The sequence below is a fragment of the Eumetopias jubatus genome, unplaced genomic scaffold (assembly GCF_037043125.1).
Source record: "Eumetopias jubatus isolate StellerSeaLion01/CBP00866 unplaced genomic scaffold, mEumJub1_p1.0 scaffold_1, whole genome shotgun sequence".
Taxonomy (NCBI): Eukaryota; Metazoa; Chordata; class Mammalia; order Carnivora; family Otariidae; genus Eumetopias; species Eumetopias jubatus.
Window position 1 is genome coordinate 148,502,780 of NW_028274807.1, and position 72,089 is coordinate 148,574,868.

Genomic DNA, 72,089 nt, shown 5'->3' on the forward strand with positions numbered 1-72,089 from the left:
GAAAGAAATTGAAGAAGACACAAAGAAATGGAAAAATGTTCCATGCTCATGGATTGGAAGAACAAACATTGTGAAGATGTCAATGCTACCTAGAGCAATCTGCACATTCAATGCAATCCCCATCAAAATACCATCCACTTTTTTCAAAGAAATGGAACAAATAATCCTAAAATTTGTATGGAACCAGAAGAGACCCCGAATAGCCAGAGGAATATTGAAAAAGAAAAGCAAAGCTGGCGGCATCACAATTCCGGACTTCCAGCTCTATTTCAAAGCTGTCATCATCAAGACAGTATGGTACTGGCACAAAAACAGACACATAGATCAATGGAACAGAATTGAGAGCCCAGAAATGGACCCTCAACTCTATGGTCAACTCATCTTTGACAAGGCAGGAAAGAATGTCCAATGGAAAAAAGACAGTCTCTTCAACAAATGGTGTTGGGAAAATTGGACAGCCACATGCAGAAGAATGAAACTGGACCATTTCCTTACACCACACACAAAAATAGACTCCAAATGCTTGAAAGACCTAAACGTGAGACAGGAGTCCATCAAAATCCTAAAGGAGAACACAGGTAGCAACCTCTTCAACCTCAGCCGCAGCAACTTCTTCCTAGAAACATCGCCAAAGGCAAGGGAAGCCAGGGCAAAAATAAACTGTTGGGATTTCATCAAGATAAAAAGCTTTTGCACAGCAAAAGAAACAGTCCACAAAACCAAAAGACAACCGACAGAATGGGAGAAAATATTTGCAAATGACATATCAGATAAAGGGCTAGTATCCAAAATCTATAAAGAACTTATCCAACTCAACACCCAAAGAACAAATAATCCAATCAAGAAATGGGCAGAAGACATGAGCAGACATTTTTCCAAAGAAGACATCCAAATGGCCAACAGACACATGAAAAAGTGCTCGACATCGCTCGGCATCAGGGAAATCCAAGTCAAAAACCTCCATGAGATACCACCTCACACCAGTCAGAATAGTGAAAATTAACAAGTCAGGAAACGACAGATGTTGGCGGGGATGTGGAGAAAGGGGAACCCTCCTACACTGTTGGTGGGAATGCAAGCTGGTGCAACCACTCTGGAAAACAGTATGGAGGTTCCTCAAACAGTTGAAAATAGAGCTACCATACGATCCAGCAATTGCACTACTGGGTATTTACCACAAAGATACAAATGTAGGGATCCGAAGGGGTACGTGCACCCCAATGTTTATAGCAGCAATGTCCACAATAGCCAAACTGTGGAAAGAGCCAAGATGTCCATCGACAGATGAATGGATAAAGAAGAAGTGGTATATATACACAATGGAATATTATGCAGCCATCAAAAGGAATGAGATCTTGCCATTTGCAGCGATGTGGATGGAACTGGAGGGTGTTATGCTGAGTGAAATAAGTCAATCAGAGAAAGACATGTATCCTATGACCTCACTGATATGAGGAATTCTTAATCTCAGGAAACAAACTGAGGGTTGCTGGAGTGGTGGGGGGTGGGAGGGATGGGGTGGCTGGGTGATAGACATTGGGGAGGGTATGTGCTATGGTGGGCACTGTGAATTGTGCAAGACCGTTGAATCACAGATCTGTACTTCTGAAACAAATAATGCAATATATGTTAAGAAAAAAAAAGAAGATAGCAAGAGGGGAAGAATGAAGGGGAGTAAGTCGGAGGGGGAGACGAACCAGGAGAGACGATGGACTGAAAAACAAACTGAAGGTTCTAGAGGGGAGGGGGGTGAGGGGATGGGTTAGCCTTGTGATGGGTATTAAAGACGGCACATTCTGCGTGGAGCACTGGGTGTTATGCACAAACAATGAATCATGGAACACTACATCCAAAACTAATGATGTAATGTATGGTGATTAACATAACAATAAAAATTATTTACAAATTTAAAAAATTTAAAAAAACATTAATTTAATTTAATTTAATTTAATTTAATTTAATAATTTAATTTAAAAAAAGGAAATGCACGTGCAGGTAATGCAGGTGGCTCTGCTTAGGGAGTAGGCAAGAGTATCACAAATTGCCAGCACCTTGGGTGGGGAGTAAAGTAAAATGAATTAATATATGTTCATCACCAACAGGGTATCAGGCTTTAGGTTAACCAACTTATCCTCACAGCTTCATAAGAATGATATTTTGCTAATCAAATAATGACTCTGACGTTTCCTTAGGTGATGTATCACACAAAAGAAAGTGTCCAATAGATGTTTGGTTATCTCTTCTACTAACCCATTTTATAATTCATGAGAGTAGAAGTAATTTATTTTATTTTTTTTAAAGATTTTATTTATTTATTTGAGAGAGAGAGGTAATGAGAAAGAGCATGAGCAGGGGCAGGGGAGAGGGAGAAGCAGGCTCCCCAATGAGCAGGGAACCCAACATGGGGCTTGATCTCAGGACCCTGGAGATCATGACCTGAGCTGCAGGCAGATGCTTAACCGACTGAGCCACCCAGGAGCACTGAGTAGAAGCAATTTAATGAAAGTCACACAGCTAAGTGGAGATTCAACCTCAGGTCCACCAGGCTCCACATTCTGCATTCTTTCCAGTGCATTGAGCAGCTTGAGAAGTTGCTGGAAAGGAAATGGGCTGGACTCAAGTGTTAGATAGAGGACTCCCATTTATGGGTCATTTTGGAAAGTATTTGGGCAAAGTATTTCTAATATGTACCTCTGATGGCCTTAGGAAACTTTCCGTTTATAGGTGAGAAAAGTGGACTGGGTTGGATCATATCCCCCCAAAACTCATGTTCTTCCTGGAATCTCAAATGTGACCTTATTTAGTTATAGGATCGTTGTGGATGTTTGTAGTTAAGATGAAGTAATACTTGAATAGGGTGGGCCTTTAATCTGATATCATTGCCTTGGCCCTGCCAGCATCTTGATTTTGGACTTTGGCTTCCAGAACTGTGAGAGGCTAAATTTCTGTTGTTTTAAGTGACACAGTTGATGGTGGACTTGTTACTGCATCCCTAGGAAATGAATACAAAAAGCACGTAAGAACTTCACAGAGTGGTCTCAAAATGTTGCTGGCATTGCCTTGTATCAAATAAAGAAACTATTTTCCAGCTGTGAGACTCAGGAAGGAAGGCTTCATCAGTGCCAGGGGCACTCCAGCCATGGGGTCATGCGGAATTCCCACCACAGCTATGTAGATGTCTCCCACCACATACTCACACACACCCTGCCTCTCCTTGTTCTGCACAGACAGCTCAGAGCAACCACAAACTGTCCCCACCTCTGGTAGAGCACTGTCTGCCCCTGGATGGTGGTGAGGGTGAAAGGGCATTTTGATTAGCAGCCATCTGGAGCACCAGTGTGAGGTACCAGCTGCAGGTGGGATGGCATTTCCTGGGCGTTTTCAATTAGGTCTGGAGAGAATTAGATTGATCACATCATTTGGCCATGCAGGCATTAACTCTTCAAGCACATTTATCTTTTCGTAAGTACAGCTATGAAATAAATAACAGTTACAATTCCTACAAGTTCAAAATCAGTACTTTTTGATCTTAGCAGTTTATAGAATTATGGGGGAGTTTAAAAAATATCAGTGTCAGGGTACCACACCGGACTGATAAAATCTGAATCTCAGTTTTTTGCAGATTCCCTCATGCAATTCTAATGTGGAGTTTAGACTGAGAACCACTGTTCTGGCCTTTGCTCCTGAAATGTGATCCATACACCAAAGCATTGACATCACCTAGCAGTGTGTTAGAAATGCATAATCCTGGCCCCACTCTAGACCTGGTGAAGCTAACTGCATCTTAACAGAAGCCCCGGTGGATCTGTGTACACATTGAATTTGCAAACTCTAAGTTAGACTGTCCCTTCCATTGCTTCAGATTGGAAGAAGAATCTCTGTGCCACCCATCATGGAGCCATCAACAAGCATTAGGGATGATGTTCAAGCTATTTAATAACTATGCTGGCCATAGACATCTGGGACTGCAGTACCACTGTGTCCTGGGTGAATGCTAATTCTGAACTTACTATAAATATTCTAGTTCTTAGAGCTTCCTGTCTTGACTGCTTGATTATATCTCAACCTCTGGGGCTCTTCTGATGGGGAGTGGCTGCATCAGGCACAGTTGGGGTGGCTGCTCAACTCCCAACAATTCCTTTAGTTTTGGAAATGGTATGGGGACAGCCCTCACCAGCTGATAGAGATCTAAGGGTGTCGGTTCACCACACCTCTCCTCTCTTTACTGGATGAATGAACCCAGAAGGGCTGTAGTGGAAAATGACATTTTTTCTCTCCCCACCACCCCTGCAGACCTGTTGACTCATTCTTCCCCATGCGTATGAGTGCTCAGGTAGACTCCCTACCTTCCTGTGTTATACTTGCATGTTAAAACTCCATTTCCTTTAGGTATTAAAAATAGTCCAAGCACCTATCACAGTGTTGATCTCTTGCCCACTCAGCATGGCCCCTCCTCCTGCCTGGCCTTGCTTGGGCTGAGGGAGCTGTGCTGAGGAGGAAGGGAGAGGTTGATTTCCTCCTGCTTCTTCTCCCCACCTGCTCTGCTGCCTCTCTCTCCTCCAGGGGTGCACTGGGAGAGGGAGGAAAAGAGGGAGCAGAGAGGGTCTATTGGAATTGCTCTGGTCACAGCCTGGCACCAATGCCCTGTGGCATGCTTGCCCAAGGCTGCCCCTTTCCCGTGGAGCACTTTTGTGGGGTTTTCAGGAGCTCCCATCATGGACCTGGGTGAGACCTTCTATGTCTGGCTGCCCACCACTCCTCTAGGCCTAGGCTTCTGACAGTGTATCTCCCAGACACCCCTACAGTGGTCTTCTTGAGTGGGATGCTTTCAGGAGGAGTGAACTCCAGCTCCCTTTGCTGGGGTTCATCTGAAGCTCATGCTCCCTTCCCCAGTCAACTGCAGGTGCAGGCCTTTCCCAGATAACCCACTTACTCTGGAGGGTTTTCCAGGCTGTGTTTGGCCATCAGTCCTGGCATTCCCCCAGATGCCAGGAGACCCAGCCATGTACTCCAAGTAGTCTTCAGAAGTTTTCCTTGATTGGCTTAAAGTGTCAAAGAAGCGGAAGGGGCTGGGAGGTGGGGGAGAGGAGGGAAATGCTAGAGCCCTCCCTAAATACTCTATCTGAATAAATGCTCTCTATCTACTGATGCCCAGTCCCACATGCCCTCAGCCAGCCTCTGAGTTCACCTCATCTATAGTGGGTGCTTCCTGGAAGGCCAGCAGCTTCCCCCCACCCCAGCTCTCAGACTGATGGCTGGAAGTGCCAGGATTTAGTGACACTCAGGCAGTGGGGACAGGGTCAGTGACGAGATACCCCAGCCTCTCGTTGCTTGGTGGGCAGTTGTGAAGTGAGTCCTGCTTAGTCTCTCACAGCAGGGCAAGGACTAGGGCAAGGCAAAATTTGAGGCAGCCCTTATGGTCAGGTCTTACAAGAGCAGGACCAGCCCCTGAGAACAAGTGCTCCCTTGAAATTGGTAGCCTGAGTGCCTCTCCCAAGTCCTGGCTCTGGCTCAGAGGGTCCCCAGCGGAATTCAGCCCAGGTACTCACAGCAGAAACTACTCAGTATTATCCTGGGCTGGCTTCTTCCCTTCCTTGTGTCACTTCCTCACTTCCTCACTCCTGATGCCTGGGACCACCTTCCAAATAAACCACCTGCACCCACATCCTGTCTCGGGCTCTGCTTCTTGGAACCCAAACTAAGACCCTTTCCAGTCTCTCCTTACCAGCTGTCAGCCTCATCTCATTTACCATCAAGGTGGGTGGGGAGAAAGTTCACAGGACTGGGTGCTTCAACAAGTCCTTCATTTGAGGACCATCTCAGACCATAAGCTGGCTTTTCCCTGGTGGCAGTGTATGGCTGCTTGAGGCCCCCAAATCTGTCATTCTGCAGCAGCAACAGCAAACTCAACAGATGGAAGAGCCCCTGCTTCCCCCCTAGATTCACTCCTGCTCTTCCTTCAGTCCTTTTAAACATCTTTATCAAAATATAACCCACATATAACTCACCTGTTTAAAGTGTACGATCTAATGGTTTTTCACATGTTCAGATATGCGCAACCATCACTACCGTCAGCTTCAGAATATTTTATCACCTCAAAAGGTAGCCCTGTACCTTTTATCTGTGACTTCTCTTTCTTCCTCCCATCCCCACACCCCCATCCCAACACTAAGCAGCCATTCATATACTTTGCATCTCTATAAATTGCCCTATTCTAGACTTTCATATGAAAAAAATCACTTAATCTGTGGTCTTCCTTCAATTCTCAGAAATAACCCTGCAGCTGAAGGTAATTTTCACAATGGATTTTAGTGCCTCCTTGCTGCATTCTGTCCCACAATTCCCAGTTGTTCTGACAGCCCGAATTCGGACTGCTGTCTCTCGGCCCAGACTACAAAACCCCAGCATGACAGAAGTAGGAACAACCCTGAGTGTCCTCATGTGTACCCAAGATATAGCATCTTGGTCTGGATATTAAAGAAGTAGGGAAGAAAGTGTAGGCACAACTTACATTTGAGGAAGGGTCTGGGCTCAAGACTCAGAAGATGACACGCAATTATGATTTAGCCAAAAATGAGGCCACAGTAAAGGGATTATTTCAGAGTACTGGTGTGGGTTTAGTGCTATGCCAAAAAAAGCAAATTTCTAAAAACAGTAATATCCCCTTAGCATCTGCTTTCTTGAATCACCCCTGGCACAACTATTGCAAACCAAATTCCCTGGGAAGCAGACTCTGAGGCGGAGATTAGGGGGCATGGAGTTTATTAAGGGGTGCTTTTGGGGTCAACATCTGTGGAAAGGAATGAAGGAGGCAAGCACTGGGGAGGCGGAGAAGCTGAGCCCTAATGGAGTCTCAGTGAAGGACTCAGCTCACCCCACTGGAAGTTCTGAAGCTGGGATGACCCTTCTGAAATGTCTCAGTTTGGGTCAAGGAAGCTGGATCTTTATAACCTGGTATTTACCAGCTTGAACTCTGGTTAGGTGGCTCTCTTCAGCCACAGTGATTCCCAAGAGAGCTGACGGTGGGGGCATTTGCCAGCAGCACTCCCCAAAGCTGGGGGAATAAGTCCTTCAGTCTAAAGGGAGACTGAGGGGTACACACCACTGCCCACTATATCCTTTTCACCTGGGTCAGCCTCTCTCTGCCACACAACAAGCTCCTTATGGCAGAACACAGCGGAAGATGACCTTCATATCTCACAATATATCTAACAAATAGTAGGGCCTCAGAGCACATTTGTTGATGGGTGGACCAGTTGCTGAACAGAACTCTGTCTGACTTCAATGAGGTTGCATTCTAAGAAAATCAGCTCTGGCATTGGCATGCAGGTGGAAGTCTTTGCTGAATAGAGAAAGTCACTATTACTATACCTTTTGAAGTCTGGTTCCAGTCCTTCTGGCCGAGCTGACTTGTGGGCAGGATGAGAAATGGAAGGAGGAGGCAGGAGGGGAAGAGTAGGAGAAAGGCTGAGGCCCAGAGGGGTGAGTGTGGTGAGCAGGGCAGGGAGATTAACAGGGAGCACAGAGACGGACGGCACCAGTGAGAGCTGAGAACTCAACCAGCCTTGAGAACAGGACTAAGGTCTAGGGCAGCAGAAAGGAAACTTTGATTCAGGGCAGCCTCAAAGCTCCCGCCATCTTTCTCTCTCACACTTACCCAACCAAATCTCAACTCCCCTAAACCCACCTCTGCCTGCTCCACGTTGACAACCCTCTACTTAGGCTAACCAGTGGAATAAAAGAGAAAACACAAATCACCAACATCAGGAATGAAACAGAGGATATCACTACAGATCCTGAAGACTTAAAATGTTAATAAAGCAATACTACAAACAATACTGGACACATAAACTTGACAACTTAGATGAAATGGACTAATTTCTCAAAAAGCACAAGCTGCAGCTCACCTAATATGAAATAGTCCTATACCTATTAAGCAAATTGAATTCATAATTTTAAAACTCTTAAATAAGAAATTAGAACTATGATTACATTCATTGACTTTCACATCAGACTATGATGGTTTCACCAAAAAATTCTCCCAAATGTTTAAAGAATAATTAACAGCAATTTTAAACAATCTCTTCCAGAAGACAGGAGAGAACACTCCCCAATTCATTTAATAAAGCTTATATAAATCTGATATTCTAAACTTACATGGAGAGGCAGAGGAACTAGAATAGCTTAAATAATCTGGAAAAAAAAGAGCAAAACGGAAAAAGAAGAATAAATGGATTTCAAGACTTATAAGTGAGCCACAATAAGGACGCCTGGGTGGCTCAGTCAGTTAAGCGTCTGCCTTTGGCTGAGGTCAGGATCCCGGGGTCCTGGGATCAAATCCTGCATCAGGCATCTTGCCCGGCTGGGAGTCTTCTTCTCCCTCTGCCTGCCACTCCCCTTGCTTGTGCTGGCATGCTCTCTCTTTCTCTGATATATAAATAAATAAAATCTTTAAAAAAAGAGAGAGAGAGCCACAGTAATAAAAACTGTGTGGTATTGGTAGAGAAATAGACACATAGATTAATGGAACAGCTTAGAGAACCGAGAAACAGACCCACACAAATAGGCTTGACTGACTACTGACAAAGGTGCACAAGCAATTCGATGAAGGAAAGATAACTTTTGAACAAATGGTGCTGGAGCAATTGGATATTCATAAGCAAAAGAGTGAACCCCAACCTACATTTCACATTTAATGCAACATTAACTCAAAATATATCACACACTTAAACATAAAACTCAAAACTATAAAACTTTGAAAAAAATAAAAGGAAAAAACTTCAGGATGTAGGGCTAGACAAAGAATTCTTAGACATGACACCAAAAGCCCAAATCAAAAAAGGGAAAATGGAAAAATAGGACTTCATCAAAATAAAAAACTTTTGCTCTCTGAAGGATTGTTAGGAGGGAAAACAAGCCACAGAGGGTTAAAAGATATTTGTAAACCACATATCCAACAAAGGACTACTATTTAGAAAATATAAAGAACTCTCAAGACAAACAATCCAATTGGAAATTGGGCAAGAGACATGAAGAGACGTTTCACCAAAGAGACTATATGGATGGCAAATAAGCACGTGAAAAGATGCTCGACATCACTAGTCAACAAGGAAATGCAAATTAAAACTTCAATGTGATACCACTACATGCCCATCAGAATAGCTACAATAAAAAAGTGCTGGTAAGGATGTGGAGACACTGAATTTTTTTATACATTGCTGGTGGGAATGTAAAATGGTACAGCCACTCTGAAAAGTGGTTTGGCAGTTTCTTATAAAACTTAAACATGCACTTTCCATACAACCCATCACCTGCGCTTCTGGGCATTTATTCTAGAGAAATAAGAACTTAAAATCACACAAAAACCTGAACATGAATGTTCATGGCAGCTTAGTTTCTAGTAGCCCCAAGCTGTAAACAACCCAATTGTCTTCAAAGGGAGAATGGTTAAACTGTAGTACATCTTCCCCACAATACTCAGCAATAAAGAAGAAAAAACTACTGGTGCAATCACCACTAGGGTGAAATTTTAGAGAATTCGACTGAGTGATAAAAAAATGCCAATCCCCCAAATTTACATACTGTATGGTTCCTGGCTGTGGTTATAAAAAGGCAGCATGAGGGATCCTTATAGTGATAGAATTATTCTTGACTATATCAATGTCAGTGTCCTGGTTGTGGTATTGTACTACAATTTTGCAAGAGATTACTATTGGGGAAAACTAGGTAAAGGGTACATGGGATCTCTTTTAATTATTACTTATAACTCCATGTGTATCTATGATTATCTCAAAATAATAAGGTTAATTTAAAAACACAAACACTTGGGGGCACCTAGGTGGCTCAGTCAGTTGGGCATCTGCCTTCAATTCAGGTCATGATCTCAGGGTCCTGGGATGGAGGCCTGCGAGCCCACACTGGGCTCTCCGCTCAGCTAACCCTTCCCCTCTGCCCACCTCTTTGCCTACTTGTGATCTCTCTCTCTCTCTCTCTGTCAAATAAATAAATAAAATCTTTGAAAAATAAATAAATAAATAAATAAATAAATAAATAAACATTGATATCGATTTGTTTCAGATTTATTTCTAGATAAACAGATACCAGAATCAACAAGTCATATCATTGTTTTATTTTGCATTTATTTGAATATTGCAGGTTGGGGAATCTTTTCACATAGGTATCATTCTGTTCTATTTTTTCTGATGTATCCTTTGCCTGTTTTTCTTTTCTTTTTTTTTAAGTTTTTTTTTAATTTATTTATTTGAGAGAGAGAGAATGAGAGACAGCACGAGAGGGAAGAGGGTCAGAGGGAGAAGCAGACCCCCCGCCGAGCAGGGAGCCCGATGTGGGACTCGATCCCGGGACTCCAGGACCATGACCCGAGCCGAAGGCAGTCGCCCAACCAACTGAGCCACCCAGGCGCCCTGCCTCTTTTTCTATTTAGTTACCTTTTTCTTATTGACATGTAAGAACTCTTTATATATATGTTACTTAGGTGGCTCTAAGATGAGAGCTGATTTCTATTCACCAGATTTCAAAAATTTTAACAAGTGAGTTTTGGTCTGGTCATCCTACACACAGCTGTGTGAGGCCTTCACTGACATGAGCCCCAGTGGGATGCACTAAGCATCTCCCTTTTGTTTGTTCATTCCATTCAAATCATACAGAAGGCAAGTAACTGGGTCCAGATTTGAACACCAGTCTATCTGATACCAACTCCATGAAATTTTTTTTACTATGTTATATTCTTCTCAGGACCCTATGCTAACTGCATAACGGTCAACATTGTTCTTAAAAATAATACTGATCATAGCTAATTTATTGACCATGCCAAATAAATAAACTGCATACATTGTCCTGTTTAATCCTCACCAAAACTGTAATTCTTTTTATCTCCACTTAGTTAATTGAGGAATAACTTGTCCAAGGCCACAGAACTAAGAAATGGCAAGATCAACTCAAACCTAGTTGCTCAGGCACCAAAGCTTCTATGAAAGTGTTAGTTTTCAGGGACCATTAGGATACCTGTTGTAGATCAGATCCCTCACCCTAACCCTTTTATATCCAAGTCATGTCTCAACATTTGCCAAAACACTATGCCCCCTGATGTGGAATGGGCATTCTCTGTGGCCCCAGATAACTGCCAGGAGGTAGAAAATTCAAAGAGGGGAGAGAAGAATCACAAATTCCTTCACATGAGCAGTAGAGATCTAGAAATCTCTGAGGTCATAAATGCAAATACCTCTTCAGGTATGAGTCAGAGGGTTCACTGAGAACACCAGAATAGATTTATTTCTAGATAAACATCAGAGCAGAAAAAAATAGTTATCTGACCTATGAAACATATAAACATGAGTTCATATGCTTTTCTGTATGCAGGGGTTTTCAAAATTGTAATTAATTTTTATTATTGGGGCACCTGGGTGGCTTAGCTGGTTAAGCATCTGCCTTCGGCTCAGGTCATGATCCCGGGGTCCTGGGATCAAGCCCCATGTCAGTCTGTCAGTTGGGCTCCCTGATCAGCGGGGAGTCTGCTTCTCCCTCTCCTTCTGCCACTCCCCTCCCACTTGTGCGTGCTCTCTTTCTGTCAAATAAATAAACAAAATCTTTAAAAAATAAATACATAAATAAATTGAAGGAAGATTGTACTTTGTAAAAATTTTTTTTAATTTTTATCTCAATAATACATGCATAAAATTAAACAGTGCTAAAAGTTTATAACAAAATATAACTGTTCCTTGTCCTCAACCCTCACATCAGTCCCACATTCCAGAAAAATCACCAAAAATACTTTTAGCTGCTTTTCCCCTCTGGTATTTACCATTAAAGTTTTTTTATGTATTTATTTATTTGAGAGAGAGAATGAGAGAGAGAGAGAGCATGAGAAGGGGGAGGGTCAGAGGGAGAAGCAGACTCCCCGCTGAGCAGGGAGCCCAATGTGGGACTCGATCCCGGGACTCCAGGATCATGACCTGAGCCGAAGGCAGTCGCTTAACCAACTGAGCCACCCAGGCGCCCTACCATTAAAATTTCTAAATACTATGCTTATTCTGCTATTTATCAACTCATAAATTTTATTTTTGACTGATTTTCTTTTGAGATGGTTTTAATTCTCTTATTCTACTCCATTCTCTCAAAATAATTTTAACATAAAAAGTGTTGTTATGTTTCTTCCTTTTTTTTCTTTTTTGAATGTAACTGTTACAGGATTTCTTTTCCCTTAGTGCCCATGGTTCCTGGTCATGCCCCTTCAAAGAATGAAGAGGGAGACCAGACCAAGAGTGGTGGGCAGCAATGGAAAGTTTATTGAATGATAGTAAAGTTTACTATTGAGTGAGAATACAAATCTCCTGAAGAGGAAGGGGACCCAAGAGGGCTGCCCTGTTGCTGTGTTTCTTTTCTCAAAATGTTTCTTTTCCTTTATTGGGTATTTTCCTTTTATATATTTGCTTAGTCTTTTCTGTGTAATTTTTTTCCAAATGTTCCCATGGATCTGCCCAGTGACTTTCAGTAATTTTTCCAAATGCTCATTTTATCCTACCCCAGACCAGCCCTGCTCCACCCTCATTCCTCCTGACCCAATCTGCTCTTTAGGCAATAGTTATTATCCTTGGATTTCCCTTTTCTGCCCTCTTGAATGGAACTTCTGTTTGGGATCCCATGTCATAGTTTCTTAGTTTCCTCTGTTTTGCTGAAGCACACCCTGCAGTAACTCTTTATGAAAGGACACTTCGGAGGTAATTTCATTTAGTTCTTGCATGTCTGAAGAGTCTTTATTCTACTCTTACACTTGTTTGATCATTTGCTGGGTAAGGAATTCTGGGTTGAATATAATTTTCTCTTAACATTCTAAAGACGTTGTTCTACTGCTTTCAAGCACTTACTTCTGCTGTTGAGAAGTCTGAAAGCATTAGGATCCTTAATCCTTTTTGAAATGACCTCTCCCTTCCTTGCTGCCTTTCTCCCTTTCTCTCTCTACCACTCTGTTACCCTCCTCCAGGATTTTTCCCTTATCTTTAAAGTTTTGATATTTCATGATGTATGATTCTTTTTTATTCAGTCTTTTATTCATTTGGCATTTTCAACCTGTGACTTATGTCTTTCAGTTTGAGAAACCTTTTCTATAATATATCAGGTTGAATCATATGAAATTGCTTATATATAACCTTTTTTGAGCCTATCAAAATGGCAGTTTCATGTTTTTCAAGCCAATATCTTTGATAATTTTCTTCCCTCTGTTTTCTCTGTTTCATTTCTGGAACTCCTATTAGTCAGATGTTGAACCTCCTAGGCTGAAGGTGCTCAGGTGCTCTGTCAATGCCCTAGACCCTCCAGTGAGAACAAATCTGTTGCAACCTTTCTGAAAATAATTTGGCAGGGAGTATCAAAGATTTTTAAAGCATGTATGTACTTCGATTCATTAATTCTATGTCTAAGAATCTCCAAGAGACGTTGAAACATGTTTTTTAGAAGTGTATGTTCAGGGCTATTTTTGCAACATTATTTACAATAGAAAAATATTGAAATAACCCAAACTCCAAACTCCAAACTAAGGAAGCAGTTAAAGTTAGAGGCTCTGTATGATGAGCTGTTATGCATTGAAATGAAATTTTCAATGACATAAAAAAAAATCCCTAGGGCTCGGAAGTCTATATATAGCATGTTGTCAATTTTAAGGGGGAAAAAATAGCCACAGAAAATACTCTGGATGGTGTAAGGGCAGATAAAAAATAAGAGGCTTAATTCTCCCTGCTGCAAATAAGGTAAGAAGCTTCTCTCCCTTTTGTTTCAGAATTTGTTTTTTTCAAATGTACATAAATCTTCATAATGGCCAGTCTCACAACTGAGGATCAGTTTCCTTAAGGACACAAGAGCCATCTTTTTGAAATGCCAACCTCATCAAGGGAGATAGCTCCTAACCTTGGAAGACTAAGAACCTAACATTGTTGGGGCCGTTATTCCAGTTTGAAATGAGAAGTTCGTTTTTCCTCTGGATAAAGCCAACACAAGGGTCTCCCCAACTACTTTGATAAAGTTAGAACAAACTACATGCGACAAAAGATACTGGAGAGTCCTCTTACTGGAAGAATAGTTACTGTTTACCTTGAGAACCTTTGTGTAATGGGTTTTATCTGCTTAGCTGTGTAAAGGGGGTGAGATTACTGTCTTTGCAATCTCTTAAATGGATTGTCTATGATACACATCACATTCTGCTTATTCAATAATAAAACTGTTTCCACTCTCCACTACTTTTGCACAGAGGTTTTCTGGGTCAGGAGAAGATTTTGCTTTTTAAAAATACCCTTCCCCATCACTCTGCCAAAATGATATTAGTGGTTGCCTCTGGGTGGAAATAGAATCCCACCTGTTAGGATGCCCAGCTCTACAAAGAGTTTTTCATAGCAGAGAGCACAAGTTTGTGTGTGCACCCAGCCTTGGAAATCCCATGGCTTAGCACCCCATCCTGCTGCTCTTCAGACCATCTTTCAAAGTAGAGCAGCTTCATCCTTTTCAGTTTTGTGTATGTTTCATGGTCCCCAAACTTTAGAGATGCCACCAGATGTCTTGCCCATTTCTTGCCTTGTCTTCTCCCCACTGGGAAACAGCTGCTCCTCACAACTTGAAACTGAGGTGGTTTTCAACTTATCCTGTCGGAGGACACTTCTCTCAAGCACAGAATATAATGAGTTTCCAAGATGCCCCAGCTGCCATCCCTTATCAGACCCTGTGGGGAGAGAGTCTATCCAGAGTCTTTTGGCAAGGCAAATGTGACAATCTTAATGTGACATAAATCACAGAAACAACATTCCATCACATTTGCCACATCCACATGCCATTGGCTAGAAGCAACTCACAGGTCCTGCCCACACTCAAGAAGAGGGGATCACACAAGGGTGTGAACAACAGCAAGGGGATTATAGGGTCTGTCTGCCACAGTTTCCTCTGAGACCTTGATTACATGTATGCTCGCACCTCCTCACTCCATGCTCCATGTCTCCTTGATATTTTCTATCTTTTTGTCTTTCTGCACTGCATTCTGGTAATATCTTTAGATCTTTCTTCAACTTCATCAGTTCTTTTTCTCCTGTATTGAATCTTGGCTCATCTGTTGTATTTTATATTTTTAGTCATTCTGTATTTTTTTTTATTTCCAGAATGTCTGTTGTTTTTCATTTTACCCAAACTATTTCTGATGGCCTTTTATTTCTTCATCATATTTCAGTATCTTCCTTTATTTCTTTAAATATATTAATATACCCACTTTGTTTTATTTCCTCTCAGTAGAGTGAAAATGCCTTTTTTTCATGGTGATAAGAGTACTCTTTAATCGTCATTCCCTATTTTCCCCATCCCCTACCCACCTCCTCTCTGATAACCATCAGTTTGTTCTCTACAGTTAAGGGTCTGTTCTTGATTTGTCTTGCTCTCTTTCTCTTCTTTTTTTTCCTTTGTTTGCTTGTTTTGTATCTTAAATTCCACATATGAGTGAGATCATATGGTATTTGTCTTTCTCTGACTGACTTGTTTTGCTTAGCATTATACTCTCTAGCTCCATCCATATTGTTGCAAATGGCAAGGTTTCAATCCTTTTTTATGGCTAGATAATATTCTATTTTATACACATACACACACACACACACACACACACACCACATCTTCTTTAACCATTCATCTACCGATGAACACTTGGACTGCTTCCATAGTTTGGCTATTAAAAATAATGCTGTAATAAACATATGGGTGCATGTATCCCTTTGAATTAGTGTTTTTGTATTTTTGGGGTAAATACCTAATAGTGTGATTCCTGGATCACAGGGTAGCTCTATTTTTAATTTTTTGAGGAACTTCCATACTGTTTTCCAGAGTGGCTGCACCAGTGTGCATTCCCGCCAACAGTGCATGAGGGTTCCTTTTTCTCCACATTTTCACCAACACTTGTTGTTTCTTGTGTTTTTGGTTTTAGCCATTCTGACAGGTGTGAGGTGATATCTCATTGTAGTTTTGATTTGCATTTCCCTAATGATGAGTGATGTTGAGCATCTTTTCATGTGTCTGTTGGCCATCTATATGTCTTTGGAGAAATGCCTGTTCATGTCTTCTGCCCATTTTTTTAAATTGGATTATTTGTTTTTTGAGTATTGAGTTGTGTCTTTTCTTTATATCTTGGATACTAACTCTTAATCAGATGTGTCATTTGCAAATATCTTCTCCCATTCAGTAGGTTGTCTTTTAGTTTTGTTGATTGTTTCCTTTACTGTGCAGAAGCTTTTTATTTTGAGGTAGTCCCAGTAGTTTATTTTTTAATATACTCATTTTGCATTCTTTATTTATAATTTCTGTACCCAAAGTCTTCATGGGTCTGGTCTTGAGGTTTGATGCTTTTGCTAATTCTGATTTATGCTGGCTCAGTTCCTTGTGTGTTTTTGATTTTTGAATATGAACTCATATGACTTGCAATTTTACCCATGGGTATGCCAGGCAGCTTCAGTTTATGCCTCCAGATCCAGCTTCACCACAACACTTTCCACTCTGCTTTGCCTATTTGGGTCTATTTGGACCACATCAGGTATTTAATTCTCTGGATCCCTCCCTATGAGGTTGCCTCACCTTGACTGGGTTCCTTTGCCAAAGATTCCTGCTCCTCTCAAGGTAATCTGCTCTACATGACCCCCTCCTTCCGGTTCTGGAAACCTCTTCTTCCCTTTGTCCTTTTAAGCCTAAAGGTGGGAGCATTTCATGTTGCCATTATACTGTGAGGACCAGGTTACTGCACTAGTCCCTGGAGTGCCCCTATTAGCCCACACATTTGGAAGTAGCCCTTAATAAATAAACCATCTATTTTTTGTTGAGATCCCACACTGGACTGAGCTTATGTGCCTCCCCAAGACTTAGCCCTGCTGGCCTTCTGAACACTGGCTGCTTTCTGGCCAGAGCGCCCCTGTGGTGGCTTATGCACTCACCACCATTGTGAAGTGTAGGCCTCAACCTCCCTAACCTCAGTTCCTAATAGTGCCTGTGTCAGCCTCCCCAGGGATGAGAGCAAGGCTTTATGGCAGACTCCGTCATGCCCACAGCACCAGGAGACATGGCAGCTCTGGTTCTAGGTCTGATCTGGCTGCTCCTATGGAGCCTCTGGCTTTCCCAGCAGCTCTCCAGAAAGCCCAGTTTATACAAACTGGAAGTGCAAGGAAGTGAATGCTTCATGGAGGACATGTTGACCAAAGAGACATAGGAGAAGAGAAAGAGCTGAGAATAAAATTGCTTGTCCCTGCAACCCACTGTTCTAAGAAATGGTGGTTCTGTGGATCTTTACCAGAGGTCACACAAGAGCAAGTGACCACCTATGCTCTTTCACGAAGCTGTAGCAGCTCAGTCATGCACTGTTTTGTATTTGTTTTTTTATCTCCCACTGCAGTTCCCTTTTCCTTGCCTTTGTTCCCTTGAATCTTGTACCGCATTATAGCATTACCACACAGGCTCTGCCTCGGTCTCCGTCTTCTAGGGAAGGAGCTAAGACAGGCATCGAGGAGGCTGCCCTTTGGAGATACTGGCTTTGTGTGGGCCACACAAAAAACTCCCAGCCTTCCCAGCCCAGACCTTGTCTCCATCCTCCTCATTGAAAGGGCATGACCTTCGAAGACCAGGCTCCTGGCCCTGAAGGACCGCAGGGGCCCAGGGCCATGTAGGCTCTAGCTGTCCTCATCTCTCCAGATTTGCATTCTGGGCTCAGGTGATTTCCCTTACCTTTCTGCCATATCAGTCATTTATTTTAAAAGATGTTTTCAAATAATTATCTAGCAACTTAGGTGTTCTATACAAAAAGCATGTCTCTAGACATTCTTGCTACCTATAATACCTGGAAATTGCTTCTTTTCTCCTTAGTTTTTCTCTCTCTCCCTCTTTGTTTTTCCCTTGGTCTCCAGTCTTCCACGGCTTCCAGAATATGATATAGGTGTGTCTCTGGGAAGCTCCACACTAAGTCTCTGGGATTCAAATTTCTGCAACCCCCACCCCAGACCCAGCTCCATGTATTGTATCTACAAGCAACTTTAGTAAATTTATTAGAACTGGCAAAGAATGGCAAGGACACTATGTAGAGCTGGAGAGGTCCTAGGGGAGGACATGGTCACTCCTCATTGTGCAGAATGGGAAACAGAGGCACTGCATGTGGGCTCAGCATCCAGCCAACCAGCACTTGCTTCTCACACACAATTGTAAGGAGGGTGGAAAGAATGACTGAAAAGCACTTTTTAAATAGCTGTCAGCAACCACTGCCAGTCAACCTACATGGAGGTCTTAGTCACTGTGAAGAAAAACATACACTGAGCCATTTGCTCATAGTGACACTCCACATGAAGTCATCCATTGAGACCCAGTGTCAGCCTGTATGTCCTCAATACCTAAGTTCAGAATCAATTATCCTGAACAAATGGAGGATCAGGAAATTAGCGGGTACTAATAAAGACAGGAGAGGAATGAGCAATTGCATGAATCTTCTGTCTGTTGTCTGCTGGTGCAGGGAATTTCTGAAGGTTTGCTGACTGTTCCTCCAGCTCTGTTGTCACCTGAGTGGGAATTCCTTTGTGGACTGGCCACCCACAGTGCAGTGTCTCCAAAGCCTACTTTTGGAATGGGGGTCCTACGTGCAAAGCCAAATTAAAGGAACTTTCAAGATGGTTCAAGCAGACAAGATCAGGTGCGCTCAGGGTGTTATGGTCAAATGCTTTTTCTGCATCAATTGAGAGGACCATATCAATTTAAAATAAAAAAAATTTTAATTTAAAAAATAAAAAACTAATGATGTAATGTATGGTGATTAACATGATTAACCACATTGTCCTCTCAATTGATGCAGAAAAAGCATTTGACAAAATACAGCATCCTTTCCTGATTAAAACTCTTCAGAGTATAGGGATAGAGAGAACATTCCTCAAGCTCATAAAATCTATCTATGAAAAACCCACAGCAAATATCATCCTCAGTGGGGAAAAGCTGAGAACCTTAAGATCAGGAACACAAGGATGCCCACTCTTGCCACTATTGTTCAACATAGTACTAGAAGTCCTAGTAACAGCAATCAGACAACAAAAAGAAATACAATGTATTCAGATTGGCAAGAAGAAGTCAAACTCTCTCTCTTCACAGATGACAGGATACTTTATGTGGAAAATCCAAAAGACTCCACCCCAAATTACTAGAACTCATACAACAATTCAGTAATGTGGCAGGATATAAAATCAATGCACAGAAATCAGTTGCTTTCTTATACACTAACAATGCAACTTTAGAAAGAGAAATTAGAGAAACAATTCCATTTACAATAGCACCAAAAACCGTAAGATACCTCGGAATAAACCTAACCAAAGAGGTAAAGGATCTATACTCTAGGAACTACAGAACACTCATGAAAGAAATTGAAGAAGACACAAAAAGATGGAAAAACATTCCATGGTCATGGATCGGAAGAATAAACATTGCTAAAATGTCTATGCTACCCAGAGCAATCTATGCCTTCAATGCCATCCCAATCAAAATCCCAATGACATTTTTCAAAGTGCTGGAACAAACAATCCTAAAATTTGTATGGAATCAGAAAAGACCCCAAATCGCCAAGGAAATGTTGAAAAAGAAAAACAAAGCTGTGGGCATCACGTTGCCTGATTTCAAGCTATACTACAAAGCAGTGATCACCAAGAGAGCATGGTACTGGCACAAAACAGACATATAGACCAGTGGAACAGAATAGAGAGCCCAGATATGGACCCTCAACTCTATGGTCAAATAATCTTCAACAAAGCAGGAAAAAAATATGCAATGGAAAAAAGACAGTCTCTTCAATAAATGGTGCTGGGAAAATTGGACAGCTATATACAGAAGAATGAAACTCGACCATTCTCTAACACCATACACAAAGATAAACTCAAAATGGATGAAAGACCTCAATGTGAGACAGGAATCCATCAAAATCCTAGAGGAGAACATAGGCAGTAACCACTTTGACATCGCCCACAGCAACTTCTTTCAAGATACATCTCCAAAGGCTAGTGAAACAAAAGCAAAAATGACTTTTGGGACTTCATCAAGATAAAAAGCTTCTGAGGTACGGGTCTGTGATTCAACAGTCTTACACAATTCACAGCGCTCACCATAGCACATACCCTGTACCTCTGAAACAAATAATACATTATATGTTAAAAAAATAGAAGAAGATAGTAGGAAGGGAAAAATGAAGGGGGAGATGAACCATAAGAGACTATGGACTCTGAGAAAGAAACTGAGGGTTCTAGAGGGGAGGGGGGTTGGGGGATGGGTTAGCCTGGTGATGGGTATTAAAGAGGACACGTACTGAATGGAGCACTGGGTGTTATATGCAAACAATGAATCATGGAACACTACATCAAAAACTAATGATGTAATGTATGGTGATTAACATAATAAAAAATAAAAAAATTTTAAAAATTTTAAAAATAAAAAACTAATAATGTAATGTATAGTGATTAATGTAACATAATAAAATTTAAAATTTAAAAAATGCAAAAAAAAGATAAAAAGTTTCTGCACAGCAGAGGAAACAGTCAACAAAACAAAGAGGCAACCCACAGAATGGGAGAAGATATTTGCAAATGACACTACAGATAAAGGGCTGGTATCCAAGATCTATAAAGAACCTCTCAAACTTAACGCCCAAAAAACAAATAATCAAGTCAAAAAATGGGCAGAAGACATGAACAGACACTTCTCCAAAGAAGACATACAAATGGCTAACAGACACATGAAAAAATGTTCATCATCATTAGCCATCAGGGAAATTCAAATCAAAACCACATTGAGATATCACCTTACACCAGTTAGAATGGCAAAAGTTGACAAGGCAAGACAACAACATGGCAAAAGTTGACAAGGCAAAACAATAAATGTTGGAGAGGTTGAGGAAAAAGGGGAACCTTCTTATACTGTTGGTGGGAATGCAAGTTGGTACAGCCACTTTGGAAAACAGTGTGGAGGTACCTCAAAAAATTAAAAATAGAGCTACCCTATGACCCAGCAATTGCACTACTGGGTATTCACCCCAAAGACATGGATGTAGTGAAAAAAAATGCCATATGCACCCCAATGTTCATAGTGGCAATGTCCACAATAGCCAAACTGTGGAAAGAGCCGAGATGCCCTTCAACAGATGAATGGATAAAGAAGATGTGGTCCATATATACAAAGGAATATTACTCAGCCATCAGAAAGGATGAATTCCCAACTTTTACATCAACATGGATGGGACTGGAGGAGATTATGCTAAGTGAAATAAGTCAAGCAGAGAAAGTTAATTATCATACGGTTTCACTTACTTGTGGAACATAAGGAACAGCATGGAGGACATTAGGAGAAGGAAGGGAAAAATGAAGGGGGGGAATCAGAGGGGGAGACGAAACATGAGAGACTATGGACTCTGAGAAACAAACTGAGCGTTCTAGAGGGGAGGGGGTGGGGAGATGGGTTAGCCTGGTGATGGGTATTCAAGAGGGCACATTCTGCGTGGAGCATTGGGTGTTATGCACAAACAATGAATCATGGAACACTACATCAAAAACTAATGATGTATTGAATGGTGACTAACATAACATTAAAAAAAAAAAAAAAAGATGGTTCAAGCAGTTTTTCCACCTGGGCCTCCAGTGGAAAATCCACACGGTACAGACTCAACTCTTGGCCCTCTTGCTTGGCTGAACACACATGGGCCCCATGGATATTCCCTGGGACATTGGACAGCCTGCATGTGCAGGCTTCCCCTCCCTACAAGATCCTCTGAGATCTTAACTTCTGTATCTTCCCTCCTCCATTCTCTGCCTCCCTCAGTCTTCAGCAGATCCTTTGTCTACTCTTGGGCTTTACCATTTTCACTGTCTTTGGCAAACTTGGTAAGTCAATGTTAGTATCATCTCTGTGTGTTTCTGTGCAAGGCAGAAGCCTGGCAAAGCAGATCTTGGGATATGTGCCCATGAGGTTGCAAGAGGTGTGCATATTCAGGTCTGCCTACTAGGGCTCCCTGTTGTGAGGAGGGCAGGAGGGGTGTGTCAGAGCATCACTTTGTTGTTCTCACCTCCCCCGCTCAGAGCACTGTCTCATCAGCCCTCTCTCACAGAAGCCCTTCCACCTCAGGCTTCCCCCTTCCGAGGCTAGGATTGATTTGTTCTTATTCACACTCCTGCTTGTCAGATTTGCTTTCTGCCAACCTGGTCTGTTTGTGCACCTAAGAACTCTCCATCAGTTCAGTCCACCTCGGAGAGGGAAAGGTGAGGATGGGCGCCTCAGAACGCTTTGTGGGGCCCCCTCCCTCCCAGTTTCTTCAGCCTGGATAGGAGGGATGACACCTACTAGGCTACTGCTTTAGGGAGTTTTCCTGGCCTTGCTTCTGAGCACAACTTCTGCCTGCTCCCACTCTTCCGTCTGGCTGCTGGAACCACCCCATGCTTGAGGATCAGGGCCCCTTGCCTCTCTACTCTGTCAGGGAGAAAATTTTCCTCTACCCCTCTTAGTTCTTTGGCTGGTCTAACAATTAAATTAACACAGATTGACGGGAGAAAAAATATTTAATTAAGTATATACGGGGGCCCCTAAGAATATGAGACTCAAAGAGGACACCAAAGCAGGGAGCTTTTAGACAAAGAAACAATAAATTTATGAAGAACTGAGAAGATGAAGAAACTTAGTTTTTGATACTAATTAGTGAGAAAGCCAAGCACAGTGTTTGCATAGCCTTCCTGGCCCTGAATTCCCTGACTCTGGTGATAATGTTTTTCTACTTTTTGGTGCCCAGAGAGGGTGCCTTTGACATGGGAAATGTATTTCCTGCCTTCAGGGGGACAAAGATTGTCCTTCTTGCACCGGTTACTTCTGAAGTAACTTTAATTCAAAATAATCAATACACCAAAGTGGCATATTCTGATGGCCTGCCCTGAACCCCATTGATGAGGAGAACAAAGGTAAGAAAAATGTAGCTTAAATTAGATCTCCTTACAGCCTGTAGCCCACTGATAAATACTTGAGACATGCAGAGCGTGATATTCCTCAAGGAACTCATGGCAGCCTTAATGTTGATATTTTGCTAGAGATTAAAAGCAACCTTATCTTGACAATAGCCAGACCTGCAAGGTACTGTAGACCCTGCTTTCAGCATACAGAAATTCCTTAGAAACTTATGTTATTTTTACCTCCCCTCCCTCCACAAACTTAAAAGTATATAATCAGTCACTCCTCACAATCACAGATGCAGCTCTTTCTGCCCATGGGTCTGTCCCCGTGCTATAATAAAAACACCTTTTTGCACCAAAAATGTCTCAAGAATTCTTTTTTGACCATTTGCTCTCATACCTAAACTTCAAATCACATCATTTTGGTACCCAACGTGGGGCCTGAGTCTTCTCATCTGAACTCTGAGCCTTGGTGCAAACTTGGTGAGTACTTTCTCTTCTCTTCCTTTACTCTCATTTCAGGGGCTTTTCAGGGAGTACAGTCTTACTGAAAAACTTTCATGTCTATTGCTCAGGGTGCAATGCTCTAGCCCATGGCTACTCTATGGGGAGGAGAAAGCCTGTCTTTTGCCTGGAAGTTAGTACCCTGGCCAGGACGGTAATTAGACCCAGAAACTTGATGCCCTCTCTCTATTCCTATTCTCATACAAAGTTGTCTTTCTTGGGCAGGGGACAACCACCTAAGTCACTAGGATGGCTGCCAACCTTAAGATTTCCATATGAGGTTTCCTCCTCATTGGTCTAATGTGATCCCCTTCATGTCTCTGGTCTAGCCAATTCGGACCATGAGACCTCTGCACAGAGAGGGCCAAAACCAGTATCCAATTGAATTAAAATCCAACTAAGAACCATTTCCTAGGGAAGTTGGTTATAAGGACTATATGTGTGGAAATGTCAGTTAGATCATGGTGGATTTCTGTCTTTACTATTTTCCATCAATGTCTCCTACTAAATACTTAAATTACAAAATTGGGTAACACTGCCTTGTGAAACTTTTTTAGCATTTTCGTTGGGTTAAAAACAGCGGGTTCTTCATGGCACGGCATCTCAGTCCATTCACCAGCACCCATTTGTAGCCTAGGATGTAATGCAGAAGTGGGGAAATGCCAGCATCCCTCCTATAAGGCAAAGTGGTGTTCACAGAAGCTCCTAAGAGGGACACCGCTGGTCACTTTGGCACCGGGAACCTCTGACATTTCCTGTGTGGAATGCCACCTGGGAGTCGGGTGGGGGGAGTTTTCTTGGTAATGGACGTTCTATGTTTCTTTTTCACTTCCCAAGGACTTTTAACCCACTGGATATAATTCAGATTGCAAGATTTAAGAAATCTTCTGGTCTTCTGTAACACTGCATGGCCTCAGTACTCCTTAGGAGATGAGGAAAAATGGCCTGTTAATGGGACATTAAGCTTCAATACGATGTATCCATTAGATCTCTTCTGCAGAAAACAGTGCAAATGGATCGAGGTACCCTATGTTCAGAACTTCATGGCCCTAAATCAGGACCTAAGGGCCTTTTGCAGAATGTGTTTGGCCATTAACCAGGCTAGAAAACCCCATCCTAATATATTGGATGATGATTGAACAGGCTTCTTTCAAATAAACCCAGGTTGCTGGAGGAATCCCTGACAAAGGGGACACTGACTCTCTTTCACTGTTCCTCCTAGTAGACCCAGACTACTCTAACTGTACCTGTGGTCTTCTTCCTCATTCATTTCCCAGGTTAATGGCTATGATGACTGGAGCTAACTGTGGTTAGTCTACCTTGGGATGGGGACTTTAAGGAATATTCCCAAGCAGCTGCTGAAACTCCTTTTGTTTCAGGGAAGCTCCCTGTCTTCTCCAGCCCCACATGGACTGCCTATTTCCACTTGTTGGTAGAAAGAAAACCTGTCTTTTCATCTGTCCTAGCTGATGAGCTTTAAGACCAAGGAATCCTTATTCTCTGCCCTCTGGGCTTTTATCCACCTCCGCAGCACCTCACCTCTCCTGCCTTCCCCTCCCCCGCTTCCTGTTTCTGCATTTCCTTGGGTGCAGCCTGCATAACTGGCTCCTACCATCCTGGGTGCTTCTGGCACCATTGGCCCCTGCTCCTCCTCCCTTCACTGTCAAGGAGCAAAGAGCACCCCTTTGGACTTACACCACCCACTTCAGATTTCCCCACCAGTGCCCCAGGTAAAAATTGACAATGGGGAACAAATTGATTGACATTTAAGTGAACCCAGGTGAAACATATTCGATCTTTAAACTAATTTAAGTTTGTTGGTTTAATTAAGATAGACATGTCTTTAGAGTTGTCAGCATTAAATATAAAACTTTTATTCTACCAAGGTTTGTTGAAGGTCAACTAAGCTCTTGATCTTTATTGCAATTTGTCAACAAAAAGACTTAAAATGGTGGTTCATTTTGTCGGTCTCAAAGTTTTCATGGGTAATTGTTAAGATAGCTTTCGAAGTCTTTGGTAACCTGAAACCTTAAAGTTTTGCTTGGATTATAAATTGGATTGAATTCATTGGACACCTAGGTTTTTTCCAAATGAAACAAAATACTAAAGCTTTGATTACTGAGCATAGGTTTGTGCTTTTGACTTCTTATTGCAGAGAAGCCGAGGATGCTTGGGTCTATTGATAAACATGTTTTGTGTTTTCTTAAAACATTGCACCATGGAGAAACAGGTCTTTAAAATTATGAAATATATTCATAAATTTGCCAACTAAAGAATTCTAGTGTAACAGACAGTTCACAATCGGTTACTACTTAGTTTCCACCGGAGACAGGCTTCTAAGAAATTCTGCTAAATGTAATTAAGACGATGGAAATAAGGGAAACAACTCTGAATAAAAAAGGTTATAGAAAGTTTATGAAAGGAAATCTTTGGGGAGGAATTTTATATGTGGTCAGGACTGACTAAGATTGAAATGCATGCATTTTAAAAGTACACTGGCATAAGATTGAAATTCTGCTTTTCTCTTAAAAAAAATGTTTTCTTGGATTGTTCGTCTGTTCTTCATTTAAAAAACTGTAAACAAAGTTTTTTTTTTCTCTTTTGGCTGCCTGGAAAACCAAAACTTACGTTTTGTCTTTTTCAGGTCTTTGATTACTTAAAGTTAAAACTTCTCAATATTAAAGGAGCTAAGTTTTGCTAACAACTGTATAACCGTACATATTTGCCCTTGGAATCTCTTATTGCCACCTTAGTTAAATAAATAAGTTTTAAGTTGTGTCATGATCTGTAATACTGTTTAGGCATGTGCTTTATAACTTTGGAGGTTTTTTAACAAACAGTCCCATGATTTAAATTGTAAATGAAGTCTCTTTGACTAATTAGGCTTGTTTATTTCGTATGTTTGTTCAGGTATAAGGCCATCACTCGATATTCTGATTATTGAAGTGTGTAGGTGTCACAGAAATAACCAGATTTCCTTGTCAGCTATATTATAACAAACTGTCAACAGATCTTTAAACATGTCCATTTTCAAGTCTTTTGTCATTTATAGTTATTGTTCTTATTTTCTTGTGAAACATGTTGCATCTTCAAGGAGGTTCATAAAAAGGGCTTTTGATAAATACAGGTATTTGATATCTTTAATACTGTAAAACTAAAATTGGTAAGAATTTCCAGAACTAACTAAAAGGCTGCATTCAAACTGAACAAGCATTAGTAACATGGGACTAAATGAACTGAGGAAGATGATTGTAGTTTTGTGACTCCTGTTTGAAACATTGCTGATTCTCTAAAATTTGCTCTTCCGTATCAAGGAAACTTTCTCTTAAGATATCCATGACTTGCAGAAATATGATAAATATTTCTTTGTGAACAATTTGAATCATTTAACTTTTCTCTCTACCTGAGCCCTCTGAAATTCAGAAACTCTCAGTGAATATTCTTTCTTCCATGGCAATTACAACCATATGCATAAGTTCAGTAAGAATCTGTTCTTGTAACAGGACGCCATTGGAAACATCGGTTATTTTACCAAAGCTTTTTACTAGAATGCCATATTTGAGAGACATGCATGGACTTAGATATGACTATAGATCTTTAAGGAACTAAGACTGACTTCATGAAGCATGAAGCCAATAGAGCCCCTTAGGAATGTTGGCCTGATACCTTGCTTACAGAATTCCTGGCAGCCTTACCTGGTAGGCAAAGAATGTCACTTCCTGGCAGTTGCAGGAAACTCAGGATATTTTTGAGACCTCGAGCAGAGGAATTCACCCAAATCTACAGATATTGCAGGCATGTCTGATGGCAAGCACTTGGCTTGGCTTCTGGCCTAGAGAGGCTACTAAAAGTTCAATCGAGATTCCCTATAGAAGTTCCCACAAAGCAGATTCTAAAAGATTTATATGATCAATCACTATTCTTGGTGAGCTTATGTAAATCCTTAGGCCAAGTTTGTTAAAATTGGACTTTTCTTTTTCCCAAATGAGTTAGTCTTTTTTTTTTTTAAGATTTTATTTATTGGACAGAGAGAGACACAGCGAGAGAGGGAACACAAGCAGGGGGAGTGGGAGAGGGAGAAGCAGGCTTCCTGCGGAGCAGGGAGCCCGATGCGGGGCTCGATCCCAGGACCCTGGGATCATGACCTGAGCCGAAGGCAGACGCTTAACGACTGAGCCACCCAGGCACCTGCAAATGAGTCTTGATTTGGCTACCTATCTTTGATAAAAATGAGGGTGATTATAGTAAGTATCTCAATGACATATCTTTATAGATAGTATATTTTCATACTATTTATCATAAACTAGACTAGATTCTGAATTCTTCTGGTTTCCTCAAATATCTAACTAATGGATACTCAGACTGATGAAGGATAGTTGGAAGACAGGCAGGCAGGAACAAGCCACCCGCACCCCACCCGCCCTAAGAGGAAACCACCCTTAAAAGGATTTTACACTGCCCCGGAAGGAGCCCTCCACCCTTTCCCATATGATAGATAGGTGACAAAAACCTGATTGGATGACAGGTACACGGAGGGTTAATCATATTAAAACAGCCCACACCAGAGAACCCATAAAACTCCTAGACTTAGAAACTCTGGTGGCAACGCACTCGGGTCCCCTCCCTCCTCTGGAGCTTTCTACTATCACTTTGCTATCCCTCAATGAACCTTGCTTTGCTGCCCACCACTCCGTCGGGTCTACCTCTTCATTCCTCGAAGCACTGTGACCAAGAACCACGGGCACCAACAGAGAAAAATACTGTAACAAGACCACATGCTCCCTAAACCTGATCTGACAGTTACTAGCAACCTACCCCATATAAACCCAGGAGACATGGTTTATTTAAAGGATTAGAAGTCTAATACAACAGGGGATTTTAACTCCAAAATGGAAGGGCCCCTACTGGGTCATATTATGTACTCCCACGGTCATAAAATTAGAAGGACATTCCTCATGGGCTCATATATCAAGAATTAAACCTGTACATTCCTCACAGAAATCCTGTGTACCAGCTAACGCACCTTCTTTTTCCTGTGAACCTGTGGAAGACCTCAAACTTCTCTTCAAATGACAACGAAGGACTGGAGGAGAATTTTGGCCAACTATCAAAAGTCTTTTTTATTAGGCTTCTTTTTCTCATAATACTATTAACCTTCTTTTCTTTTCTTTTCTGGTGTCTCCCTACCTGGTGCCAAGACTCCTTCAATGCCATAACTTCAAGCCAACAGATGGTCCTTTCTACTCAAGGAGGTTCAAAGATGTTGTCTACATTGGATTCAGCTGCCTGGCTTTGGTAACTCCTATATGTAAGTTCCCCAGCTGACCAATGTTGACCCATAAGTAGGGACATCTCTACACCCCTATTTAGCAGGAAGAAGTTACAGAAGATAAGACCTTCCACACTCAGCAACCGTAAAGATTTAAAGGTCAAAATTGCTCAGGGGGAAAAATGATGAGAACAAAGTCAAGAAAACTGTAGCTTAAATTAAATCTCCTTACAACCTGTAGCCCACTGATAAATACTTGAGACATGCAGAGTGTGACGTTCCTCAAGGAACTCATGGCTGCCTTCATGTTGATGTTTTGCTAGAGATTAAAAGTAACCTTATCTTGACAACAGCCAGACCTCCAAGGTCCTGTAGACCCTGCTTTCAGTGTACAGAAATTCCTTAGAAACTTACGTTATCTCTACCTCCACCCCTCCACAAACTTAAATGTATATAATCAGTCACTCCTCACAATCACAGATGCCGGTCTTTCTACCCATGGGTCCTGTCCCTGCGCAATAACAAAAACACCTTTTTGTACCAAAAACGCCTTGAGAATTCTCTCTTGACTGTTTGCTCTCAGACCCAAACTTCAAATCACATTACCATCAACTTGTTGCCTGTGTAAGGGAGAAAATTTAATCCTCCTTCCATTCTAGGTTCTTTGAGCTGATCTAAAATTAAAATGATATGAGACAGATTAACAGGAGAGAAACAAAAGTGTAATAACATGTATACTTCCTGTATACATGGAAGAGACCCAGGAACACTGAGTAACTCTCTGAAATGGCAGAAACCATCACCTTAAACACCATCTTCAGCTAAGGATAAAAGAAGATGTTGAGGGTGGGGGTTCAGTTTGGGGAACTTACCAGGAAAAGCACAGTGAACATGGGTAAGGTCGTTATGTAGATTTAAGTCCTTGCTTCGCCACTGAGAAGAGTTCTAGAGATTTAGAGTCATCCCCCTCTTCATGGTACAGTGAGGGACATGCACTTACAAGTTGAGATTTCCCTTATAAATGTCAATGTCTCTCACAAAAGAGTAACTTCTATCTGGTTTTTAGAGGTTCTCCAGTGTTTGCAGTTTCTTAAAAATAATCAGCCTAAAGTAATCCTCATGCCAAAGAGACAGATTTTTGGGTTGGTAAATTCTGCTCCCTTTTGCCTCATCTACCAGCCATCAGGACCCTATGGTCTTCTCCCCTTGGTTCTGCTGTGGGGTCACCAAGACAAGCACAAACCCTCTGAGATTTCAGGGCTTGGATACTGCCCACCCTGGGAAGCATGTTATCTCCCAAAGAACAGAGCTTGAAGTTTGAAGGGATGAGCAGGTTCCTCTGAGATGGAAACTGAAAGCAGGGGCCACCCCCTGGTGAGGTGGAAAGCACCGGTGTGGGAACCTGCCAGGCCTGGCTTCTAGTCCTGCTCCTGCTCTCACCCCACAGTGACCTTGGGTAGGTGGCTTTCCCTCTCAAGCTGGTGTTCCACCCTATAACTTAATTGTGACAGTGTCGGGGGCTGCCATGGGAAGTGATGACAAGGTGACACAGTGCCTACCGCAGAGGGGGTCCCTGGCAAAGAACCACTTCTCCCCTAATTGTGCCAAGAGTCAATGACAAATCCTTGCTGAGAGTTGACCATGTTGGTACTGCTTACAGCAGTGGACAGAGTCCCTGCCCCCATGATGCTCCCGTTTAGAGAGCAGACAAACGTTAAACACATTCCATACACAAGAGGGTAGTGATGAAGTGTGCTCAGCTCTGTGAAGAGGAAATGATGGACTGAGACAGTCAACAGTGTGGGAAACCTAATACAGCTTAGAGGGACAGGGAGTTCCCTATACAGAACCAACTTGCCATCTAGAGAGACAGCCAAGTAGAACATCCTGTTCTCTGCTCCCCTGTCTCCTGGCTAGAGGAACACTTCGGTCTGCCCATCTGGCAGAGAGACAAGACTTTAAGGTCACCTCTCCCCCAACCCCACCAGCCACCCCTAAATACTTCAGCAGAGAGTGGGACAAGCAGGCCTGCATTGTGGGACATCTCTGGGGCTTCCAATATGTCATGAGTGTGTTAAAAAGAAAACCACAGGCCCGGGGCACCCGGGTGGCTCAGTCGGTTGAGTGTCCGATTATTGATTTCAGCTTAGGTCATGATCTCAGGGTCCTGGGATGGAGCCCTGCGTCAGGCTCCGTGCTCAGCAGGGAGCCTGCTTGAGATTCTCTCTCCCTTGTCCTCTGCCCCTCCCCCCCAAGCACGTGTGTGCATGCTCTCTCTCTCAAATAAATAAATCTTTAAAAAAATCATTAAAAAAAAAAGAAGGAAAGAAAAGAAAACCGTAAGCCCCAAGATGGGGACTTAGGCTAGGCAAATCACCAAACTAGAGATTAATACCTAACTTAATTGCAGTTTCAAGCTCCCTGAGAAATAAAGTCTAAACCAGTCAGTTAGGAATTTTGTGGTCAGCATGAATGAGGTAATCTGTCACCTGGGCTCCCCATTCCCCAAAGGAAGATGACATAATCGGCATGATAAGACCCTCTGCCCTTGGGCGCCTGGGTGGCTCAGTTGTTAAGCGTCTGCCTTCAGTTCAGGTCATGATCCCAGGGTCCGGGGATCAAGCCCCACATCAGGCTCCCTGCTCTGCGGGAAGCCTGCTTCTCCCTCTCCCACTCCCCCCTGCTTGTGTTCCTGCTCTCGCTATGTCTCTCTCTGTCAAATAAATAAATAAAAATCTTAAAAAAAAAAAAAAAAGACCCTCTGCCCTTATCGCTAAACTAAGGTTACTTTGCCTGGAACAACCTTTCTTTTCTTTTCCTAATAACTTCTTGCCCCACCCTCCTTCCTATAAAAACCTTTCACTTTGTACAACTCCTCAGAGCATCTCTCAGTTTGCTGGACAGCCTGCTGCCCCATTCAAGAATCACTTCAGAAAGCCAATCAGATCTTCAAACCTACTTGGTTGAATTTTGCTTTTACTAAGGGTCAACCTAAATCTGTCAGGAGGCAATAATTAAGCAAAAGCATTAATTTGGGATCAAAGAATTGCAATTCAGGATACAGAGGTACAGGCAGCAACCAAATCGTGTCCCAGTAGGGAGCAAATGTCCCAGGTTTGCAGAACAAAAGGGAATGCTTATATATGTTGTTTACAAAAATTGTGACTGGTGCTGGTGGCAGAAAGCTGATCTTCACTAGACATAATTCGTTGCTAAGGTTATCACTAAGAAAAGTCCATCATGGTAACAAGCTTCAGGTGCTCATGCAGAGTCCTTGGAGTATTTGTGCTTTGGCTTAATTCAAAAGTTCAGGGTTCCACATGATGAGGACGTGAACAGAAGACGCACGTATGGCTCATCTCTTCAATGGCCTCCTGGCTCCATTTTAAAACCCCTGGCCTCATTTTACTTCACCTTTCACATAAGCAAATTCACCAAGACCAAAACTCTAGATCAGTGATATCCAGTAGTAACATAATGCAACCCACATTGGTAATTTAAAATTTTCTGGTAGTGACTTTTAAAAGTAAAGAGAAAAAGTTAAAATTAATTTTAATAAATATATATTTTTTAAAGATTTTATCTATTTATTTATTTGAGAGAGAGAGAGCGCATGAGAGGGGGGAGGGTCAGAGGGAGCAGCAGACTCCCCGCTGGGCAGGGAGCCCGATGTGGGACTCGATCCCAGGACTCCAGGATCATGACCTGAGCCGAAGGCAGTCGCTTAACCAACTGAGCCACCCAGGCGCCCTTTAATAATTATTTTTTAAACCAAATACCTCCAAAATAGTATTTCAACAGGTAACTAACACAAAATTATTGCATATATATCATATATAATATATTCTACATATTATTATGTATTATTATATATATAATATATATAATATAATAATATATTGCATATATTATTATACAAATATAATGCTACAGTATATTATATATAACGTAATACATATTATACATATATATTATACATTATATTACATTATATATATTATATATTACATATATTATATTCTTTTTCATACTAAGTCTTCAAAAAATCTGGTAAATATTTTACATTTATATCACATTGCAATTGAGACTAGCCAAATTTCAAGTACTTGATCACTAACACGTGGCCAGTGCTAGACCTTGTAATATTGAAACCACGGCTTCCAGGAGACATGGGCCCATCAGCACAGGCTTTGGTCACCTGCCAGAGCTGCTCTAGAACCATACTCGGGGGGCGGGGGGGGCCAGGGGCAGCCAGCACTTACAGCAACTTGTGTGGAATGACAAGGCATTCCCTCGTCCAGGGACATACAGCCAGGCCCGGAGAGGAGCCTCGACCTCCGTCCGCTCTTGCAGTGCCCCCCTCCCCAGGAGTCTGCTCTTGTTCATCTTTCCAACTTGTTCTTTCTCCCCGAAGAATTGACTGTAACTGATCTTTTTTTTTCTCTCTCTCTCTAAGCTTTCACCTGTATTGTTACCTGCAGATACTGCAACCAGATGTCAGAGCCAGTGTGAGGTGATAGAAAGAACATGATCCAGTGTGTCAGAGAAGACAGGTCCCAGTTCCTGCCCATCTTTTACCAGACATCGATAAATGGTGATGAGTACACCCGGCTTTATAGGGTTCTGTGAGGACCACGAGAAATGACAAATGTGGAAATGTCTTGTGAAACCGGGAAGCCCTTTGTAAAGCCAGAAACAACTCCTGGGTTCCACAGCCTCGCCCAGGATCTGCCTCTAAAAAGCTATTACAAACTCACAGTTGTGTTAGACCAGGAGCTCCGTCCCCGGACGAGGTCTAAAGCCCAAGCTTCAGCACCCTTTTCCTGAATAAACTCTGGCTTCAGTTCCGTCTTCTCATTTTTGTAACGTGCTAAGAACACCCAGCTCACAGGTCAACAGGCTGAGGATCAAATGAGCCCCTGGCCATGGCGCGCCTGGCACACGACCACGGAGGGGACCTTGCTGCCTTTCAACCTTCTCAGCCCTGGCCTTGGCCCGCAGTTCATGTTAGAACCACTAGAGGGAGCGCCAAGACTTCCATTTTGAACATGCTTCCACCCACCAGCGACCCCAGCCGCTCTCCCAGAGCCAGGAGGAAAGCCCTTTAGGAAGGAGCTGTGGTTGCCCACCTTGTGCGTGCCTGGAAGGCATCTGTTCTGTGTTCTGTAAGCTCAAGAGAAACAGCCAGACACTGCATGTAGGGAAACTCCTGACCTCGGGGGACTCCCTGCCCACCCACCAACCTACATGCCAAGTGGCCCCAGGTAGGTTACTCCTCTAGCCTCCTCACTTGAGAGGGGGCCGGCACCTGTGGACATGCTTCGTAAACCGTGTCTGAGCTGCCCATGCACGTTGTGGCTGGTCTGTGCATCGTTCCCATTCTATGGGCTGTACCGTGTGGGAATCCCTCATAGAAGAAAAGAGAAGGAAAACTCGCCTGTCAGTGGCCTGACCAAGAAGTTCCCCCCGAACATCACAGATGCTCAGACAAGACCACCCCACAACTGCAAAATTACCAAAACACCCGTCATCCCTGACCAGCATCCCTGCTTCTTTACCAGTGAAGTCTCTCGGCCAACTCCAATCCCGCCCCCCTCGCCACCTCCCAGGCAGAATTTCATAAGATACCCGTCACTGAATGCCTCTGTGTCCTCACAGCCTCTGACCCAGAACTGACCCTGTCTCCTGCATCCCTCCTGAGCCTCATCCATCAGGAGCCCAGATCCTCTATGTCCTTCCCAACTGCCCCTTACGGAGATGCTCCCTCATTCCTCTGGCTCCTCACTGTTGCTCACAGTCTTCAGTCTGCAAGCACTGAGAAAGAATTCCATTCGGACTGACATCAAACTGGGGATATTTGTTTGCTACGGCTGCGAGAACAAAATACCATAGACTGGGGTGGCTTAATCAACGGAATTTATTTCTTACATTTCTGGAGGCTGGAAATCCCAGATCAAGGTGTTGACAGGGTTGGTTTCTCTGGTGTCGATGGTCACCTTCGTGCTGTGCTCTTGCATGGCCTGTCTTCGACATGCACATCCCTGGTGTCTCTTCCCCTTCTTGTATGGACACTGGTCCTGTTGGATCCGGGCCCCACTCTTATGAACTCACTGAACCTTAATTACCTCCTTAAAGATCATATCTCCAAATACAGTCACATTAGAGGTTAGGGCTTTAACATGAATTATGGGGGACGCAAACATTCAGTCCATAACACTTGGATTTTAATTTTTCTCTAAGCACAGTACAAAGGTCATTTGGGAGAGGACCTGGAGAAGACTGTCTGAGAGTTCGAAGTAGAACAGTCCCTGTCACTCAGAAATCCTAAGCCCTGGAGACCCAGGAGAAGGGGCACATTGAACGGCTTCCCCTTCGTGAGGCCTTTAACCCTCTTGACCCTCTGTACAGCTTGGTCCGTCTGCTGGCATGTCCTCATGAGGGGCACGCCTCCACCAAGCCCTCTTAGGAAGAGATTATTCCTTCCTCCGTGTGTCCCCAGCATTCAGATTTCTAGTACTCATGACCCCATTTGGGACCTTCTTGCTTTGAATAATCCTTGATTTGCTGAAGGCCCACCATGTTCCAGGCACCGTGTGAGGTACTTGACCTATGTTGTTGCTAATCCTCATGCCACCCTGCCACGTGGGTTTTATTATCTTGACTTTCACAGGAAGGCAAGTAGACTCAGAGAAATAACTTGTTCGAGGCCACACAGCTTGAAAGTGGCAGGGTCCGCCTTTTAACCAGCACAACATGACTCCAGATAATTGTAGGTCTGCTGGTTCTATATAAAATCGTCATCCAAAGGCTCATCACCCACACATGCCACTCCTTCCTGGGAAATGCAGCTGCGGCAGATGTTTTGGGACACAAAGCCATGAGCTTTGAATGAAACCAGTGAACTGGGAAGAGTCCTGTTCAGGGACAGACAAATTTGTTTGTCAGGGACAGACAAAATTGTCCCTGAGCCTCGCCGTGTCTGCTGATGGGCAGCCCAGCCCGATGCTCCTGACCCTGGGGAGTGCTATGGAGAGGTGGAGCCATGGGGAGGGAAGCAAAAGAGCTGGTTGGGCAGAGGGGAGACAGAGCCTTCCTGCATCCTGATCCTTACCTGTTGTGTAACATTCCCTGAGCTGTCTCTTTTTGCCGCCTCGGACAGTGGAAGGCTGCCCCCGTTCATCTTTGTGTTGCACACAACCAGCCCTGAGAATGAGCTATGGCATCAATAAATACCTGACAAGTGAATGAGTGAGCAGAGTCAGGCAGATGATGCATGGCCTGTGAACAAAAGTGTAATGCAGACAACAGGGCTTACTAATGACTGCTGAACAGTTAACGTGCAAATGATTACTTGTTTGGGAATAAAGGGGCATTTTTGCTTTAGTTTACAATGAGCCTTTAGGACTTCTGCCTCCACCTACTGAGACTGAGAAATAATTCAATGCAAAGGAGACTCCTGGAGAAGAATGACACACATTTTCTTTTCTTTTTTAAAAAAAGATTTTATTTATTCATTTGAGAGAGTGAGCGCGAGTGGGGTGCGGGGCAGAGGGAGAAGCAGAGTCCCCACTGAGCAGAGAGCCCGAACGCTGGCCTAGATCCCGGGACTCCAGAATCATGACCCAAGCTGAAGGCAGACGACCAACCAACTGAGCCACCCAGGTGCCCCCACATTTTCTTTTTTAAAAAAATTTCCAGGGGCGCCTGGGTGGCTCAGCCTGTTAAGCGTCTGCCTTTGGCTCAGGTCATGATCCCAGGGTCCTGGGGTGGAGCCTGCTTCTCCCTCTCCCTCTGCTGCTCCCCCTGCTTGTGCTCTCTCCCGTGTGCTGTCTCTCACTCTCTCAAATAAATAAATCAATTCTTTAAAAAATAAAATAATAAAAATTTAAAAATTGCCAGTATTTTTTCTGGCTTTACAGTGTTATTGACATTCAACATAGTATAAATCTAAGGCGTACAATGTGATGATTTGATACACATATATTGCAAAATGTTCACCACAGTAAGGTTAGGTGATACATCCTTTGCCTCACATAATTACCATTTTGTTGTTGTTGTTATGATGGAACATTAAGAAGCAACTTTCAAGTATATGACACAGTATTGTTAGCTACAATCACCATGCTGTGGATGAACTTATTCATCTTATAACTGAAAGTTTGTACCCTCTAGCCCACATCGCCCCATTTCCCTCACCCCTCAACCCCTGGTAAACACCATTCTACTCTCTGTTTCTCTGAGTTTGATATTTTTAGATTCCACACATAAATGAGATCATACAAGTATTTATCTTTCTTGGACAGACACATTTTCACATATGAATCACAGATGGATTTCATTTACTTTAAAAAAGCATACTAGAGACACCTGGGTGGCTCAGTCGGTTAAGTGACTGCCTTCAGCTCAGGTCATGATCTCAGGGTCCTGGGATCGAGTCCCGCCTCAGACTCCTTGCTCAGCGGGGAGCCTACTTCTTCCTCTGCCTTCTGATCCCCCTGCTTGTGCTCTCTCTGACAAATAAATAAAATATTTAAAAATAAATAAATAAATACAAAAGCTCACTAATCATCACACACACACACACACACACACACACACACACACACACACACACGTGAGCTTCGGAATATAACAAAATGTTGCCTAATCCGCGTCTTAAATGCTCCATATGGAGAAATGTCATAATCCAGGAATTATAGTTATGTTGCTGGATATGCGATTTCACCCAATGTTGGCTTCTTTACAAGAACCCAGACATACACTTAAGCTACAGGACATGTACTAGCTTTGAGGAAATATACCTCTTTGACGTCTTTTGCACGCAAGTTAAATTGACTTGACATCGGAGGTTTACAAAATCTTGGTCATGGATCGAAAAACACTTTTGAAAAGGGGATTTTTAAGTGATTTTTCCATTTAATTCACTCAAAGTGTTGAAAGATATGCCTCCTTGTGGCCAATTCAGATTTGTGGATATTCCAAATTTGTCAGAAGTTAAAGTGCTCACAGTACTGAAACAGCCTGAGGTCTAGTCACCAAGTAGAATGTTGAAGCCTTTGAAGGAAGCCTGGTGTCAGCATGTGGCTCTTTTTAAGCTGAAGTGTTACTGCAGATTCCATCACCAAGAAGGGTACCAACTGAGTAAAATGACTCAGCATCGCTCCCTGGCCACCAAGCGCGCCCTGCTTGCAGCTGTCCCCTGAGAACCCATCAGCATGTCTACAGGATAGCAAACAGTCAGATAAATGTCCTTAGCAGCTGCATGCAAGCCCAAGCCTTTGTTACCTACAAACATGGATCGAAATGTAACTGGGATTTACACAGAACTGATTCTTTGGGCAGCTGGTTCAAACAGAAATAAATATTGATATTCTGTTTTAGAATTGAGATTTGAAGCTGGCTCTGAATAAAATACAGATCAATCTATTATAACAAGATTTTTTTTTTTGCTATAAGAGTAAAAGCCTATAAAAGCACCTAAGAAGAAAGCATTTCACTATAACAACAAGATGATTGTTGTGCAGAAACTCTGCAATCTGGTTTGCCTGTATTCACCTGTGGCCACAACCATAACTTCACAGTGTCCAAGTTTGCAACAAGTGCTGCCGTTTCAGATGCTCCGCATGCTAAGAAATTAGATGGCCAAATGTTTCTTTCACAGCCTTTTCTATCTTTGTACCTCATAACGTACCTTTGAAACAAATGTCAGTCACTTCAGGTGACATTATTGGTCCTGAAGGATTACAGAATGTACCTGAGGTGCCTAAAATCTTGGTTCAAGTCCATCCGACCGAGGAAGTTCATCAGGAGCTAATCTGGAAGCACCGGACGCCAAATCCCACCTTCTGTTTTGTGGTCCAATTACAGTCTTACATTAAACAGTATCCACTCCAGCCCCCAAAGCACAATAGGACCCCATAACACCCTGGCATCCGTTTCTTAGGGTCAAGGGGACCTGACGCAGTCGTCCAGACTAGTGCAAGCCTACCACTGGATTTGCCCCTCTACATTTGTACTTCACTATGAAGTTTTTGTTATGTTTTGAACGACTGTATTCGAAATAAAGAAGATTCTCCTGGACGTGTGAGTTTGTCTGTCACTGCTATAGTCACTGATGCCACATACAAGGTTACGCTGTAGATGAGCATATACACGGGCAACTGGCGGACCTGAGAGCTTTTTTTTTTTTAAAGATTTTATTTATTTACCTGACAGAGAGAGAGCAGGGGGAGAAACAGAGGGAGAAGGAGAAGCAGACTCCCCGCTGAGCAAGGAGCCTGACTCGGGGCTCAATCCCAGGACCCTGGGATCATGACCTGAGCCAAAGGCAGACGCTTAACCGGCTGAGCCACCCAGGTGCCCCAACAGCTTATTTTCAAAAGCTGGTCAATGATGGGGACCCAGCAGCTCTACTTTATTGCCCCTGGGTATTGAGCTCTAGATCATCTCTAAATCTCTAAGGCAGCAAAAGAAATAACTGCTTTGGGTGCCTGGGTGGCTCAGTTGGTTAAGCAACTGCCTTCGGCTCAGGTCATGATCCTGGAGTCCCAGGATCGAGTCCCGCATCGGGCTCCCTGCTCAGCGAGGAGCCTGCTTCTCCCTCTAACCCTCCCCGCTCTCATGTACTCTCTCTCTCCCTCTCATTCTCACTCTCTCAAAATAAATAAATAAATCTTTAAAAAAAAAAAAGAAACAACTGCTTTAAGGGCATTGCTTGTGAAAGACAGCTATTTTATATATATATAATATATATATTATACTATATATTATATATATATGTATATATATTTTTTTCCTAAAGCAGACCCTCCAGAACATTAGAAAGCAATATAAAGACATTCTAGGAATTAATTTGAATTCCTTATGTGGTTCAAAGGGCTAAAATGGAAATATTTTTATAACTCCAGCTGGCAGTTCATTTGTTCATTTTCTATTATTCTCCGTTAGTAAGTTCTACATGATTGGGAACACACACCATGTTTGAAGGGAGCAAAGTGGAATTTTTTAATATTTCCAAGAAAATAACTTAATGATGCCTAAAAATGTTTTATCCAAAATGCTCCTGGAGCTCTTTGCCAGGTCATTACCTTTGTACCAAAGAGGAATGTTTTTTGTCCCTGTTGAGCAGAAACTATGAAACAAGCCTAAGAAATTGCAACCAGTGGTATTAAAATGTAAACATTGGGGCAGAGGGAACAACTAATTAGTATTTATTTTGTCTAACTTTACTCCTTTCTAACTTCTTAATTTCCTACGTCTGGTACTTCTCTTTTGGGGGAGAAGAACGAGGAACCTCCTTCTGCTTCTGAAACCTTCTGGTCTGATGGAACTGACTTGTTGGCAGCAAAACGGTCCCTGCCTCCTCGCTTGTTCCTAAATCAGCCTGATCTTTCACCGATTCTGTGCACGCTCCATTAGCCAAATCACCCTCTCTCGCCTGCAGTCCACCCCCTCCATGGCCTTCTCCCTGCCGACATTCAGAATCAGGAAGTTCAAGTCCTGCCCCAGCCCTTTTCCAGCTGGTGGCCGAGGACCTGTTGCTCCTGTCTCCTCATCTGAAAATGTGAAGGTGAAGATCAAAAGGAGACCTTAGAGGTGATGTACCTAGCCCAGTGCCTGGCCCGGAGAAGCACCTGACACGCACCTGCTCCTTCCCTTGCATTCTGGCAGCTTTCCCTCGCGTCCACTCAGCCACTGGCGTATTTTTCTGAAGATGTCACTCTTCTCCTATTCCTCCCTGACCCCAGGTTTTAAGCACAAGACACAGCTCCGTGGTCTGATTAAGAGCAGAGACAATGGTTTCTCAACCTTTTTTCCATTGTCATCCTCCGTGGAGGTCTTTTTAGACATTATATTCTTAATCACCTCTCATGAAATTTCTACAACATAGATACGTTATCTGTTTACGGACTGTGTGTGTATCTGCACTGTAGACACAAAGCGCAAGAATCAATTGTCACCCCCGGGAAGCAATGTCACACACACACACACACACACACACACACACACACACACACCAAGAATGCGTGGCACAGACCAGGAAACCTAAAGGCTAAATTCAAGTTCTGGCTCTGCCACGTACAGGCTGTGTGGTCTTGAGCAAGTCCCATCACCTCTTCCCTCAGTGTCCTCAACTGTACGTGTCACGGGTACTTCTGGGGCCACTGGGTTACATGAGTGCACGTGCCCAGAGGACTTAGCTCACTGCCTAGCACATCTGCTGTGCAGAGTAAAGGTTTGCTGGGCTTACCCCCAGTGCCCCCCTCAGCTTGTAGTATAAAGTGGGAACACACTAGCCTGGCCTTCAAGGCATAATCGTATCCCCATTTTCCTTTGCTGTGTCTCTCCCACAGAGCTTTATTCAAACCAAGTCTCCAGTCCTCACCTGCCTTGTGTGTCCGTGTACATCACTGCCAAGCTGTCCCCACCAACCCCAAGGCCTCTCTTGCCTAGAAGCCCGCCCGGCACCCCTCACCCCTCCACCCAACAGAAACCAGGCTACGGTAGGCAGTTACTGGCTCAACCGGAGGAGAAACCAAGGGCGACAAGGACTTACAAGCAAGTGTGGGGAAGACAATTCTTATCCTTCACTGGCTTTTGCCGGTGTTCCCAGACTCTCATCTGTAAGGCGTCTCAGAGGTCCCGTCTGGGTCACCAGAAACTGTCAGGGAGGAAAAATAATTTTCCCTCTACCCTTCTAAGTTCTAAGCTGAGGCTGTTGTCATAAAGACAGATTGCCAAAAGAAACACAAAAAGGTTTTTAACACGTATGTGTCATACATACATGGGAGGTACGCAGAGAAAAATAAGTGCCTCCTCAGGGTGGATTAGAATTCAGGCTTAAATACCAGCCTCGTAGGGAAAGGGTGGGGAGGGGTATTCCTCTTAGAGAGTAAATGATTTGTAGGAAAGATGAACAGGTCCATAGAAGAACAGATGGGAGGTATGTTGGTTTGTGACCAAGTGTGTCTAGGTGTGGTGGGGACTTCTAGTTCCTTCTCTCGTGACCAACATCAATACTCCCTGGTTCTTGAAACTCCCCGGGGGGGGATGATCTGTGACAACCAAGCTCCTTTTGGAGGCTCTGTCTTGAGACAGATAGGGAAGAGTTCGGAGAAATCTCCCCCTGTATTTGCTATTTCTCGAGGGCTTGCAGCTCAAAATAATGGATATACCCAAGTGGCTTATTTGGTGCTGGCGTATTCCGTTACCCTTCACTAGGAACAGCTCAAAGGGTGAAGCCAAAGGGGCTGTGAAAATGAGGGATGGAGACCGGCCCAAGGCAGCACAGCTTGGGAGCACTTGGGAAGGAGGAACAGGGGTCCAGGGAGGAGAAGTTCCCCAGGGCAGAACCTGAGGGGCCTCAACCAAGGTCTGCAGACGTGGGGCCCGAGTGGGAAGGTTGCTGCGCTCCCCCGTCTCTCAGAGTGCACTGAGAATGCAGAGCCCCAGCTGCCCTTTCCTTGGTCCATTTCTCAGGGTGGTGTTTGCAGCCTGAGGGATGAGGTAATGTCTCCCTCGGGGCCATTGAGCAGCTTGCTCACTGCTGGCTATAAAATGGTGTGCTCCTCAAGCTCACGGTTCCTCTCTCGTCATGCGGCCTCCTTCGTGTGCAAGCGTCCATCTGGGTCCACCACGCACGTCGTTCTGGAATTTGGGAGGTCAGGGAACTGGCACAAGCGTGGCACTTGCTGGGCTGCGAGTCACAGTCCTGTCTGCTTCCAGGTCCTATGGGACAGTGGAAGCAGGCTTGTTAGCTTCAAGGAAGTGAAATCAAAGCCAGGCCTGCCAGCCTGGTGAGCTGGGAAGGGAAAAGCAGCCCACACATGCACTTGGGGTGGGGTGGGGGGGTTGGTTAGAACAGGTTGGGATGTCCAAAGGGGTGGGATCACGCCAAGGCCATGTTCACAAGCCTGGGACTGAAACTCACAGTGAGGAGAAACCCTGGAGGGTTTAGGCGGGCAGTTCGCACTTTGGAAAGAGTTCTCTGGCTTCCGGATGGAGGAGAATGGTCAATGGGGTAAATGGCAAGAGGTATGAAGGGCACAGATGGGCACTGGAGGTTACTCAGGCCCTGGCTGGAGACAAAGATGGGGAATCAGAGCACAGAGGTGGTGACTGACGAGGCAGTGGGCGAGGTTGTCCAGGAAGACAGGACAGCTGATGAGGATAACAGGGCAGTGGATGAGGTTGCCCAGGAAGACGGTGCCGTGGGCAAGGTTGTCCAGAAAGTCTGTGTGACTGGGAGACAGAGCGTCTTGGCAGGGTCCCAGAGAGGAGCACTCAGAGAAGCAGGAAGGGTGTCTCAGGCAGGCAAAGGGAGGCTGAAGCAGCTGGCCCCGCTGGGTGGGCCCTGGGACAGGTGGCTATGGGGTAGAGATGAGGAAGGGGTGCTGCAGGCTCCCGGCCAGAGGAAGGGAAACCGGCCGCAGACTTCCTCAAATGCCAGCAGGTCGCCCAGCCCGAGACACTGCAGTCCCACCCACAGCTCTGTCCTGGCCGCCAGGATGGAGGAGGAGACCCGGGGGGGAGCGCGCAAGACAGCCCTGCCCACGGGCAGACAAAGCTCCGAGAGCCACAGCAGTGCTGGCGAGCAGGCTGCAAGACGGGCAGCGAGGAGCCAGGAAGGCCTTGGAGGAGTCCCTGAGCCTCTAGTAAACGTGTGCCGGGGGTGCTAGACCCGGGATAGGCCCCAGGAGAGGGAGCCATCAGAAGCAGTGTTTGCCTTGTGGCTCAGCCAGGCAGGCAAGGAGGTGGTGGGAAGGCAGTGAGGTCATGGCGGTGGAGGTTCGAGCCGCAGAGAGGGAGCAAGCTGGCTGGGGCAGGGAGCAGGGGCTCGGCCTGGAGGAGTCAGAAGCAGCGCGGGCTTGGGGAGACAGCGGGGAATGAGCCTGAGCCAGTTTGTGGGTGAAGCCTGTGCCCGGAAGACATGGACCTTCGGCTTGACCAGAGGTATAGGGAAGTCGCTAAACGCCTTGGAGGAGGGAGGTGAGGAGTAAAACATTCGGAAGCACCTACCAGGTGCCAGGTACTCACTAAGTGCTTTCTGTGCCAACGCATCTCAAAATCCATGTGCTGATCAATCTCCTAAGAATTTCATCAAAATGCAGAGTTTCATTCAGTGGCGGAGCCCCAGAGGCTGCATTTCTAGTAAGCTCCCAGTGCCTGGGACTGTCCTTTGAAGAGAGAAGCTGTAGTTCATTTAATCTGCACCCCAATGCAGCCCGGTGAGTGCTGTGGGCCCCTTTTTACAGGCAGGAAAACTGAGGTTCAGTGGGCGTTAGTGGCTCCTGAGAACTGCATTGCTCCCTGGCCTCCCCCGAATGGAGCAAATAACACAGCCTCCACAACCTCGCGTCCTCCAAGCCGTGGTGGGTCTGCTCCCCGCCCCCACCCCACCTCCACCCCAGCTCCGTCCTCCAGGTTTGTGAATTCAAACCTTCCTGCCATCCGATGGCCTCCAGCCTGGAGCTTCTGAGCCTGACTGAGGCAACATCTAAAGATAGTCTACCTCACAGGAAACCCCCTACTATTGGCTAACTTAGCAAATAAAGATGCCCTCAGAGGGAGGGAAAGGGAAATACTCTGTGACAGAGACAGAGACAGTGGGACCAGGTGGCTGACTGTCACGTCTGGAGGTTTCCTTCCCAGGCCCGGCCCAGGTAGGAGCAGAGAACTTGCCAGCACCTGTGGGTTTGCGGGGCGGGGCGTGGTCAGAGGTCACGGGGGGTACGGATGCTGGTTTGCTTTCCACGCTAACAAGAGAGACCGTTTTCCCAAAGCTGTTGCAGCCTAATGTCCAAGGGGCTTGAGGGGTGGCGGGCAGTGGGTGATTAGACCATCTTTGATCCACTCGACACGGGATATGATTAGAAGCAACAGTAATTACATGTTAGGGGCATGGAGAATGTTCACTTCTCTGAGTGCTCCTCTCTGCATCTGGATGATCGTGAGGATTTAGTAACTTCTTAAAGTGAGAAATAGTATCAAAGTTACTATTTTGTTTAAAAAGAGTTCTTATTCTTTTGGAGACTCATACTTACCTGCTTATGGGTGAAATGGTATGACACCTGGATTTATTTTGAAATAATCTGGTAGGACATGGAATGGGGAATAGATGAAATCGTGACCATGAGTTGCTAATTGAAGCTGTGTGGTGTGCACCTGGGGATGCTCTCTGCTTTTATTTATGTCTGAAAATTTTATAATAAAAATGGTTTAATAGAACACTTGCATCTTAAATGTAAATATAATGACACTTAATATAAATATAAAAACACGCAGAACAATTGCACGGGAAAAGACAGAAAGCTAGCTGTGGTTGATTCTGGGAAATTGGATGGTAGCTCGTTCGCTTCTATGTTGTTTTTCCTTTTCTTTCCATGCTTTTTTTGTGCCACCTACATTTGTTGCAAAGAGCACCTATTGCATTTACAATGACAACTATTTTAATGAATAAATTGCCAACACAAATTCGATGTCCACTATTAACATATGCTGTTACAATCATTGTGAGGACACGGGCTCAGAAGGTTTGTGTCGTGGGAAAACAGTCTCAGAAATTCAGAGTGGACACACACGTGGGTGCATGAGAGGAGGAACTACATGGAGGACCCAGGCGAGGACTGACCGGGCCTCTCATTTCTCCTTGCTTGACCTTTATCTGGCCATCTCAGCCTGACAGATTCCGCAGTCTCTGCTCTGTAGGTTCTCAGCTGAGCTCAGAGAAAAGCCAGGGAGTTTTAGGATTTCCCCTCCCCCAAGAAAGTTCATTTTCTTTTTCAAATACTTTTTAAAATGCATCCATGCTGTGGGAGATGTAGATACACACACACCACTGTTCGTGACGGTGTTATCCACAGCGGTCCTGGGCCGAAAGCCACCCAGGTGTGCATCAACAGTGGAAAAGACCACCGTGGAACGCTCACACGACGCCCACCTGTTCACCAATGGCAGTGAGCAGACACCAGCCACAGCAGTAGAGTGGATGAGATCCTTCCAGAAACGCTGGGAAGAACATACAGATACATGCAAAATTGGTCCCTAACCACGGGGCGGTTATCAAGCACGTCTCCACCAGACACAGGTTCTATTCCTGCAAACAAGATTATTGCACTGCTATCAGTCTCCTGAACTTACAGAGCTGTATATGGGCCAGAAAATGAAAGGGGGAGGTAGCCCTGAAGGTTGTGCTAGCCAGGGCAACCAGTAATTTCCCCCCTCTTTCAAAGTCTTATAATTCTCCTACAGTTCCTTAGCGTGGAATTTGAGGACCCTCTGTTCACCTCTCTTCTGTCTTCTCGGCTCCTGCTCTCTGCATCTTTTCCTGAATCCTCCACACAGACTAAACTCGACTTCCATGAAGACTCCAGGAGCATGCCGGCCCCTTCTAACCCCATCATCCTCACTTCCTTCTGTTTCTAGTATATTCCTTCACACCCCCTCTGCGGAGCCTTGATCCCGGGAAACATCCCTGTACTCAGACCCTCCAGTGCCTTTGGCTTCAATACCCCCACCCCCGCTTCCCACCTCCACATTTGTCTACCTGGAAGAAACACTCAGCTTTAAGACTCAGCTTAAATGATCCAATCCTTGGGTTTCCCCTAAGGGAAATATTTTCTTGTATTCTGTTACTGAACATTAACAGCAACTTAAAGACTGTATCTTAGCCATTTTTACCTCCACCGAATGGAGCACAGAGCCTAGTGTTGGGGAAATAAAATTAAAAATAAGATCTCCAACCCAGAAAAACCTCTCACAGAGCTAATAGAGAAAGAAAACACCTTTATTATTAACTTGGCATGAAACCAGAATGTGATGCCCATCTCGGGCAATCTGCTAAGAGATTGCAGAGATGGGGGGAAAAAATCTCACCGTTTTACACAGCCAAGCAGATACAGTCCCTAACGTGAGAGACACATACCTAGTCCTTACTCGAGAGAACTCAACAGTCACACACAGTCATCCTAACTTTACCATGGTAACTGGGGTGACCATCTGTGTTAGCTGATGGGCTTCATCCCGAGAAGAAATAGACTCATATCTTTATGACGGGACCTATTTTTGTAACTTGGAGCGAGGCACCCACCCATGTTAGGCTCCTACCCTTCCACAGAAACTGGGTGACAGGGGCACTAATTCTTTTTTTTTTTTTTTAAGATTTTATTTATTTGAGAGAGAGAGAATGCAAGCAGGGGGAGTGGGAGAGGGAGAGGCAGACTCCCCGCTGAGCAGGGAGCCTGATGCGGGGCTCAATCTCAGGGCCCCGGGATCATGACCTGAGCTGAAGGCAGATGCTTAACCCACTGAGCCACCCAGGCGCCCCAAGGGCGCTGATTCTTGATGTTTACTTTTCAAAGAGAAGGCCCCCAGGTCCTTGAGAAAGATTCCTGGGTCATAAAGCTGACAAAAGAGGTGATCACATTTTCAAAAGGACACATACCTACATTTCAGAGAGGAGAATGTACTTCCAGTGACAAGTTTTCTAAAGCAAGCATCCTAGGAAGGAGGTGGCAAAAGAGACTCTCTTCCCTTACTTTCAAGGGGGAGAAGTAAACCTCTTATGCATTATTTTTATTTGTCCTTACACAGGCATATGGTTAAGATACATAACAGATATTGGCTTAGTTAATAATTAATTTAAAATCCACCTCTTCCTCAATTACTAGACAAAAGTCCTAAAGCATTTCCTTTCAGAACCTCACAGTGGGGCAGAAATAAGAAAATGGCATAGTGTACTTGAAAGAGGAAACGAGAGGGAGACGCGTCAAACCCAGAACCACAGCGGCTTCGGTAAAAGGGCGGCTCACCGAGCAGTCTCAGGGTTGTTTTCTCCTGCTGCTGGTCTTGGAGGGGCGTCCGTGTGGCCGGTCCAAACGCTGGTGGGTGGGTGAGGCCGTGTTGTTTCAGGTGGGCTGCTTGCTGACGTAGAGAGGGCCACTCAGGTCACCTGCACAGGGGAGGGGCTGCAAGGTGTAAAATGTGCTCTTAGAGCTCCTCTGTGTGCAATTCGGGTCCCCTCCATCTGCCCTTCTTCTGCCTTCTCATCCTCACTTCTCCCTGCATCCCACAGGGTGTCTCAGAAAGTTAGCTGTCCCTGTAAATGGGAAAACCATCAGGACCTGGTAAGACTCCGGCGCCCAAACAGCAGGGGGTGTAGGCTTGGGCCCAGACCCAAAAGCCTCCCATCCAGGGCAAAGTGAAGCTCAAGACTTGTTAGGACCACAGTCAACTGACCCAGCTCTCTGTCTCCAAACAGAACCCCACCTGGATGCTGGCAGGCTGTGAGCCCAGAAGATTCATGTTCATGAGCCGCCACTTCTCTTGACACTAGGCCATGCTCTCCCTGACCCAGGACTCACGTTGTGCTTGAGTTTGGTTCTTGTTGGAAACTTAAGTGTGCCAGAGCTGGCCAGGCCCTTAGGGACCGTCTGGTCCAATGCTTTCATTTCACATATGAAGAAACTGAGGCAGAGCCAGAGTGAGCTGCCCAGGGTCTCCAAGCCGTCTGTGGGCTATGTGGGCCCCTGTGAAGCACACGGCTCAGAAAAGCATCACCCTATTTTTTGTTAACTTTTTGTTTTAACTCCAGTATGGTTACCATACAGTGTTATATGAATTTCGGGTGTACCATATAGTGATTCAACAATTGCATACTTTACTCCATGCTCATCATGAGAAGGGTACTGCGTCACCATATATTTGAAGGCAGGAAATAAGCTGACCCTACAGCCTTCAGCCTCTTCTTCTCCAGAGAAAAAGATTCCAAATTTCTTCACCAGCATTGATGAGAGCTAGATTCTGGGGGTCTGGCAGTGAGGATCCCCTAGTCCTGGCTGGAGAGGTGAATATCCACCCCCCACCTTCATCTCCCGACTTCCTGCCTTTCCCCTCAGGGTCAGACCTTGTGGGTTCTGAGTCCAGAGGGGAAAAATGCAGAACAAGTGTTCAGGCTGGCATCACGGGTCATATTCTTTCCAGGGGGTGTTGAGTCTGCTATTTCTCAGTTCTAGATCTAGAGAAGTGGTCTGCGATAAGCTGCAGACTTCTGCTCCAAGAGGGAGAGCCTGGCGCTGTGCAGTGAGCGTGGCTCTATGGAGAGGCTCATATGGGCTGAAATTCTGGCTCTGTTGCTCCTTAGACGAGTTTCCCAGATCTCTCAGAGCTGCTGTTGGTTCAGTCATACAAGAAGGACAACCATTCTCATGGGCGGTTGTCGAGGGAATGAAATAGGGTCTTGTGTATGGAGCGGGGCACTCATGGGGCACCCGAGAATGGTAGCTTCCTCTCCTTCCACACTGGGCTTTCCGAGGATAGCTTCAGGCTCTGGAACATTCTCAGCACGGTGGCACCCCCATGCAGAATGCTGGGGTCAGGGCTCAAGCAATCTTTACCATCCTCTAATTTCCTTTGCAAAAGAAAAACATTCAACCACACTTTTCTTGGCATTAGAAACCAACAGAACCTCAAACCTGGTCTTCACTCAGGGGTCTAAAAAGCCATAAGCAGAGAGCAACGAGGGAAAAACAAACCAACACAAAACAAAAAAAGGATGCACTGGGTCTAGCAGACAGTAAGCAGGATGTGAAGCCAAAAGATGGGGGAAGCAGCCCAAAAAGGATGTGGGACAGAAGAGGAAAGTGGACCCAGCCCGCTTAAATGAAAAGGGAAGTAGAGAACAGGGAAGCTGATTGGAAACAATGGGTAAATGGCGACCCAAAAAAAGTTGAAATATTAATGAGCAGGCCTGAGAAAAGGAAGTGGGCCAGCAGGATCGGAGACGGGAGACGAGCGAGTGAGTTGATTGGGCAGGTTCATTTCTACCGGAGTATGCAACCCACGTGCACTCAAAGCTCTACTTCTGGGCTCAGCTCAAACTCTTGCAGTTCAACAGCATTTAGTAAACCTTGACTGAGGGGACGGGAGGCTGAGGAGACCTGAGAACAGCAGCCTGGAGCGGTTTCTGTTCTTGCCACAGCCCTCAACTCATCCAGCACGCATCTCTCCTCTCTAATCCCCATCTGTATGAGACCCAGCTGAGGAGGCCCTGAAAAAAAGGCTTATCTCCTCGGATTCCTGCACTTGGTTCCTGCTGTCCTCAGGGGCCGGGAAAGCCGGTGTCCAGCCAATCAGACCCCTGGTGGCCCTTCAGCCTGCCCGGAAGGCCACCCTCAAGGACTGGCCCTGCTCCCATCTGCTGCCAGGAGGCCCCATTGTTAGGCTTGTCTCCCAATCGTGGGACATCTCAGAGGATCCAGAAATAATAGGAGGACAACCGAGCTCAGACCCACTGTTCCTAAAAAGGTCCCTCCCTTGATCAGGCTGTCAAGTTCAGTGGCATAATTCAGTGACATCTTTCCTCACTGTCAGGTTTCTGATGTAAATGGTGCCCTCGCATGCTCTGGGCTTCTCAGCCAGCAAAGCTGGGTTCAGACTGGCCTGAGGGCTCAGACTGCCTAGAAACCTAGGCCAGCACAGAGGAGTGTGCAGCTGTGGGCAGCTGTGATTTCTGACCCTGGAGAGTTGGTGGGTCTGGGCTTGTCTCCAAGGGCTCTCCAAGTGTGGCCAAAGCGGCACTTCTGTTTCTGTATGCCTTCCATTCATTCATTCGCTCACTCATTCATTCCTTCATTCAACACACTAGGCATCCACTAAGCACCCAGAGTTCAAGCAAGGGCCCCTGGGCCAGGATCAGGAAGGACACTCGGGTGCCCTTTGGGCACCTCTGGGAACCGGACAATCAAAAGGCCACTGCCACTATTCCTGCCGCAGAGCAATTTGGAATGAAAGTCTAGGAGACAATATTTATCCTCTTGCAAATATTCCTGTGGCATTGGCTTGGGGCAAGGCCTCTCCCTCTGTTGAACATCGGTCTGCAGAGCTGAAGGAGACCCTGTTCCTCTCTCAGGAACTCCCAGTCTCGGGCAGGGCAGACAGCCTGGCCACACGTGGGCCCAAACAGTAGCCCTGCCACAGGCCAGCTGTGTGGCCTTGAGCAAGTTACTCACCCTCTCTGAGCACATCTACTTGCCCATAAAGTAGAGAGAAGTATCCTGTTATGTGTTGGCTACCATTTCTTGAGCATGTACTATGTGCTGGTTATCATATTAGACTATTTGCTTACTTATTTATTTTAATTTTTCATATAACTCATATTATATTTTTGTTTATTTTTATTTTTAAAACTTCAAGGCAATTCATGAATGTTTTTCCCAAAACAGGTAATAAGTGTTTAGCAGTGAGCCTGACAGCTGAGTAAAAACTCAGTAAAGATATGCTTTTTTTACTCCCCTATGTACCCTCTCCGCCCCCCCCCAAAAAAAACCTGAAAAGAAAATATTTTTTATTTCAGGGAAAAAAATAAAACCAACTTTACAGACCAATACCTTGGGTGGGAGTGAACAACACAAGAGTTCACAGGCAAACTGGATGATGGTCTGAAATGCTTCTGCTTCTGCTTCCTCACCAAATGCATTTATTAAGTGCCTGCTATGTGCAACACACCATGCCAGGTGCTGTCCTCAGAACAGCACTGTGGGCAGACATGAAAATGAGTCTCAGTCTTGCAGATGAGGAATGTCAGACTCAGAGGTTCCAAGTTCACCCAGGGTCACTTGGCCAGAGAAACAGCCACGGGAGAGCCCGAGTCTGCCCACCTCCCTGTTCTCCCTCCTCAGTGACCCAAGGACACCCGCTGGAAGATTTAGAGGAGGTCCCTGTGTATAAGGCACAGTGCTGGGAGTGGAAATTAAACCTACGTCATGCAGCTTTGGCAAAAGCAAGCCAATGCCCCAGCACAGAGTTCCTGGGCCACAGGACCGAGCACAGGCATGAAGAGATACCAGGCAATCTTCCTTGTCCTTGACCTCCTCTCAAGGCCAACTGTGTCAGTTCCTTTCACTGGGGGAAAATGGAGAAGAAAGAGGGTGGTACCTAACTTATGATCACTGAGGGCTTGACTATTTCCACTCTCACACAGCTGCGCATCTGGGAAGATGGGCCACTACCATAAGCCACGTGCACGGAGTAGGAATGTCCCCGTCTCCCCATATTTCAGCTTGAACCATTTGAAACTGACATTTGTGAGCTCAAAAGGGGTAGCACATCAGCCATTTTATGTGGTTAAACTAAATATGATTGATTAGGGTCACAAGCAGAGGTTCATCTCTGAGAAAATGGGGGCTGCGGCTTAAAACAAAGAAAGCATACGCTCTCCCGGGGGGATGGGCACTCCATCCCAGCCTGAGAAGCCCAGGTCAGAAAGGCTTAACCCACTTCATGCCAGAAGAATTTTGGGAAGATGCAGAGATGGGCCAGAACACAAAGCAGAGGCTGGGAAGGGAGAAGCAAAGCCCTGGCAGGAAGGGAGAAGCAAAGCCCTGCCTGGAAGGGTGGGCCCTCACCTTGGCAGAGACACAGTCTTGGTAAAACCAGAATGAAAAGGATACAGTGAGGTGTGGAAACTCCCTTGGTTAAAGAGGTGTGAACCTTGTTTTTAGTTGTGGTGGGGAGGGAGGCAGTGACAACCAAAAGGTGTGCTCTGAACATACTTGGGGGTTCTCGGGGGCCTGCCTGTGGCATCACAAGGAAGAGGAGGAGGCCCCAGAGGGCCAGAGTGAAAAGGTTGCCCTTGTAGCCTCTGGAGTGACAAGTAAGTCCTGGCTGGGGAGGTCAAGGAGAAGGGAACAAGTGTTACTTCTCTACCTGTGCAGAAATGTCTTGACTTTCAATTTTTGTTCTGAGGAAACAAAATCCTTATGAATCACCAGGCCACAAGGAGTGCAGTGCTGGTAATTATGGGGTAAATTAGCCACCTGGACCCAGTGCGGCAGACTAACTGAGTGTGATCCCCCATACAGGATCAATCAGTCCTTTCATAACAGCAGAGACCCTACGATGGCAATGGCGACACTCCTCTCTCTTCACTTGGATTTGTGGGATGGCCGTCCATGGCTGTCTGCTTAGAACTGAGGGGTTTCCAACTTTTGGTGCTAAAACCAGAAAGTCTTGGGCACACCGAGACAAGGTGGTCACCCTAGAGTGTATAACTCTGTGTCTTATCTCTTAAGGAAGAGAAGGACCTGTTGGTTCCAAGAGGAAGAGGAAGAGAAAGGGTTCTCAAAAACAAAGATGAGGGACTTCTGGGTACAGGTCTGCTCAGGGCTCTGTGTGTCTGAAGAGTGTCTGAGACCTCTCTCTTCAATCTCAGCCTCCTGCAGGAGAAATTGGGATCCAGAGGGTAAAGGAGGTGGGAATAAGGAAGGAGTTGGAGAATTGCTTCAGGGAAGTTTGGACTAGACATGTGAATTATGGCTGCACCCCGCCCTACCATCGCACCCCCTCTTCTCCACACCCATAGTCCTCTCTCCCACTATCCACACACTGGTCAACCTTTTGGATACGTGTTTGAAAATCAAAGAAAAGATCTGTCTCAAGCTTCAAAAGCTCTAGATTCAAATGCTAGCTGAGCCATTCACTGTGTAGCTCTGGGCAAGTCTCTGAACCTCTCAGAGACCTGGTTTCCTCTTCTGTCAGAGGAATCTGTTACAGCCTCCGTCAAGAGTCTATTGTGGAGATTAAACAAGATGACGTGCGTGACATTGGGAAGTGTATTGGTTAGGCATCCAACCAATATTGTTTCTTCCACCCTTGCTTATGTGTGGGGCCAGATAGAATCCCAACTTTGTTTCTCTGAGAACTAATGCTGTTACTTGTTTTCCTTTCTGATCCAGGCCCTCACCATGCCCACCCACTCCCCTGAATCAATTTTAGAATACTTTGAGTACGATGAGTCTGCTGAAGCCTGTGATATGGGGGACATCGTGGCCTTTGGGACTGTCTTCCTGTCCATACTCTACTCCCTTGTCTTTGCCTTTGGCCTGTTGGGAAATTTGCTGGTGGTGTTTGCCCTCACCAACAGCCAGAAGCCCAAGAGCATCACAGACATTTACCTCCTGAATCTGGCCTTGTCTGATCTGCTCTTTGTAGCCACCTTACCCTTCTGGACTCACTACCTGTTAAGTGAACAAGGCCTTCACAATGCTGTGTGCAAACTCACCACCGCCTTCTTCTTCATCGGCTTTTTTGGAGGCATATTCTTCATCACTGTCATCAGCATTGATAGGTACCTGGCCATTGTCCTGGCAGCCAACTCCATGCACAACCGGACTGTGCAGCATGGCGTCACCATCAGCCTAGGCGTCTGGGCAGCAGCCATCTTGGTGGCAGCACCTCAGTTCATGTTCACAAAACAAAAAGAAAACGAATGCCTCGGTGACTACCCTGAGGTCCTGCAGGAACTCTGGCCTGTCCTCCGCAACGTGGAAGCAAATTTGCTTGGCTTCCTGCTCCCCCTGCTCATTATGAGTTACTGTTACTTCAGAATCATGCAGACACTGTTTTCCTGTAAGAACCACAAGAAAGCCAAAGCCATTAAACTGATCTTTCTGGTGGTCATCATGTTTTTCCTCTTCTGGACACCCTACAACATCATGATTTTCTTAGAGACACTTAATCTCTATGACTTCTTTCCCAGTTGTGACATGAAGAGGGATCTGAGGTTGGCCCTCAGTGTGACCGAGACAATTGCATTTATCCACTGTTGCCTCAATCCCTTTATCTATGCATTTGCTGGAGAGAAGTTCAGAAGATACCTCTACCACTTATATAGGAAATGTCTGGCTGTCCTGTGTGGTCGTCCTGTCCATGTCAGTTTCTCCCCAACTGAATCACAAACGAGCAGGCGGGAAAGCATTCTGAGCAGCAATTTTACTCACCACACCAGTGATGGAGATGGGTCCATCATTCTCTGAAGGGATACCCAAAGCCTTATTCCCACAGAGAGCCTGGAGTTTCTGAGCTTGACACTGAATAATGAGGACAGACTTTTTTGTTTCTTACATGCAAGAAATGCTGAACCCAATGCTCCAAAACAACCCTAAAGCATTTTTGAGAATTCTGCCAAGATTTGAATGATAAAGGGGAGGCCTGTCTCTAACTGCAAATGTCAGGACTTTTTGTTTACAAATGATAAAAATGCAACACAGACTAGCTTAGCTAAAGAGGAGGTGGGGAGTATTATTCACACGGTGGCATGAACAAGAGGGTGGCTGAGCCCTCCCTGGAAGTAGAAACTAGGGATTGAGTCCAGCTAGAATTTCCTCTCTCTGGCTCTCAAATCTCTGAGTGGTGACAGAGCTCCCAGAAACAGCTTAGCCAATAGTGAGGGACTGAAACCCATCCTTCTCTGGCCTCAAGGTTAAAATTCCCAGGGAAGGGCTCTCATTGGCCATGTTTGAATCAGATGTCCATCCCTGGACCAGGTTATATCCATGGGGGGAGAAAAGATAAGGTGGCAGCTTCCATTCCAATCTCATGGTTAGAGGTACAGGAAGACATATTTCCAAGAAGCTGGAGGGGCGGGTGCTGTTTGATCTGATAGAACAAGAGCTGCCCACCAACCTTACCGTGTGTCTGGGCCAGCCTCCTCACTGGTCACACCAGCCAGCACACACTGCCAAACCTCCTCTCCCTGAAACCCCTTTCTATCATGCCCCAAACCTACAATAGTTGCCCAGTGCCTACTGCATCAAATTTGAGACCCTCCGTCATGCAGTCCAACCAACAGATTCCCCATTTCTTCCCCTTCCCAAAAGAATCCAGCCTCTCAGCCAGCCAGGTCTCTTCCATCCAGCCTTATGCATCATCACCTGCTTCCAGGACCTGGGAGATAAATAGAAAGAACCCTGGCCCAAACTGAGAAAGGACAGTTTCCAATCCCAGTTCATCACTTGGCCTGCTGGGTAGCCTGGAGCCAGACCAGCTTCAGCTTCCTCAACTATAGAATGGAGATACTGGTATTTTCCACATAAGGAGCATCCTTTCCAGCATGAGGAATCAGCCACCAATTCTTACAGGTCCCAACCTTCTTATCTGATTCCCAGACTTCAGCTTCCCCCCGCCACTTGGCACAGTGCTTAAGGGGAATGTTGGCAGAGCCTTGGCTCTGCTGTTTGATGTAACTCAGATACAGAGGAGGCTGGTTCTTACAGAGGCACTCAGTGGACACTCCTACGTATACAGATTGACAGTCCTCCCTGACCCAGCCCTCCAGACTACTTTGAATGTGCCTTTCCAATTGTCTCGTGGCAAGCCCCTGCCCATCTGGAGAGAACCCCCACCATTCATGCCACTGCCAACCTGGAAAGCCAGGGCCCAGGAGCAGATTTTTCCCCCTTTTCAGTAGACTTCTGGGTTGGTCTAATTCTTCAGAGCTTGAAAAACAATTGTAATAATGCTAAAGAGAATGTCACCTATAACCTAAACATGCAATACCTTCATTTGCCCACCAAGAACTTGTTCACACTTTCACATGTTTAGAGTTGAAAGCATCACGTACAGACTGTTCTGTAATATGCTATTTTTCTCTTAACATTAGGCCACAAATAGTTCTCTGTTTCTGTATAGTTTTGTTATGATGGCTCTAGAAGTCTCTGCCAGGTTGTGTACTCGTTGAAGGCACCTGACTCACTGCTGTAATTCTAACACCTCTTTGGCAGTCAGTATGTTGGTTTAATCAATGAGAGAATGAATCATGTTCCATCAAGATCGTGTACTGTAATTTACTCACCATTATCCTCTTGATAAACTTGTTTCCAATATTTAGCAAATACATATTTACAGCACTTCTGTCTGCATAATTCCCTGTCTCCTCTTCAGTGATTTCCTTTGGATAAATTCCTCATCATGGGACTAACTGGGACAAAGGGCACAGGAAACATTTGGCTTTGGACACATACACACAAAATTATTATGAAATTGTTATTGGGCATATATTATAAGTGTTATGTGGACTCAGTTCCAGAGTGGTTCCAAAGATGAGTGAGGCCAGGCCTCTGCCCTCACTGATTTAACATTCAAGTGCAGAACAGAGAAGTAAACAAATAAACATACTTTGCATTAATTGGTCACACAAGAGCAGTCGGACCTGAGTCTTTAAGGGTAAGGAGCTCTCCAGGCAAAGGAAGGGATAGCATCCTAGCTCAGTGAATGTCATACGTAAAGGAGGGGTGTGAGGGCATGGGGATCTTAAGATGTGGGAAAAGTGTGTGAATAGTGAGAGGCATTAGGAGCAGAGTGGGTGGGGAGACTCTCCTGGAACATTGGCTCAAACAACTAACAGAAGGGAACATTCTCAGGCTATCCACAAGTTTGTTCCATTATCACTTGAACCTCATTGCAACTGTTGAATCATAAAACTTTTAATTAAATTTTAACTTATTTCTGGACTCCCAAGAAAAGAGGGAAAAATTCTTTTGGCTTGAAAAATAAAAGTAGAGAGGCAAAGCACTTTCATTTCTAAATGAAAATTAAATTTGTGTCATAAGAAACATTCACTCATTCATTTTGCTGAATAAGACAGAATAGGGAGGAAATAGGGTAGTTCATTGAAAAACCCTAAATAGCAATGATGTTAGTGGCTAAACAAAGGAAGGCACATTTGAAAAAGACAGTTGGCCCTAAGAGCACAGCTGGATCAGACCCAGTACTGTTTCTGAGTTCCAATCTTCCCAAAAGCACAGTGAAATGGTGGACTCCAAAAGCAGAGAGAGATCTGTGATTGAGTCCCAACATATTAACTCTGTGACCTTGGGCAAGTTACTTGACATCTCTGAGCCTCAGTTTCCTCATTTGAAAATTAAGAATAAAAGTAGTACCCTCCTCCTAGGATTATTGTGAGGATTTAGTAAGATTACCTTCACAATGTTCACAGTGCAGGCCTGGCAAAGCAAGCTCAAATAAATGGTGGTGACTATTTTTGGTTTTTCCCTTCTTCTTCTCCTTCTTCTTAGATTGAACGTTTCACAGCAAAGAAACTCATACTATCTTGTCCTTGCCTTCTTATTCTCCTTAGTCCCAGAGTCACAGAACTGTAGTGCCAATGAGGGACAGGAGACCCAGGTGGGGCTGGAGGCTGGTCCAAGATCACGCAGGGAATTAATGAAAGAGGTAGATCCCTTGACTCTCAATCTACTGATTTTTTTCTCATCGTGATAAAAATAGAGACCAATCCTATGATAACTGTAGTTAACCATGTTGTATTGTATATTTAAAAGTTGCTAATAGAGTAGATTTTTTAAAAATTCTGATCACGCATCACAAAATTGTAACTGTGTGAGGTGATAAATGTCTAAACTAACCTTTTTGTGGTAATCATTTTGTAACATATACATATATAAAATCACTATGTTGTACACCTTAAACTTACATAATGTCATGTATCAATTATATCTCAATAAAGCTGGAAAAAAATACAGACCAACCCTGCCTCCAAGAACAGAGAACACAGGTGAGCATGGAAAAAAAATCCAGAAAGAAGGTCTGCAGGTGGATGACTTAAGCAGGGAAGAGACGTCTGCCCTCCGGAATGCCAAGTTTAACAGAATCAATCCACTCACAATGACAGATGCAGCCTGGGTGGGGCAGCTTTCGGCGACAGCTATTCTATGACATCAGTATCTCTAATGAAGATGGTAAACAGACATTCATTAGCAAGGATACCAGGATTACCATAGGCAAACCTATAAACAGGATATGGGTTGGTAGGCAGAGTCTTAAGTCGAGTAGGGCCACTGTCCAGGGATGGCCACACCCTCGGGGAAGTGCCCAGCCCTTTCCAAATAATCCTACCCACTTCAGGCTTATTCATGCTCATCAAATGATCATCTGAGGGAGAAGTAGGCTTCGCAAGGATGTTGCCACCAAGAAAGCTGGAGAATACACTCTTTGGATAGGTGGGAAGAGCTACTACCCCAAAATCCACTGCATCTGGAGTGTATATAAGGTCTGGTGGGCTTTCCATTGTCTCTCTCTCTGTGAGTCTGTCCCTGAGCACCCAAGGAGAGAACTGACCTCTGGTCCCACAAGGCCGCCAACTATATGTGGGAACATGGCAACTTGACTGAGAGTTCCACCTTGGGTACCAACTGCCCCTGAGTTGATGCCTTATTAGTGCCCTCAAAAATTAGGGTAGTCTGTCCCACTTCAGAAGTTAATATTCTTCTCCATCCACACCCATTTCCCGGGCCCATGGGGACCACTTCAGTTTCAACATGACTTGTAAATATAGCTAAGTTGGCAACCCCATGGTGGGCTACCCCAAAGTGGTATTATCTGAGAGCAAGTGACAAATGTAGTTCTTAGCAAATTTAGAAATATCTGGTTTCTCTTCAAGACACCCTCCATCCATAGGAGGGCTAATTCATTTTCTCAAGGATACAGGCTCTATGTCTCCATTTCTGTTGAATAAGACATGTTGTTAGGCAACAGCCACTGTTCCTCCACAGACACACCCTAGACAGTTCTAAAAACCACAAAACATGCTCAGCAGGAAAATTACTCTTTTACTCCATATTTCCTCATTTATTTAGTTCGCAGAAACAAAAATAATTTTAATTTGCATTTCTTTGGGTACTAGGTAAGATTGTTCCATTTTCAGTGTGTTTGTTTTATATTCTTTATGTCTTTTTCTGGATATAAAAAAGGTGTACAGTCATAGGAAATATAAACAATAAATAAATGTATAAAAAGTTAAAATTACACAGTATTCCATCTCCCTGAGAATTGTTTAACCCTGAGGTGGTTCTCTACCATGTTATTCTCTGCAGATACAAATTTAAGAAAAGATTTGAGATCGTAACATATATATATGTAGTTTATCTTATATTTTTCATTTAACATTATAGCATAAACATTTGCACCTGCTAGCAGAAGCCCAAGATATAGGTTGTCCATAAGCCATTGTGTGGCCCATATTCAAACATGGTTTTTAATGATTGCGTATAGACTTTACCTAGCCCCTACCAATGGACATAGAGGCAACACGTGGTTTTCATTATTATGTGCTGAACGTAAAGCTTTGTGCATATCTTTGATTGTCGAAGAGGAATCACTGGATCAAAGGACTGAAGCATCTTTTGCTGAAGCGTCTTTTGCTAGCTACTGCAAAATTGCTTTTCAGAACAATGACACCGTAGAGCTAACACTCTAAGAACCCCACTCCCTGACTATAGCACACACACACCACCCCCACCTTCCCAAGCTTTGGGATCTGGACATTATAGACTTTTCTTATTTTATAAAATACCGGCTACTGACTTCAAGAGGCAGAGAAAGAGAAAGACTTCCATTCCTCAGAGAAGGTAGTAAGACTGCTATCTAGGAGAGAGAAAAGAAAAAAGAGACAGGGGATTTTTTTTAAGTGAATAATATCATCACAAAAGTAGTTGTTTTAAGATACTGCTTAGTGTTTGGGTTAAGGGGACACAGGAGAAGCCATCTGAGTCATAAAAAAATCTGGGGAAGGGGGTGGGGGATTATTGTATCACAGTATTAGAGTTTCAGTTTTGCAGGATGAAAGAGTTCTGGAAATGGATCGTGGTGATGGTTGCACAGCACTGAACTGTATGCTTAAAAATGGATAAGATAGTAAATTTAATGTATATTTTACCCCAATAAAAATTTAGGGGAAAAAACCTCCAACAAAATCAAGGAAGAGAAGGAAGTGGCAACATTTGCTCTGCGGGTGAAGGTGGGAGTGTCTTAGAGGGAGAAGTAAGGATGAACAGGGCACCCAAAGAGTCCTTGTGCAATTTGAAGGTGTAAAAAATTCACTTCTGTATAAAACATAAATAATCTGAAAAAGGCAACAGAAGAGAAAATTTGTTCAAGATTTAGCACATTTGGTTGCAGGGAAGTCTACTTTCAATGCATCCATGGTCCTTTTGGATATACTTGGATATGGCCGTCTCAGTGTCATGGGGAGTTTGTTACCTGAAAAATGAAAGAAAGGAAAAACCGAAGCACAGGCAACTTTATTTAAATCTCTAGTAAATTCTCTTCAGAATGCATTTCACAAATTGTTTATACCTTACATGGAAGTGAATTTATTAGAAATCCAAACCACAACGGCTTATGGACACCCTCTATCTTGGGCTTCTGCTAGCAGGTGCGGTGCTCCAATGAGCCAGGGAACTCCCATCTGTGCCAACTCCGAGAATCCAGGGCTACCTGGTAGCCCTGGCGTATCCAGGTCGCCCTGTTTGGGGACAAAAGGTTGCCCAGCTGCTAAGTTGGGAAGCCCAATACCAAAAGGCTAAGGTACACTTTTATTGGTAAAGGATAAGTGTCCATTTCTAGGCACCTTATCTCACTGAGAAATAGAAGGAACCAGAAAAGAATTTCTACAGGCTCTCCAAATCACATCTCCCACCAACCTGCAGCTATGCCCACTTGCTCTTCCTCCTCTCCGGGTTCAATAGGCGGGTTTTCTTTGCTCTTATCTAAAGCCAAACCCTCCACTTATGCACTAGATTCATCCCATCTCACCTCCCCAAGGACTGTATCCCTCTCTGCTGGAGGGTTCCCAGTTAGCACACGAGCGCACCACAGTGCTTCTCATTTTTAGACCCTCCTCTGGACTCCATACCTCCCACCATTCTTGCTCTTGTCTCTTCTCCATTTGGAGACACCCAAGAGGCATCTCTAGGCCCTTGGCCCCCATTCTCTCTTGCTCTTCCTCTTCACCACTCCCCCAGACACCTTTAGCAAAGTCACAGATGCTCTCCATGTGGCTAGCTCAGAGGGTCCACGATCAGGCCCACCTCACCAACACATCAGCAGAATTTGACAAAGCTCATCTCTCCCTTCTTGAAGCACCTTTTCCTTTTGGCCCTGGAGGTAACACTCTCCTCCTGCTTCGCGGACGCCCTCATTGGCCGCCCCCCCCCCCGCCCCAGGCGTCTTCTCTGGTTCCTTTCTGCCTCCCTGACCTCTAAGCATCAAGGGCTTTGAGGCTACATCCCCAGATCTCTTCTACCTACACTCACTCCCCTGGAGAGCTCAGCCAGCTGCAAATCTGTAAACACCGTCTCTCTGCACTGACATCATCCAACATCCAAACAATTTTCTCCAGCCCAAAATTCTCTAAAGTTCAGACGTGTATATTCAGTTTCCTAACCATTTCCCTGGGATAGACAATAAGCATCTCCTTTCCAGTCTCGTATCCCAAGACTTTCCTCCCACACTCTGTTTAGTCACTCAGGCCCCTGAACTCTTCCTGAAACAGGCTGAGCTCTTCCCCACCACAGGGCATTTATACTTGCCCCTTTCTCTACTGGAAACTTCTTTTTTGGGGAGCAGGGTGGAGTCTCTTTTACCAGATCTGTGCATGGCTCACCACCTAGCTTCACTCAGTCTCTGCTTCAGTGTCACCTCTCCAGATAGGTCTTCACAAATCTCCCCATCTAAACCCTAGACCCCACCACCACCCTCACTCCCTACCCCTATTCCTGCCTTTATGTGTTTGCTTACCCTTATCTCTACCTGACATTATATAAGATATTTGCCTATTTCTGATTTATCTTCCACATTAGCATGGAAGGACCAGATCCACAGTGCCTCAAATGGTGCCTGACACATAGTAGGAACTCAGCAAACATTTACTGAGGGAATTAATTTATATTTTTGTGTGAATTGCCTCTTGGTGGATTGTGCACATGTTTATTAGTATGCTTGACATTTTAAAATTGATTTTTAAAAATTTTTTTAAATTTAAATTCAATTTAGTTAACATATAGTGTATTATTAGTTTCAGGGAGAGAGTTCAGTGACTCATCAGTTGCATAGAACACCCAGTGCTCCTTACTTCAAGTGCCCTCCTTAATGCCCATCACCAGTTACCTTATCCCCCCACCCCCCTCCCCTCCAGCAACCTTGTTTGTTTCCTATGATTAAGAATCCTCTTATGGTTTACCTCCCTCTCTGTTTTTATCTTATTTTATTTTTCCTTCCCTTCCCCAATGTTCATCTGTTTTGTTTCTTAAATTCCACATATGAGTGAAATCAGATGGTATTTCTCTTTCCCGGACTGACTTATTTCACTTAGCACAATACCCTCTAGTTCCATTCATGTCATTGCAAATGACAAAATTTCATTATTTTTGTTTTTTTTTAAGATTTTATTTATTTATTCATGAGAGACAGAGGGAGAGAAGAGAGGGAGAGAGAGAGAGAGAGAGAGAAGCAGAGGGAGAAGCAGGCTCCCAAGGAGCAGGGAGCCCGATGCAGGATTCGATCCCAGGACCCTGGGATCATGACCTGAGCCGAAGGCAGACGCTTAACCATCTGAGCCACCCAGGCGCCCACAAAATTTCATTATTTTTGATCACTGAGTAATATTCCATTGAGTATATATACACCACATCTTTTTTTTTTAATTTTTTATTGTTATGTTAGTCCCCATACATTACATCATTAGTTTTGGATGTAGTGTTCCATGATTCATTGTTTGTGCATAACACCCAGTGCTCCACGCAGAACGTGCCCTCTTTAATACCCATCACCAGGCTAACCCATCCCCCCACCCCTCTTCCCTCTAGAACCCTCAGTTTGTTTTTCAGAGTCCATCATCTCTCATGGTTGGTCTCCCCCTCCGATTTCCGCCCCCCTTCATTCTTCCCCTCTTGCTATCTTCTTCTTCTTTTTTTTTCTTAACATGTATTGCATTATTTGTTTCAGAAGTACAGATCTGTGATTCAACAGTCTTGCACAATTCACAGCACTCACCATAGCACATACGCTCCCCAATGTCTATCACCCAGCCACCCCAATCCCTCCCACCCCCCCACCACTCCAGCAACCCTCAGTTTGTTTCCTGAGATTAAGAATTCCTCATATCAGTGAGGTCATAGGATACATGTCTTTCTCTGATTGACTTATTTCACTCAGCATAACACCCTCCAGTTCCATCCACATCGCTGCAAATGGCAAGATCTCATTCCTTTTGATGGCTGCATAATATTCCATTGCGTCTATATACCACTTCTTCTTTATCCATTCATCTGTCGATGGACATCTTGGCTCTTTCCACAGTTTGGCTATTGTGGACATTGCTGCTATAAACATTGGGGTGCACGTACCCCTTCGGATCCCTACATTTGTATCTTTGGGGTAAATACCCAGTAGTGCAATTGCTGGATTTTATGGTAGCTCTATTTTCAACTGTTTGAGGAACCTCCATACTGTTTTCCAGAGTGGTTGCACCAGCTTGCATTCCCACCAACAGTGTAGGAGGGTTCCCCTTTCTCCACATCCCCGCCAACATCTGTCGTTTCCTGACTTGTTAATTTTCGCCATTCTGACTGGTGTGAGGTGATATCTCATGGAGGTTTTGATTTGGATTTCCCTGATGCCGAGCGATGTCGAGCACTTTTTCATGTGTCTGTTGGCCATTTGGATGTCTTCTTTGGAAAAATGTCTGCTCATGTCTTCTGCCCATTTCTTGATTGGATTATTTGTTCTTTGGGTGTTGAGTTGGATAAGTTCTTTATAGATTTTGGATACTAGCCCTTTATCTGATATGTCATTTGCAAATATTTTCTCCCATTCTGTCGGTTGTCTTTTGGTTTTGTGGACTGTTTCTTTTGCTGTGCAAAAGCTTTTTATCTTGATGAAATCCCAATAGTTCATTTTTGCCCTTGCTTCCCTTGCCTTTGGCGATGTTTCTAGGAAGAAGTTGCTGCGGCTGAGGTCGAAGAGGTTGCTGCCTGTGTTCTCCTTTAGGATTTTGATGGACTCCTGTCTCACGTTTAGGTCTTTCAAGCGTTTGGAGTCTATTTTTGTGTGTGGTGTAAGGAAATGGTCCAGTTTCATTCTGCTGCATGTGGCTGTCCAATTTTCCCAACACCATTTGTTGAAGAGACCGTCTTTTTTCCATTGGACATTCTTTCCTGCTTTGTCAAAGATGAGTTGACCATAGAGTTGAGGGTCCATTTCTGGGCTCTCGATTCTGTTCCATTGATCTATGTGTCTGTTTTTGTGCCAGTACCATACTGTCTTGATGATGACAGCTTTGTAATAGAGCTGGAAGTCCGGAATTGTGATGCCGCCAGCTTTGCTTTTCTTTTTCAACATTCCTCTGGCTATTCTGGGTCTCTTCTGGTTCCATACAAATTTTAGGATTATTTGTTCCATTTCTTTGAAAAAAGTGGATGGTATTTTGATGGGGATTGCATTGAATTACTTTTTTATTATACTTTTTTTTTAAGATTTTATTTATTTATTTGACAGAGAGAGAATGAGAGATAGAGAGCACGGGAGAGAAGAGGGTCAGAGGGAGAAGCAGACTCCCTGCTGAGCAGGGAGCCCGATGTGGGACTCGATCCTGGGACTCCAGGATCATGACCTGAGCCGAAGGCAGTCGCTTAACCAACTGAGCCACCCAGGCGCCCCTATTATACTTTTTTATCCATCATCTGTCAGTGGACATCTGAACTCTTTCCATAGTTTGGCTGTTGCTGCTATAAACATTAGGGTGCATGTGCCCCTTTGAATCACCATTTTTGTATCCTTCGGATAAATACCTAGTAGTGCAATTGCTAGGTTGTAGGGTAGTTCTATTTTTAACTTTTTGAGGAACCTCCATCCTGATTTCCAGAGTGGCTGCACCTGTTTGCTTTCTCACCAACAGTGTAAGAGGGCTCTCCTTTCTCTGCATCCGTGCCAACGTCTGTTGTTTCCTGTGTTGTTCATTTTAGCTATTTTGATGAGTATGAGTTGGTATTTCATTGTGGTTTTGATTTGTATTTCCCTGATGCCAAGTGATGTTGAGCATTTTTTCATGTGTCTGTTGGCCATTGTATGTCTTCTTCGGAGAAATGTCTGTTCATGTCTTCTGCCCATTTCTTGGTTGGATTATTTGTTCTTTGGGTGTTGAGTTTGATAAGTTCTTTATAGATTTTGGATACTAGCCCTTTATCTGATATGTCATTTGTAAATATCTTCTCCCATCCCATAGGTTGCCTATTAGTTTGTTGTTTTCCTTTGCTGTGCAAAAGCTTTTTATCCTGATGAAATCCCATTGTTCATTTTTGCTTTTGTTTCCCTTTGGAGATGGGTTTAGCAAGAAGCTGCTGTGGCCGAGGTCAGACAGGTTGCTGCTTGTGTTCTCCTCTAGGATTTCAATGGATTCTTGTCTCCCATTTAGGTCTTTCATCCATTTTGAGTTTATTTTTGTGTATGATATAAGAAATGGTCCAGTTTCGTTCTTCTGCATGCCTGTCCATAAAATTGATTTTTTAAGAGCTTGTAATAGAGAAAATGGAATCATCTTTTGTCTTTCATATATGTTACAAATATTGTTTCCTGATATCATTTACTATTTTTCTGTTTCATAAGGCAAAAGTCACAGTGGTTTCTCTTTTCAAATGACCTTGCCTTGTAGTTAATGCAGATTCCTCCCGTATTCTGTCAAGGTTGTGTTTAGTCTTAGTCTGTGGTGTTACTTGGCATTTCAGGCTATCCTATGGGTGCATTAGCATTTTAATGAAATATTGCAAGGGGCTGCCCCAGAGGCTGCTAGCCAGATGCTATTCAAACCTGAATGTCAAGAAAATGACTTTTAGCTACAACCTGGTTATCGCGGTCATGGATGTAAGTTAATCAGAGGTAGCAGAAATCACACTGCATTAATTCATCATTATTCAAAGTATGGGCAGATACACAGGCTGGGAAATAATGGGCATGGGATACTGATGCCAGTTCTTTGGAGTATTTTTCACCCGCGGTTTGTCACACCTTAAGGCATCCAGGTATTTTACTTGAAGAGGCATGAACCAGTAAAATGGCAGCAGAAGGAAGGATTAGGAAGGAATCCTTACAGAAGGAAGGATTTTTGAAAATGCTCAGTCTAGGGATAGTGCAATTGCAACAGTGAAGAACAGAGATTATGTCTGAAATCTTCTCTACCTTTATTGGCCACAAAGGACAATGAAAGCACTGTGTGTGGACCCTAAATATACTGTCAGAGCAACCCTAGGAGATATAAGGAGCCCAGGTAATCAATCTTAGTCTCTCAGGAAGTTCTCTTTCACTCACCCTGATAACCGTTGGCCCCTCCCAGGATAAGGGAACGCCTGCCGCACAGACTTCCTCCTCTTTCCAAGTATTACAGATGTGCCAGCCCCTGGGTCCAGCGCCTCTGCTCCACAGAGCCTTCAGTGAGACCAGAAGGAGCCCAGGGCCATCTTGCTATTGTCTTGTCCATGAAGATCTACCCTTACCCCTCCTGATGAGCCCAGACTTGAAGATTAAGTATCCCTGCTCTGGCAGTGTTGGTCTTTGGAAATTACTTAACTGCCTTGGGCCTTAGTTTACTCATCAGAACAATGGGGTATTGATGCCTATATTCAGAGGAGAAAATGAGAGATCGCTGTGCAGGCAGCTGCCACAGTGTCTAGTCCACAGCAGGGGCTAACACACATTCACATCGCGTTTCCTCTGTCTGCTGCCCCAGAGGGCACAGTCTAGCTGGCCTTACCTCAAGCCCTACTGGCCTTAATTCCAGTGTTTAGGACCCTTCCCATGGGCTTTTCTTCCCTCTTCAGGAGCAGAGTGGGGGTGAGAACGTGTAGCACAAGACCTCGTGTACATAGGTATCCTGAGGAACCTTTGGTGATATCCTGAAGTGCCGGGGCTGCATATGCAGGTTTGGACCAACCATGGGTCTCAGGTAGGACCTGAAGTTTCACATACATTTTCATGAACACAGTTTTGCTTACCAGAATATGAAGGGTGAAATGCAAGAGGTATTATTCTGCTCTGCAGTTAGCATGAGTGGGCCCTTGGAAATATATGACTTCTGTGTTTACCGACATATGCTGGGTACATTCAGCAGCTGCTATTTAGAATGTGCAAGATGTTGATAAGGTAGTAAAAATTTACAGGAGTAAAATTAATGGAGCAAAAAAAAAATAGTGATTATCCAATCGAAAAATGGACAAAGGACATGAATAGACTTTTCTCCAAAGAAGACATACAGATGACCAACAGATATGTGAAAGGGTGCTCAACATCACTCATCATTGAGGAAATGCAAATCAAAACCACTGTGAGATGCCACATCACACCTGTTTGAACAGCTAGTATCAAAAATAAAAGACTGATGCAGCCACTGCAGAAAACAGTATGGAGGTTCCACAAAAAAATTTTTAAAATAACTACCGCACGACCCAGCAAAATAAAATCACTATCTTAAACAGATATCTGCACCTTCGTGTTCACTGCAGCATTACTCACAATAGCCAAGATATGGAAACAACCTAGGTGTCCATTGATGGATGAATGCATAAAAAAAGATGTGATATATATATTCAATGGAATATTATTCAACCATAAAAAAGAAGGAAATCCTGACATTTGAGACAATATGAATAAAACCTGAGGTCATTATGTTTAATAAAATAAATCAGACAGACAAAGAGCAAAATTGTATGATCTCACTTATATGTGAAGTCTAAAAAAGCCAAACTCATAGAAACAGAGTGGAATGGAGTTTGTCAGGGGCTGGTGGCTGGGGGCGGGCGGGGGGTGGGGGGGATAGAGAGACGTTAGTGAAAGAGTACAAACTTCTACCCATAAAACTGATAAGTTCTGAGGATCTAATTGCAGCATGGTGACCAGAGTTAACAATACTTGGACTTTGTCAAGAGAAGAGATCTTAAATGTTTCTCACCAAACACAAAGAAAGATAATTATGTGCAGTAATGGATGTGTTAACTAAACTTATTGTGGTAATCAATTTGCGATATATATGTGTGTCAGATCATCAGGTTGTACATCCTTTTTTTTTTTCCAATATAAAGATTTTATTTATTTATTTGAGAGAGAGCAAACAGAGAGCAGGGCGTGGCAGAGGGAGAGGGAGAAGCAGACTCCCAGCTGAGCAAGGAGCCTGATGCGGGATTCGATCCCAAGACCCTGAGATCATGACCTGAGCTGAAAGCAGACACTTAACTCACTGAGCCCCCCAGGCATCCCCAGGATGTACATCCCAAACGTATACAACGTTACATGTAAATTATATCTCAGCAATAAAGCTGGGCGGGGTGCGGAGGAAATAGTGACTAAGTTTCCACTGGTAAAATCTTGCCGTTTGGCTGAGTAGGAGGCAACTTGAAGTTACAGGAGTAGCTATATTCAGTTAGCACACTGATATTTGTGAGCTATATTTGAATATAACTAAAGAAGAATGCACTTCTATAATTATGATTCATTTTTTAAGGGTGGATCATTTGCATGAACTAAATTTATTTCCTAAATCAAAAACCACAACTTGCTCCTTCTTTTTCAGAGTAAAAGGATGATAAAGAAGGAAGGGGTGAGGTGCCAGTAGCCTGGGTGACACGGTGACAGTGCTGTATGCACTTGGACTGCCCTAAGTGCAGAAGTCACAGAACCTCCCGCTGTTCACACCACCAGGCGTTGGATTTTCTGCCGCTTGCAGCTCCATGCAATTCTACCTGGTAGCTACCCTTCCCTTCATCCCCCCTCTCCATGCACGTGTCCACCAGACAGCCACCATCCCCTCTACATGCCAGCCACGGAGCCATGCAAGTTGACTGGCTCCCCTTCCAGTCTGCCTTGGTCCTCCGGTCCAGCTTCCGTCCTCACTTGTCTGTGCCACCCACGGGCCCAGAATTCACTGTGCTGCTTCTAGGCTACAACCCAGCACGGGGTATGCTGGTGATGGCCCTGTCTGCCTAGATCTATTCCCTGTTTGGGTGACTGCTCCTTTCCAGGGCTCAGCCCAGGAAGCAGGGCACAGACCCCTTTGCCCCCAGGGCCTCACGGATGATTGAGGGCCCTGCAGCATGTCCAGGCTTCTGCCAGGACCAACGTCTATACATTCCCAGCGCCCTCCTCCTGCCCAAGGAAACTTCTTAGAGTCTAGAAGGAAAGAAAAGCGGAAACTTCCCTCTTTCCCATTGCTTATGGAATTTAGGTGTTAGAAAAGTAACCAGAAAAATATTAGGTGAAAATCCCCTGACTTTTCCTGCCCTGTAGGGCCTGGCACACATTCCAAATGGGGTAGATATGCATGTATCTGGAGAGAGGGAATGAGAGAAACGACGGACAGTGTGCTCCCTGGGGTGGCAGAGCCTCAGGGCGGTCCAAGGTCAGAGGAAGAAGGCGGTGGGCGGAGGAGTTAGGTAATGTGGGTACTGTCGTGGCAGGCTTAGAAACCAGTGAGGCGGGCAATTTTTCAGCCTGGTGAGAAAGAGGCTGACTTGCTAAGTGTGGTCTCACAGAACGGGAGGAGCAACAAGAATCACTGGACACAGGGGGCTGAAGGAGCCCCTCGGGTTCTCCCCCTCCCGCCTCCACAGCCAGCCCTCAGAGTGGCCTGCTCACCACTGTCCCACACCCCGGGACCCTCTGCCGAGCAGCCCCTCCCTGCTGTCACTCACAGCACCCTCCTCTGCTCCGCTGCCCGCCAGGCTGGCCTCAGCCTCCCCAGTGCTGCCCACCGACCTCCTGCAGGGTGCGATCTCCTCCTGCAGCTTCCCACAGCCTAGCCTGGACCTCCCGGCTGCTCCTGCCCAGGATACTCCAGTCCGAGGCCACCCAGCAGAGAGGACACGGGAATCGCCTTTGCGGAGCGCCCTTTTCTCTGTGTCATCTCTTCAAAAGGCCCACCAGCACTGACTGGTGGTCTTTACCCTGCCGTCACCATTGTGAGGCTGGCACTCTTCCTGTCCTGGGGGCTGTGCAGCCAGGAGTGAGTGGGGCAGAGGCCGAGCCCTGGGTACAATACACATGCGTGCGCACGTGCGCAAGCCCACACACAAACACACACACACACACACACACACACACACACACACACACACACACCCCTTCCTCGGGCCAGAAAAAGGGGCAAGTTGGTACAAAACAGTGGCAGTGGCTTCATAACCTGGAAATGTGGATTTTCTGTTGACAGAAGAAGAAAGCATCCCCATGAGAACCCAGGGGACCACTAAGAGGAGCCTCAAGCCAGCTGAGAAGGTCAGCGATGGTTGAAAGAGCAGTGATCCTGGGGGCTCAGAAGGTCCTGTTGACATGTGGGCAAACCCACCCAGCCGCCCTCACAGTCCAGACAAGCCAAGCAAACATCCTCCGGGCCTGCTGCCTTCCAAAGGACCTGCTCCTGGTGGGGGCCTGACATCTTCGGAGACGCACCCTCCTTCCTGTCTTTTTCTCTCTCCCTGTTTCAAAGCATTGTCATCCCCATATCCACCCATCATTTTGTATCCTAGCTGCTGTTACTTCCCCGTCTTCCAGGTCTTTCCACCACTGATTCAGAGAAGAGCAGGGCTTTCATACAGCAATGCAGATGCAAGTTTGAAGCTCAGCAGAGGCAGGATGTGCCGTCCGAGCCCTCCCAGAATCTAGACATGCGCTGCGCCCTGGTCAGCAGGATGCAGTCTTTTTGGGGGTGCTGGCGTGTAGCTCGGGTAGCTGCTCCCGTGCAGAGCTATTTGGGCCTGGTGATGCAAAAGGAGAAGGAGAAGCAGGAAGCATGTGGCCCTGGCCCTTCCTGGGACCTTGCCAGACTATTTGAGGAGCAAGACCGTTTCCCCAGATGCATGTGGAAGCCAGCAAGCCTGCAGCTGCTCAGAGCCTCCAAGGTACACGGCACACAGCTCCCCAGGAGACATGGATGCCAGGCAGGGGATGGCTGATGTCTGGCAAAACATGGGGGATGCCATCTGAGAGCATAGACTTGTCCCTGACACCTGTGAGCTGCCCCTGTGACTCCGGAAAGGCATAGGGAGATGTCATCCCCACCCAGGAGCAGCTCAGGGCCCCAAACCACTGAGGGTTGGTGTTCCGTGGCTTAATATGTACCCTGGGGCATCTGGGCCACAATAGCCATGTGACAGCGTGTTCACCTCTGAGCTTACCTCAGACTCTGTCACCCCATGTGTGAAAGGGTACTGAGAGCAGATGGCGGGTACGCAGGAGGGTTCAAGTCTCAGCATGGCCACATACTGGCTGCAATACTCGAGGCAATTCACTGTAGCTCCCTGTGCCCTGGTTTTCCCAAATGTTAAATAAACATAACACTAGTACCTAGTGTTAGGGTTTCTGCTACTTCTGGTCCTCGGAGAGGCAGAGCCGAGCTGGGAAGGGACGAGACACACAGGAGGACCTGCGGGGAAGTTGGGAAGCATGGGGAGCTAGGACAGCCTTCAGACCATCAGGTAGGTGTGTCCCCTGCTGGATAGAGGGAGGACAGTTGGGGCAAGGCCACTGGGGTGTCATGAAACCAAAGTCACTGCCTGAGGAGTCCTGTGTCTCCTAGAGATGGACCAGTCCTGGTGTGGGGTGCCACCTCGGGGCACAGTGGCCCATTACACCCCCACAGCCAGAGTTCTGAGGGAGGTCTGCAGGTGCCTTCTCACACCGCTGCTGTCATGAGAATGTAAGCATTTGCTTAGTTCTGGTGGAGTGCATGGTGTGGAGCTGGG

General features: G+C 44.8%; 1 protein-coding gene and 2 long non-coding RNA genes across 4 annotated transcripts; 2 read left to right on the top strand and 1 right to left on the bottom strand.

The window, feature by feature from the left end:
• Window positions 1-25,072: 25,072 nt before the first annotated feature.
• Window positions 25,073-35,985, top strand: LOC114212200 (uncharacterized). The gene is made up of 3 exons (XR_003609918.1): window positions 25,073-25,201; window positions 28,670-28,779; window positions 33,197-35,985. It is a non-coding gene; the product is annotated as an uncharacterized LOC114212200 (long non-coding RNA).
• On the bottom strand, window positions 34,640-47,624 carry LOC114212201 (uncharacterized). 2 transcript variants are annotated; one of them, XR_003609921.2, is made up of 4 exons: window positions 47,550-47,624; window positions 43,777-43,916; window positions 41,297-42,468; window positions 34,640-37,250 (listed from the first exon to the last, which is right to left on the bottom strand). It is a non-coding gene; the product is annotated as an uncharacterized LOC114212201 (long non-coding RNA). The 2 variants fall into 2 exon arrangements; XR_003609920.2 differs by lacking the exon at window positions 47,550-47,624 and adding an exon at window positions 44,180-44,375.
• On the top strand, window positions 44,297-56,438 carry CX3CR1 (C-X3-C motif chemokine receptor 1). The gene is made up of 2 exons (XM_028106967.2): window positions 44,297-44,402; window positions 53,472-56,438. The coding sequence occupies exon 2, from the start codon at window positions 53,481-53,483 to the stop codon at window positions 54,549-54,551; it is 1,071 nt and encodes a 356-aa protein (XP_027962768.1). The 5' UTR covers window positions 44,297-44,402; window positions 53,472-53,480; the 3' UTR covers window positions 54,552-56,438.
• Window positions 56,439-72,089: the final 15,651 nt, after the last annotated feature.

What these genes read in the sequence shown, in the direction of transcription:
- CX3CR1 (XM_028106967.2), top strand. Translation starts at nt 53,481, where the DNA reads ATGCCCACCCACTCCCCTGAATCAATTTTAGAATACTTTGAGTACGAT.